This window comes from Ornithodoros turicata, chromosome 5 (assembly GCF_037126465.1).
Source record: "Ornithodoros turicata isolate Travis chromosome 5, ASM3712646v1, whole genome shotgun sequence".
Classification (NCBI taxonomy): Eukaryota; Metazoa; Arthropoda; class Arachnida; order Ixodida; family Argasidae; genus Ornithodoros; species Ornithodoros turicata.
In genome coordinates this window covers 21,958,181-22,028,668 of record NC_088205.1, presented here as the reverse complement: position 1 = coordinate 22,028,668, position 70,488 = coordinate 21,958,181, and the positions used below count along the sequence as shown (strand labels likewise).

The 70,488-nt window shown below is 45.8% G+C and overlaps 5 protein-coding genes across 7 annotated transcripts; 3 read left to right on the top strand and 2 right to left on the bottom strand.

Annotated features, from left to right (window-relative positions):
- Window positions 1–246: 246 nt before the first annotated feature.
- On the top strand, window positions 247–13,273 carry LOC135394209 (alpha-tocopherol transfer protein-like). The gene is made up of 6 exons (XM_064624820.1): window positions 247–489; window positions 8,622–8,736; window positions 9,538–9,780; window positions 9,833–10,026; window positions 10,083–10,193; window positions 12,997–13,273. The coding sequence occupies exons 2-6, from the start codon at window positions 8,637–8,639 to the stop codon at window positions 13,171–13,173; spliced, it is 825 nt and encodes a 274-aa protein (XP_064480890.1). The 5' UTR covers window positions 247–489; window positions 8,622–8,636; the 3' UTR covers window positions 13,174–13,273.
- A 7,361-nt stretch (window positions 13,274–20,634) lies between these two features.
- Window positions 20,635–63,046, top strand: LOC135394208 (alpha-tocopherol transfer protein-like). 3 transcript variants are annotated; one of them, XM_064624817.1, is made up of 7 exons: window positions 20,635–20,736; window positions 35,276–35,438; window positions 59,821–59,980; window positions 60,152–60,394; window positions 60,938–61,131; window positions 61,192–61,302; window positions 62,607–63,046. In XM_064624817.1, exons 2-7 carry the CDS (start codon window positions 35,430–35,432, stop codon window positions 62,805–62,807), a joined length of 918 nt encoding a protein of 305 aa, XP_064480887.1. In that variant the 5' UTR covers window positions 20,635–20,736; window positions 35,276–35,429; the 3' UTR covers window positions 62,808–63,046. The 3 variants fall into 3 exon arrangements, with proteins under 3 accessions (XP_064480887.1, XP_064480888.1, XP_064480886.1); XM_064624818.1 differs by lacking the exon at window positions 20,635–20,736 and adding an exon at window positions 30,866–31,137; XM_064624816.1 differs by lacking the exons at window positions 20,635–20,736; window positions 35,276–35,438 and adding an exon at window positions 38,456–38,852.
- On the top strand, window positions 39,736–41,696 carry LOC135394211 (P2X purinoceptor 7-like). The gene is made up of 4 exons (XM_064624822.1): window positions 39,736–39,959; window positions 40,050–40,256; window positions 40,360–40,521; window positions 40,886–41,696. The coding sequence occupies exons 1-3, from the start codon at window positions 39,778–39,780 to the stop codon at window positions 40,514–40,516; spliced, it is 546 nt and encodes a 181-aa protein (XP_064480892.1). The 5' UTR covers window positions 39,736–39,777; the 3' UTR covers window positions 40,517–40,521; window positions 40,886–41,696.
- On the bottom strand, window positions 43,628–49,778 carry LOC135394206 (uncharacterized). The gene is made up of 7 exons (XM_064624815.1): window positions 49,459–49,778; window positions 48,625–48,798; window positions 48,116–48,302; window positions 45,963–46,205; window positions 45,466–45,637; window positions 44,137–44,285; window positions 43,628–44,039 (listed from the first exon to the last, which is right to left on the bottom strand). The coding sequence occupies exons 1-7, from the start codon at window positions 49,543–49,545 to the stop codon at window positions 43,855–43,857; spliced, it is 1,197 nt and encodes a 398-aa protein (XP_064480885.1). The 5' UTR covers window positions 49,546–49,778; the 3' UTR covers window positions 43,628–43,854.
- LOC135395151 (uncharacterized) lies at window positions 50,146–52,292 on the bottom strand. The gene is made up of 8 exons (XM_064626397.1): window positions 51,900–52,292; window positions 51,437–51,511; window positions 51,292–51,360; window positions 51,136–51,210; window positions 50,761–50,820; window positions 50,632–50,697; window positions 50,298–50,434; window positions 50,146–50,212 (listed from the first exon to the last, which is right to left on the bottom strand). The coding sequence occupies exons 1-8, from the start codon at window positions 52,191–52,193 to the stop codon at window positions 50,146–50,148; spliced, it is 843 nt and encodes a 280-aa protein (XP_064482467.1). The 5' UTR covers window positions 52,194–52,292.
- Window positions 63,047–70,488: the final 7,442 nt, after the last annotated feature.

The following is a 70,488-nucleotide window of genomic DNA, read 5'->3' as shown; positions in this document are numbered from 1 at the left end:
ACGTTTTACGTAAGGGCGGCCCGGTTTTCGTCTAGTTGCTTAGACGGCGAAAGCAACCTGACAGCAATGCAAATGCAGCGAAAAGAAGGAAAGAAAGGACTACATCACATAAATGAGCATCTCACTTGAAAAGTGAATGCAATCACAGAAGCCAGTTAGCGATTTGGCGATAGCGGACCCAGATAACTGAGCTTCATTCGTGTCCTTTCCGATGAGCGAGCGAGGCGAATTATCGTCAACGTAAGCGGAAGACCTTGGACTGTTTCGGCCCCTTCTCTCTGCGGTCGAGGGGCCGTGTCGCCGTTGTTTACAGGTATCGACTGTGCTGCTGGGAATCGCTGCAGAACCTGTCCGCTGCTTTCACTTGTGCTGGCGCGGGTCTTTACGGGTCGTGGCTTTGTGCGGAATAATAACATTTCAATTGCCGCAGTGATGTCATACACGCGAGAAAAACCAAATGCATTTCCACATTAGCTCCTCTTCAAAAAGGTGAGTTCCTGGCACTTGACATGTTGACAAACGAAGTGCTCCTCGACAGAGCAGCTTACTTCATAGTTCATACTTACTTTCGATCTTAGCTCTACCTTCTGTACTGATAAGCAACTTGCATTTGTGACGTCGCGCGATTTGCCCTAACTTGATATTAGCCGCGGTTACATGAACACGAAAGAAACGGGTCGAGTTGACTTATCGCACCACCTCACATCAATCCTTCCTAGAAGATTGGTTGACACGGCCTGATAGAAGAGGAGAGGAGAGGAGAGGAGAGGTTGCTGCGATAAACCAATTCTACTCGCTCCTGTCGGGTTCATGTAAACGCGGCTATTGACGAGTTCGTCAACATCCTCTATCGAGAGGGCCCTGAACGAGGCATCAAGGCAGGACATGATTTACTATCCTCAAAACTATGCAAACCTCGAAGATGTCTTTTCCCAACTTCTTAGGTTGATCTTCCGAATAATGACACAGTCGCTTGTCGCGGACTGAGTCCCACGTTGCGCTGAGTCCCACGCGGTTTCCAAAGTTAAATGGCAGCCGAGACCCATCCTGGTGCATGAAACGTGTTTCACCACGGGAAGGGTCGACTTGTCTCAGGTAGAGCCATTTATAAGGGTATGGGTTCTGGAAGACGCATGAACAGAACACCACTCGATCCTTTGTGTCATGGTGCTGATGCGCCGTTTTCTCACAAGCCCAGGGCGAACGAATGAAGCACACAAAATGGGAAGAAAATGAGATACGTGAGAAGGAACGCAGGCAGGGAGGGGGGGGGGGGGGGGTGGCTGTGTTTTTAGCGGAAGACAGGTAACGATTAAAATAAGAAAGCGCGACCGTTGTGGATTCGATTGTATTGGAAACGAAAGAAAAATATGGAGATTAGTCCCCTCCCCACCCAGTCAGGACTGGAACTCCAAAACGCGTTTGTGCACTCTTAGAAATGATTTTCACCGCATAGCACGCTCCTAGCCAACCACAATCTCGAATGATATTGTTATCTGCACTGATTTGTTGAAAACGGGAGGCGTACGCCTTTTGTGTGACAATTATGAACAGCATACGTGTCACAGAACAGGCGTACGCCTCCCGTTTTCAACAAATCAGGGCAGATAACGATATCACTCGAGATGATGGATGGCTAGGAGCGCGCTATGCGGTGAAGTTCATTTTTAAGAGTGTGGGTGGAACAATAGAGCCAGTAAAATGAGAAAAAGCAAACCAAACAAACCGGAAAGAGGCAGAAGAAAGCATCAAGGAAAGGGGTTGTCTTCAGACCGTGTGCGCGGGTTTTTCTACAGTGAGGGAACGAGCGAAAAGTTTGTTATGGCACGGCCGTGATAGCGCGCGGAGTACAGTGGTACCGTTACCTAAATTGTACAGCGGCACAGAGCGGCCGTGGCTGTGGCCACCGTACTCGTCGGACGCAGGTGATGTATGGGCGAGCAGCATCTGGGCTGTCTGTGTCGACTCACTCTTCCAGAATAGCAGATGGCGTTCCTGCCATCGTCATAACTTGATGTTGCCCGTTGATGGCTACCGCAAAGTGCAGCTGTTTCGGTGCGGTGCCCAGGAGGCACTTTTCTGATGCAACTAGAACGAGCTTACCTTTTGTGCCACATTTATTTTTATGGGTAATGTCGTTCGAAGAGGAACTGAGAAAAATGTCCCCGGTAGAAATGCCCCCGAAAGAAAAAAAGAAAAAAGTCCCCTGAGGCATATCCACTTTAGATACGTGTACTTGTGGCGAAATCCCCGGTTGCGAAATTTTCGGCCTTGAAGTCTTCGGACTGAAAATAAACTTAGACAAACCAAATAATAACGATATACTCAGGTGCATGTGGACTACTTTTGACTGAAAACAATGTCCATTACGTGCGGCATATACAGGATGTTCTGTTTCTTCTTTTTTAGCTGCACCACAGGTATTTTATAGAAAAATATATGAGAGCAGCATACATGTCGTTTTTGCAGTTCTCTATACGGCCAGGCAGACAGCCTCTTGAAGAGAGTGTGTGACTGCAGGGTGAATAATTACCTAAAATTCATTAACCAACTCCTTCATTATGGGCTTTCGGGCAAAGGTGTTTTTGTAACAGAAATGAAAATAAATTAAATTAAGTGAGATAGCAGAATGGGCTCATTGAAAGATCCCTTTTTTTAAGATTCTGAAACGAGCGCGTACGTTGAAATGTCCATAGGCCGAATTTTGCAGTACAAAGGAACCGCGCGTCGACGCCTATCTGGACGAGCGACATGGCGTGGCCGCTCGTTGGTGGTAGCCAAGGTGGTGCCGAAGACTGGGAGGTGGTGGGTTCGAATCCTACCACCGGCTGTGCTGCCTCATGTTTTCCCTGTGTTTTCCGAAGACTTTCCAGACGAATGTCGGCACAGTTCCCACTGAAGTCGGCCCAGGACGCATACTAACCCCCCTGTCCCCCACTCCTCCACCTGTCCTCTCTCCATCTGTATGCCGCTCATGGTCACAGTTGCTTCGCGGCGCTAACACACACACACACACACAAAAAGAAAAAAGCTTATCTGGGCCTGGCCAGCTTATAATACCTGGCCAGCCCCCCCTCCAATCATCTCGATCGCTTCAAAGCACGTGACCCTCTGACGTGGAACGAGCGCTGTACCCCCGCTTTTCGGTTTCGGCTATTTGCGTAGCAAAATTCGGTAATGGATATTTCAACGTACTGCCCCGTTTCAGGATTAAAAATGAATAAATAAATAAAATGGATTTTAAAGAGGACTGTCTCCCGTTCTGCTATCCCACTTTTGCCCGAAACCCTCTAATTAAAGAGTTAATTAATAAATTTTAGGTAACAAGTCATTTATAGTAGTTACATACTTTGTCTGAGAGGATGTTTGCCTGGCCGTATACAGGGCGTTTCAAAAAACGTGTCATGCGGACTTTATAAAAAAACGGGGCGACGGGAAAATACGGGGTAAACGGCACTTGTGTGGCAACTGAATTTGCCATCTTGCAAAAATATTTTCATTTGATTTTAATTAAAATAAATTGAATTTCTTTAATTGAACTCCAAAATTTCCCAAGTCAACCTAACGTTTTTTTTTACAGAATTTGAGAGCCCATAGCGAACTTAGTCAGATCCACAAAGAAATCCGCTCGATATTGCAAATGGAACTGCCCCCCAAAATTCCCGAAATTGAGGCTTCAAAGTTTCGGGTATTCAACGGCGCAAGAAATCAGACGCAACGATTCGTGGAGAGGAGGACTTGCTCCTGCCCCCATGAAAGATAGAAGGTCGAAAAAAAAACAGGGCGGGAAAAAAGAGGCGGAATCATTTTTGTTTGCCGCTTATCAACGTATGGTGGAATGTCACCCGCCTTGTTATCGGCGCGTCTTGTGCTCCACGCCGGTCCGGCCATAAACTGTTCTAGCTTCATGGGGGCAGGAACATGTCCTGCCCTCCGCGCATCTTTGCGACTGATTTGGTGCGCTGTTGAATACCCGAAACTCTGAAGCGTCAACTTCGGGACTTTTTTTGGGCAATAGCGAGCGGATAGCCCTTTGCAATAGCGAGCGGATTTCTTGGTGGTTCTGACTAAGTTCGCTACGGGCTCTCTAATTCTGTAAAAAAAAAAAAACGTGAGGTTCACTTGGGAAATTTTGAAGTTCAATTAAAGAAATTCAATTTCTTTTAATTAAAATCAAATGAAAATATTTTTGCAATATGGCAAATTCAGTTGCCACACAAGTGCCGTTTATCCCGTATTTTTCAGTCGCCCCGTTTTTTTTATAAAGTTCGAATGACACGTTTTTTGAAACATCCTGTATACAAAGAACGGTGTGTACGCTGCTCTCATAACCTTTTTATATAAAAAAAATCTGGTGCGGCTCAGAAACCCTGTATAGTGTAATTAATTATCACATTTGTACTCCACCTCATGTGGGGCTGCGATGCGCGATCTCTTTTGGCCATTCATCGAGCCTTGGTGCGTGGTCCGCTCCTATACAGCCTTCCAGTATTACACGGGATTTCGCCATCCTCCGAGTCCAAGCTTCAGTGTCTTTTGGCACGTAGCCTTCGTGTGTGCCTGGGCGTGCCAAGAACAACGGATACTTGTTTAGTCATGGCAGAAGCGAGAGAGACTCCGCTTGCTATCCAGCGCTTTAATGAGACGAGCCGTCACTATCTCCGTTTGTTGGCTCATCACCGGCACCACCCTTTACTGCTGAAGCTTTCCCGTCGCAGGAATAACAAGTTCAGGCCCTGCATTCAACAGCTAAAGCCTCACCTGCCGCGTTTTCAAGTTGAACCCCAGGCGCGTCCAACACCACCTTGGACCCTCCCTCTGCCATCTGCTTCACTATCCGTTCCCGGGCTGCAGAGAAAGGATGATGTCGCTGCAGGTGTGTCCAAGGCGCTCACACTGGATATGATGAGCGAGCTGTATGCAGGCTTTACTCCTGTTTTTACGGATGGCTCGTCCACAAAATCCAGCTCTGCATGCGCCTATATTATTCCGTCCGAAGACATAACTGGTATCTTCCGTCTCTCGCATCTGACGTCGTCAACATGTGCTGAGCTACATGCTTTGCTCTTTGCCATGCGCAAGATCCTGCAGTGTTCATCTCGGCCATGGGTCTTCTACACAGACTCGAAAGCTGCTATCCAATGCCTCGCAACAATGGGCATTCGAGGTCCTCTCGCGTCCATTGTTGCTGACGTGCTTGAAACTTACAAGGAGCTGCTAGACCTGGGCCACTGCGTAGTATTACAGTGGGTACCTGGTCATGTCGGCGTACCCGGCAATGAAGAGGCCGACCGGGCGGCCCTGCGGGGTCATCATATAGCTTCAGCCCACTCTATCATCTTGCCCAAAGGTGATCGTCAGGCCCTCGTCCGTGCTCTCTCTGCAGACAAGACAAGATCACAGTGGCTGCATGACATTACACCCTACTCTCTGCTCCACGCAGTGGATCCTTCTCTTTCACTGTCGCTTCCTCATCGCCTTCCGCGACACTACGCATCCCTGCTTCACCGCATGCGGCTGAATGTTGCATTTACACCAGTTATGAGGCAGCGTCTTGGCCGTGCGCCCTCGGACCTTTGTGCAGCATGCAGTGTGCGTGCAGACCTGCACCACCTACTTATGGACTGCCCGGACTACCAGCGGGAGCGTGCGATATTGCAGCACGAACTGCATGCGATCGATCATCGCCCCTTTACCATAGGCAAGGTGCTGGGCCCATGGTCCAGTCCAGCTCATACACGCCAAGGTCTGCGTCACCTCTGGGACTTCTTGTCATCAACAGGCCTCTCCACCCTGCTTTGATTACCGGACCCCTTATCATAATCATCATCATCTCTCATCACGTACAAGTGGCACTGGGGCAGCGCCCAGCCTGCTGGCCGGCATCAGCCCCATCTCATCATCGTATCTCTATTTGTGTGTGTGTGTGTGTATCACATTTGTTTATACAACGTGCACATGTGGATGGGATATTTGTATTTTGTTTCTTTCTAAATGTTGTGACGACAACAACGACGCATCACACACGCGTTCTATTATCGTTGGAGTTGGAGTTGGACGAACTAAAAATAATACGGAGAGGTTGAACTTGTCACCTGACAAGTTCTGCTACTCCGAGAAAAAGCTACGAAAAACAACAACAAGGAAAGAGAGGTGACTAGGCTAGGCTGTACGGCACACTGTTCACGGGCACATGACCGTCAGAGGATCGCGTCACACAGGAACGAGGGCGTCACGTACAGATGACTATTATCGTCATGACGCTGTGCTGCCTGGTTACAATATATCCCACATCTCATACATAAAAGTACGTTACTTAATCGCAATTAGTACAAGCCGTACAGGGTGTCTCTAAAAGACGACTAAAGTTCGCGAAAACTAGTCGTAGCAGCAGTCATTAATACGCTCAAATTGAGTTATATAATCGATTGCTCATTACTTTCCTTTCAAAACGGGAACGGTCAAATCTCGGAGTAGGGACTAATTATTCTCAAAGTACCAGCTCACGTGACGGTTAGGATGACAGCTTTGCACGCCGAGACTGGGAGGTGACGCGGGTTCAAATCCCGGGTTCGAATCCCGTACGCCGCTTATAGCCGCAGTTGCTTCGCGGCGCTAACAGGGAATTAAAAAAAAAGTCGCAAAGCCCTATTCCTATTTCTTCGTGATTCGCAGAATGTGGTACGTCATAAGTAAAAGTGAGCACGTGTCTCGGGACGTTCCATCAAGAGTTCTGATGCGTTAAAGTGGACTATGACTTTGGCTTCGCCATGCCTTCTTGTGTGCCCTGCCATTTTGCGTCGCTGATACACAGGCTTCGTCTTGGGGTTGCATACACCCCGCCATTTCAAGCATCTGACAATTGCCGCTCCGACTCCATGCTCCGCTCTCGCTGTGCTGTTTTGGCGGATACCAAGCACGTGCTCCTCGACTGCCATCTTTACACCTCCCAAAGAGCAGCTCTACAGTGCCGCCTGCAGTCGATCACGGCGGCACCGTTCACATTGGCAACCACTCTCGGCCCTTGGTCTAACCAGATTGACCATCGCCAAGCTCTTGAGTATTTCATCTCCGGGACACTGGTCTCCTCTCTACCCTATGATCTGCCTGCGTACCTGTGTGCTGTGTATGTGTTTTTGTGTGCTGTGGTTTTGCCTACCGTTCTTATGTATTACTGACTCCACTGACTGTCGACCCTATTTAGCATCGTTCATCACCTCATCATCAGGACATATCTCATCCTGCCCCATTGTGCCTTGGGGTAGTGGGCCGCACCTTACGTGGCGAATTTCCCCATTCATTATCACTAATTTATTTGTTGTTGTTGTTGTAGAGCACCCTCCCGCCGTGCTTTGGACCGATCAAATAACCCTGGTGGTTGTTGCAAAAAATCTACTGTACGCTCATTTGTTCCGCGTAGGTTTTTAGGCCTCGACGTGTACAATCTCGACGTGCGCTGTATACATGCCTCAGTGGTTAGCGTGATGGCCATGTCACGGCGAGACTGGGAGGTATCCGGGTTCGAATCCCGGTGCCGGCTGTGCTGTCTGGGGTTTTTCCTCAGACGCTTTCAGACATATGTCGGCACAGTTCCCTTACAAGCCGACCTAGGACGCATATTCTCCCAGGGCGTCAGTTGTGACGTTGCCCACCTCTCAGGCCGACAACGTCGAGCCTTTTCACATCCAACACCACCGTTGTATACATGTATCCCGCAGGTAGCTTGCACCGAAATGATTTTGTACGGAGATGTCCATGTAGCACGACGTCCGCATACCGATGGTGTCCTACACCGAAACGCCCGTATCCCGATGTTAATGTCCGAATAAACTTCAACTGAGCACAAAGCAGGCATCAGAATTTTGAAGTTGGATGAGTTGCCACCTTCTGCGCACATTTCGCGCGACCGCGCCGAGCGTGCCGTTTTATGTAGGCCCACAGTGACCTCCGTCATTAGAAATACTACTGGCCCCTAACGCAACCCGAGTCTCCAGAACTGCAAAAACTGAACTCGTATCGTTCACCGCGCAAAAACAAGGAAGCGGAGGTGGCTGTCGTCTCACAGCATCATTTGTGAACTAGAACAGAAAAAAGAAAAAGAAAAAAGAATGAACTTGGAACTTACCCTAATCTACCAAGTTTCCTATAAGAGGAACGAAATCCTCAAGAACGTACTGGAACTCGAAAGTAACGAGTTAAGAGCGCATACCAACTCCCTCTCCCCACATGCAATGGCGCACATTTGAAGCTTCTTCTCCGTAACCGGCGGTCAGGTTTTAATGCGAGTGGTCTTACTGGAAATGGGACGACAAGATCTGCAACATGGGGGGGCTCGGAATTTTGAAATTGTTCTCAGTTATTTTATAATCAAAGTGTGTGGAGGGTATTCACAAGACACCCAAGACAAATTCTAAAATTCCTTGCCCTACACGCCCCAGTTCTAGTCCCTCTGTTTCCAACGGTACGACAGGCATTAAAATTTTACCGTTGACTGCTGAGAAAAGGCATGAAATCGCGCGCCATAAAAAAATGGACGTGGGAGAGGGAGCTGGTATCCCCTCTGACCAGCCAGGGCATTCTTTTCGAGGAGTTGCTGAACGATGTGTGTCGATCTCTTTCAGATATCCATTACAAAAATGGCCGCGTTCAAGATCCAGGAAGTGACATCAGAGGATATGAATGAAAGCCCCTCGAAGCAAGAAGCCGCCATCAGGGAACTGCGTCAAATGCTACAAGGTAATAATATAATAACGAATTTTGTGAGGAGGAAAGAAGACGGTATTCTGTGCGTGGCACACACAGCATGATCGTGGCTCCTTTTACCGATTTGAGCGCTGGCTCTTTCAGATAAACTCTGGCTGCGTTCCGATACCCCGGTTAGTCGACTGCCTAGCGGTCTAACCGGAAGTGCCGCCATGTTAAGTCTCGTTCCAAATCTCGTCAAGTCCGCTATTCAGTCGGCTACCTCCTAGTGCGCATCGATGCAGTCTAGTTATACGCCTGACCATCTGACAGCAAGGATGGAGATGCGCGTTGACGGTACCAGCGTGCCCGCTGTTTATAGTTGCACATAGTGGTATGTTTCTTAAAACTGCGTAGAGAGTTGCAACACATGTTTAGTTGTGAAGGTGACAGTTTACGCACGATGTCCTACAAACTTAGGCTGCGTTCCAATACCTCGCGCCCGCGAAGCCGCCTGACTAGGCAGCTGAGTAGACCCCTTTGCTTGTCACTATTGGAACAGGCTTGCCTAGCCGAGGCGCCTGTGGCGCCATCTCGTTGCTCACGCAAGAAATGCGTACGGCGCAAGAAGTCTAGATGGTTGTTTCCGATGACGCAAGTCATTGCGCCAAAGAAGGAAAGCTTAATTGATGTGCGAGGCAGATACCGCCCTGACCTCATCTCACGAAACGCGAAGACGACCCAAGTTACACGACTGCCACACCAACGTACGTGCGATTGTTATGCCAACGATCCACTCTTACCCAATCACACGATGTCCTGATGTGATGTACCGCGGCGGGTGGTCTATTACAGGTGAAAAGCAGCTGTACAGCCGCACGGATGCTCCGTTTCTGCTTAGGTTTCTCAGGGCGCGGAAGTTGGACGTCGACAGAGCCTTCCAACTGATAAAAAACTATTACAACTGCCGTCGCACGTATAAGGAAGTGTACGACCAACTGCTGCCTTCTCAAGTTAAGAAGAATCTCGTGTACAACTACCAGAGCTTATTACCTCATCGCGACCATCGAGGCAGGGCGGTCCTCCTCGTAAAATCTGGTTCGTTATCGTTATTATTAAGATAGAATTGTTAGGATATTTTCTTATATAGGGGCCTGGGATCCCGGTGATTACAGCCCGGACGAAATGTTCAAAACGAATACGATGTGCATGGAACAAGCAATCTTGGATCCTGACACTCAAATCAACGGAGTCGTCATGATCAACGACCTCAAAGGCTTGGGTTTGCATCACGTGCGACATTGCCCACCGTCTCATTTCATCAAAGTCATTCATCTAGCGCAGGTATATAGCACAGAACAGTATACAGAGTATATATAGGTAAATGCTCTTTTGTTCAGGATGGATTTCCTGCCAAATTTAAAGCACTGCACATCGTGAACGAGCCTTTCTTCATGCGAGCTTTCATGGCCGTCCTCATGCCCTTCATGAAAGAAAAGTTTCGTAAACGGGTAAGTTGAACTGAAGCACAACAGGGATTTCATTAAAGTAGCACAGAAGTCATTTTTAACGCTCTGTTTTCTTTTTATAAAACTGTTAAGCAGGTCAGTATAAGATGCGCCATGCGAAGTAATCACACCACAGACTCATAATTACCGCAGAAATTGAATTTAAAATACGCCGCAAAAAGCGACAAGGATCACGCTCGCTGATTGGTCGAGAGAAATGTTGTCTGCTACTCCGCTGGTGTCTGCCACTCGGCTGTTTGGGGTTCTGAAAAAGTATTGCTCCTGGCTCGGTCATGATTCGGCCGCTCCTTCTATCCCCAATTCTCCGGGAGAACTGGCAAAACCGGTTTACGGCGGTAAGGGGACAAGGCGCTGACCCCCACTGACCGGCGAACCAGAACGAGTTCTCCTTGTAACGTCATCGGTGACGTGGCATACCTTCTCCTCCTCGTTATACCCGGAGTGGCGGAGCCATGTTTATGCGAGTTTTTTTTTCTGGGAAACAAATTGCACACGTGAAAACCTTTCGCGCTATTCGGTAAAATGACACACTTTCACCAGACGTCTTAATCTGAACTTTTTATTTTTATTTTTTGATGTCCCTCCGTACTCCTTTAAAGGTACTGTAAAGCAGTAGACAAGCATGATATGCCGGTGATGTGACTAGAGACTTTGTTGCTTCTAAATACCATATGCGGAACCATACGACCGACAACGCGCTATAAATATTTTTAATTCGCCATGAAAAATGCGGCGTAGTGGAGCGGTGCGACGCCTGGTGTCAAACAACCCCCTGCACAGCGGGCAACACTGAAAATTGGTATTATACACTATTACATCGGAACTTCGTTATTTTAGTAGTCATATTATAAGTTTCCCTGTTTACCTATGCATTCTGAAACCCCTGTTAACGGTGTTTCTTGCGAAGTAACCCAGCGCTGGCCGCTGTTCGATGGAGGCTTTCCCTACTTCCCTACAGCGCCTGCGCGCTCCTTCTGTTCGCGGCCTCTTTCGAACGAACAAACTCTCTCTGTGAACCTCTGTGAACAAACAAGTCCCGACGCTGTCTGGCTTCACATTTTTTTCAACGGCTCAGCATTTCATTTCAGTTCGCTTATCCGTTTATCCTCAGATGTGGATCGTTGTGTGAATTGCAGGGACGGATTTTATGGTGGATTGTGGTGGATTGTTATATCGGGCCCAGTGTTATATGCATGCAATGTGGTTGCCGCCGTATGTGGCAGGAGTACGGAATCATTTCGAATACCTAGTACAGTGTTGCTCGTAATCTTTAATTGTAATTTTCTAATTAATTGCACCGTCGATTGGAATGAAACTTGCTCAGTTTTTGTCCTGGTGGCTTGGACTATCGAATAGCTACACTAAATAACATTTGATCGGTGCTGCTTTACGGTACCTTTAATACTGTGCGCATATAGTAATTTTACAACCACTGCAAATACAAAGGGAACAGTTATATCGGGTGTTCCCCCCAGCTGAATAACCAGGAACGGCTGTTGAATAACTTTCTTTATGGTAGATACTCTCGGGACACCGGTCAAGAGCTGAACGGTCTGTCCGCATTAATCAAATAAAAATCCTAACTTTATAATTTTACTTCGGTTGCGCACTGTAGGGGCACCTCTGCTTTACCGATCGGAGCCTCAAGTGAGTGTTCAATTTAATTGACTTGAGCAAATCCCAGAGTGCTTAGCGTCGCTTTGAACTTTAGGATTTCTAGCTCCTCTCTGGGTCACGACGTGTGAAGATACTGTAAACGTAACTTTATTCGCGGTGTATTTATTATCGCGAATCGCGCAATCTGTCATAAGCTATTCGCGAATAAGTATTTAATGTCGCGATTTCGGGGCTCTTTCCTTCGCGAAAAGGAATACCTCGCGAACAAAAATACGTTTTCAGTAACCGAAAACGGAACGTCAAGGACCATTCACCACCGCATGACAGTTGCAACGCGTGCGCAAGGAGCAATGGGATTTCCTGAAACCGTCTAATAGACCCATGAAAGTTGCCTTTAGTGACAAGATACGAAGTATGCAATAGCTCTTATTTTGTGTACGTGATAATTCAGAAGACCTGCACCAGCGGTACGGCCGAGAGGGTTAGCGAGGGCGTCCCGCTCGTTTTTTATTTATCTTATCTGTAATACTTCTGGCGATTGACTAGCCGTGGAAGGAAGGACACACAAATGCAAGAATAAGAACGCTGCGCATATTCCAGCACCAATATATAAACATAACAATAAAACATAACCCAATACTGACATATGTATACCACGTTAAGGAACCGACACGCAAAATATTTTCCTATTTTATGTATATGTTCCATGTGCCTTCCAGGCTCCTTTAAAAAATAGAATGGCTTTCAACGAGGATTGTTTTCCGTTTCATTCCTGTTCACTTTTGCACGAAAGCCCCGTAATTATGCTGCTCTGAAGGCCTGAAGGTAATCTGCAGCTTTCTTTGCGCGTGTCTGAAAGATTGCCTTCAAATTGTTCTCTCTGCACAGCGAACGCTGTTCTTTCGTCGTGTAGGTTTCCATTGGTTTGGTAAAATATTAAAAAAACGAACGTGGCTGACCATGACGTATACGCGGGATTTCGTCACGACCCTCGAGGTTACGGAGTTTGTGGTATTTTTAAGAGAGCCTCGATGTTCATCTGAGTGTGACAAACACTATAAGATGAGAATCCTGCGCTTGCACCTGACGTGAGCTTGATCAAGAGACTTTACTAGCAATAGCAAGAGCTTGAAAACAGACTTCTCTTGTAATAGCGATACCCTTTCAGATCTTCTTTCATGGCAACGATATGACAAGTCTACACCAGCACATCTCGCCCGATGCCTTGCCTCGAGAGTATGGTGGAACGCAGGATGAACTGGACAACAAGGATTTGGTCAGGATTTTACAACAGAATGAACAACTGTTCAAGAGAGATGCGGAATACGGTTACAAAGAAAAGTGACCTTTTCTGGTGTAGGACTTTCGATGGTCAATATTTATTTTCAAGGCAAAAGGTGATATTATGACCGTGATATTTATAAAACTACTCTTCATAACCACAATTTTATCTTACGTTATTTCCAGCATGATTACACCTCAAAACGAGGCAGTATATCCAGCATGCTTTTTCATCGAAAATGCCATAGGACACGTATATACTTAACATCTAATTTAGGCTAATATGTCCATAGGCCGTCCAACGAGCGATCACATCCACAGCATCCTTACATCCAACGAGTGAATATACCTGCAAGTAACCTCTCATCCAATGTGTGTGTACAATTTTTTTTTCTATAATCAAACTCAAACTCAAACTGAATGTGAAAGGGCATCTTGCAACACACCTCGCTTCTATAAGGCTCTTCCGTGGAAATTTGATAAGGACGCTTTCGTTCCCCATTTTCTGGCAAAGATTCAGCGTATCAAAGCGACCTTCTACCTTTTAAATTTTTTCAGACTCTTAGGTCCCAGTGATCATTGCTTGAACAATATTTTGTTGTCAATATACTCTCTTTACAGCGGAAGATACAGATCAGCAGGGTGTCGGAGCGAACCGAAAACCAGAACCGAAAACCGAAAAAAACCGCTATTTTGGTGCGAACCGGAACAGAATCGAAACCGTATACGTTTTTTTCGCTCAGGAGGGAAACCGAAAAATTTATTTAACGGTTTTCGGTCCAAGAATAAGCTTCGCCGGTTTGGACTACGAATGAGCGAATGAAACTGACACCGTGTGTTCTGAAGTCATGTCACGGACACTTTACGAGGGTTACGGTTGCGGTGGAATGTATGTCGGTATACTATGACCCCTTGGTAACGTTTTATCGTTGGCGCACATAGACCTACAGGTACATGTGACCGGTTGTGACTCTCTAGCAATGTGCCGTAGTGTTCGTTTTAATTTCATCCGCCCAAACCCTCCTGAACTAAACACGACCCAAGGGGGCTGCGTAACGGCTTCTCTATCGGTAATGTCGCGCAACGCGTCCGTTGTTTGAGAACAGCGAAGTTGAATACATTTACGTATCCGCGAGGGCAAGCGCGTACGAAGTGGCGCCTCTTTTGTGGACAGGACACGAAGAAAAGAAAACGGAGCAGTCGAGCACGTTTGTAAGTGAAGGTGTTCCTCGATTTGCGTCGTACTCGTGCGGTGGTGCTTGTTGGCTAGGAAGCAGCAACAGACATTCGGATGGGACGCGATCGCACCAATCCAGCAAGAAAGTACTTTACGTATGACATCACGACAAACAGGTCCGTCTGTATCATGGGCTTCAAGAAAGGGGAAAGCCTATTTGAACAGACAGACACCTAGAGGAGCCAGGAGCTACCAATTTCACAGCTGCCTATTAATATTAAATACCATGTGTGCGGAATAGACGGGTTTACATTTTGCAACATTGATTTTTTTTCTGGGAATGAATATGCCCACCAGAAGCGGAACCGGTTCAAAACCGGTATGAACCGTTATTTTTTTGCTCCGGAGCAGAACCGGTACCGGACCGTTTATGATAGAACCGGAACGAAAACCGGAACGAAAAACGTTTCGGTTCGACACCCTGCAGATCAGTAAAGCAGAATTCTTGAATAGGGATGCGAAGGCCTAGAACCTGACTTCATCAAGAGGAACCCTATGTAGGTGACCGGAATCGGGGCACGACAGAGGTTGGTACATCCAGAAATAGCGAGAATTGTGATCAGCCTCCAATTAGAATATGGATTTGTGAAATCTGCCAATCAATTGCGTGCGACGTTCATATCTGCCAGGGGTACAAGTGTAGAAGGTGGCATCGTGCATGCAGTTCTTGAGCATTCGCTCAAAACTGTACCAGGAGTGTTCAATTCACCGAAGTAGCAAAGAAACAACTTATATAGGTATTTTTGACTTATCTACGTGACACTGCATCGTACTGTCTCAAGGCAGAGACAATGGATTTAGGTGAGCGCGGGTAAATAAATCCGTGTGGTGCGGACAGGTCTCGCTCCGTCCTTCTAAAAGGTGTACTGCTTGAAAACAATTCCCAGCTTGTCGTAGACGTTTTAGCTACCACAGGTGATTCTATACAAAATGCCTTTTCTCTTCTATTTTCTTTTTTGTAGTTCCCGAGTGAATTAAGATGTGGAGTGCAGCATTTTTCACAAGTACTTGTTGCCACTGTTGTTGTCACTGTACTTGTTGTTGTTGTTCACTGCTGTACTTGGGCCATAATAGCGGTCCTGAGTTTGCATGGTGTATGCAAGATGATAACAATGCGAGATACCGACCAACAGCAACTTCCAATCTGCTAAATTGTGCTCTGGAACACAGCGGCGTTATGCAGTACGTAGAGTATAAGAATTCACTGTACTCTTTGACGCACTGCCAAACACGTACGAAATGCGATCGCATTGCGGAAGACGGACGATGGTCCCTGCGCTGTCACCGATACATGACATCCGTGCGGCGCAATAGCTAGCCCAACCATACAGGCTGGTATGGGCCTCGTGTACTCTTTTGTGCGCATTTCTGAACGTCTCTCCGAGGGTAATGGCGGCACGATTTGTCGCTTCCTAGCATTATGTAGTACAAAAAGCCCACAAACGGAAGATACAAGTGATGGAATTTTCACCAACTAATCCCACGCTTTCAAGCTTTCATCCCTAGCGATGTGGGTCGCACGCCGCTTACGTTCCACGTTTCCGGTCACCGCGTCTGCATCTCCAGCAGCATTATGTCCAGCAGACCTGGGAACATACGCGAATGCTCTGCAGCACATGGCCTACGTACGCTGTAACTGCGCAGCTCCCCGCGGCATACGTGGTGCCAGATGACGTGGATGACATTCACGACAGAGACGGACAGTTTCGGTTTCGCTGTGCCGGTTCGTTTACCCTCCAAAATGGTACTGCTCGCACTGAAAATACGCTCATGGTATAGCATATCCCTTCTTACCTGGCTAACCTTTCCTTTTGCCTGCCTTATTTTTTTTTCGTAATAAACATATCCCCCCCCCCCTTTCTTACTAACCCAATGATTTTGGCAAAATCCCTGTAAAAACCGAGAAAGCTCAGCAAATCATGATCGAGAAAGGTCACGTGGGGGACCGGAGCCAATGAAAAGCAAATAGCCGGAATTTGGCGGGAAATGTCAGCGGCGACACTATTTTCGCGGCGGCGAAACCTGCTTACTGTGCCTCCTCCAATGAAAGATGCGCGGAGGAGCGGCGACGAAAGAAGGGCTGTTGCTCCGAGACGGCGCCGCCAAGTTGAATCGGAGGAAGCCCGAACGGGTAGTTTTGCTGACGATACTCTCTTGCGTTAGCGTTGTGTAGCGTTTGGGGAGGGCTGCTGAAGGGTTGTGTAGTGTTGCGAAGGAGAGCTCCCAAAGGGTTTTGAAATTTTAATGCTAACGCCTTTCCGTCGGATCCACCAATGGATGGACCATGATTTTTCTTTTAATCTTGATGCTTGTCCGGATTTCGCCTGTGGGACCTCATGGAAGAGCACTGCACGGGCTCATGCTTACCCGAAAAACCGAGCCCTGCCCGGCCCGTAGGCCGAGCCGAGCCGGGTAAAGCTTTCTTTTTGCGGGCCTGGGCTGCGCCCGGGCCCGTACATTGCCGGGCCTAGGTAGGGCTCCAGCCTGTGTTATCTATCCCTCTGTTAGTCAGCCACGGTAAAATTTTACAGCCTGATACACTGGTGCGGGTAGCCTATAAATTGCTCGGGCGGGGCTTGGGCCGAGAAACTTAGAATCCTTCGGGCTTGGGCCGGGCCCAGGCTAGGTATATGCAGCCGTCGGGCCGGGCCGGGGCGAGTAAATCAAAGGGAGGCCGGGCCTGGGCCTAAAAATGCGGCCCGTGCAGTGCTCTACCCCATGGTTCCGCCCCCCCCTATAAAAGGGATGAGGCGAAACTAAACCTGAACATATGGCTCTCGGAGCTGGACGTGCTTGACTCTAGAAGCCTCTTTAAAAAACGGTAAAGCGCGACTGTCAGAACCTGTCTAATAGACTGTGTTTTCTTGTGTGTGTACAGAAACTAATTTAGCAACGGTAAGCACGCACGGAATGTGAGGTTGAGTAAAACTGCTACAACAAGCAAACGCCAAGCGTGCGTCACGTGTGTATGCAAAGGTGCGACCTCGTAGTTCTGTGCTGTCTCCTTTTGAGAAGAGATATAGAAGCTGCATCTAAACAAGGTGCACCCAGAAGCTCCCGAAATACCACACGCCGAGACGGCACACCGTTTGGCTTACCTTTCCGATTTTTTAAGCGACTGCTGTTAAGAGGCAGATGTTACGAGATCGCCGTGCCCGTGGCACAAAACTAACTGTGACACGCACGCGCACACACACACACACATTCACAAAAACGCATACACACGTGCGCTAACACAAAGACACGCACGCACGCACAAACACACGCGCACATAAACGTGCGCACACCCACACACTCGCTCACACATTCGTTCACAGACACTGGCGCACCACATGCTCGCACGCACACACACAAACAAGCAAGCAAATTGTGCGCTTTTCAGCTGCCGCTGAAAATGAAAAATGTGTCAAAATCAAAAGGTCAAAAATTCATTTTTGATGTGGGCTTCATATTCTTCCATACGTTCATTATTTCATTCACCACATCACCACCAGCGATGGGGCCTGTATACCTTGTGCAAAAAAGGCGCTACGGATAATGATGGGTCTTTCACCTTCTGAATCGGCAACCATTGCTTTCTCAGCTATTGGTATTAAAGATATTTTCACGTTTGTCCGATACAAGTGCCTTATTCTCATGTATGAACTCTCGTATAATATGGTTCGTTCTTCATTGCTATCTGTGAACTTTTCACTCGAATGTACACTCTAAAGAATAATGACATTTCTGTTAAATTACCACAGCCACGTACTAATTACGGCCTCATATTTTGCAGCAAAGAACTGGCGGAACACGCTGTCAGTAGAGGTTAGGGGGGCAGGCATAGCCTTATACGTTTTCAGGTGTGATGTGACCTCCTTCATTTATCATGTTTTTGCTATCATGATGGTGGTATAGAGCTATCTATGTTCATGAAGTCTTGTGTCAGTTTTTTGTATATTTTGAATACAAAATAGGACCGCAACACAGGGTTGTGTAGAGCTCCTACCTCAGTATTATTTAAGAAAATGGTAAGACAAAAACAAACAAAAGAAATCAATCAATCAATACTGCTTCAGAAGCGACTGGGAAACCAATTTGGTCATCTTGAGGTTTGTTTTTTCTACTTTATTTTCTATACACCAGTTCTGGAGTAGCATGACCCGGCTTTGTCGGGTTTCACATCTCCATATTTTTTATATCCTGCCACCTTTGCCATAAACCTTTGCCATATACAAATCAATTTGTGGGATATGCTTCCTTTTCCCACAATATGAAAAACCGCGGTATATTTTCGCTTGTCCAAGTGAACTACCAAAGCAAGTTCATGGAATGCCGTTCTCTGGCAGAACGCGTGCATGACCTTGATGAAACCGAAACGGGTCGGTCAGCTATGTATGCTCTGATTCTCTCTACCTGCATTGCGAGCTGGTGCAAAAAGGTGAAATTTCCTCATTCACCGTCATATTTGTTTTGGAAGCTGTGCCAATGATGTTCATAAGTAAAAATGAAATTTCTTCTATACCCCAACTTATTTGCTTTAGACTGTTGCCTGTGCACCACAGAAACTGGGGTGCATATAACTGTCGGGCAATGACATACGCCCTACGCAGTAGACTCTCTCTGTTTTCCATTCGGCCTATGATGTTTACACCTATGCAAATATTGTTTGTCTCTGTATTGACTGATTTCTACTAAAGCCTCTAGGCATTGGAAGGTAGCGTCACTTTCCTCCGTGCGATGCGCCCGCTTTCCTCCTCAAGTCGCCTCTCCCGAGCTGCGCCCTTTTCCGTTCGCCGGCCGTAGGAATAGGAAGGCGCGGACCTAGGGGGAAGGTCCACGAGTCCGGACCCCACCCCACTCAATTTCAGACTTGAACATAGAGTTCAATGGACCAATCCCAGCATGCACGTGGCACTTGTCCATAGCGGACCCCCCCCCCCCCCCTCCCTCGGGAAAATCCTAGATCCGTCCTTAGGAATAGTTTTGTCGATTTGCGCTCACTATACGCTGGTGTAATTGAAACCAAATACGAGTCACCTGTGCGATAACTTTAACTGCAGAGCTGAATTAGAAAACGCGCGTGGCTGAATTTCCCCCCTTTTTTTTTTCTCGACGTTAACGCACGCGGCATAACGCATCCGAAGTAGGGAATGTGGGACGCCAACCCGACCATTACTGTCACGTGACTTCATGTGCGATACGTACATAAGACGTGGAGCAACGTGCTTATGTAGCCTTGCACTGTATAATATCAGGCTCATCGACGACACACGGCGGACCTGTGGCTGCGAAGCGAAAGCAATTTATAGCCAGTGACGAAGGGCTGTCGACTGCGGACGCAAAAAGCGCGACGTTGCCAAGGACTTCGGCATTAGAAAGCTGATACGCTGACGCTATTCACTCTTCTAAAATACCGCGATCAACAACATCAACGCCGTGGTATAACTCGGAGATAGAAAGACCACCCGTTCCCTGGACGCCTTTCTACGCATTTCTTACGACACCGAAACATATCGAAACCGAAACTGCGGAGTGCGGTACTGGCGACACCTCTCGCCGGGTTCGCGAACTACAATAGCAAACAAACGAATCTGGCTAGTTGTAAGAAGGCACGGAGAAAATGTCCAAGAACTGTGAATTCAATGTGTGAATCTCATCTCAGTCTTGGTCTAACTGCCGCGATGCAGATGTAGGATATATATGCTCTACAGTCACATTTTCGCGCGTGACGCACCTGCTTCACGGACAGACGTGTGCTGCCGCATAGTTAAGAATTTATGCAAGAGAAACCTAAAAAAAGTAAATTAATAAAAAATATTCATTGTGTGGCAGCGGATGTGTGTCCGTCGAGTAGGTATCGCATTGTGCACGAAAATGTGACTGACCTTTTAGAGCACACTACTTTTCTTACTCCAAACGCGAACAAGAAGTTGCACGCTTCGAAATTTTGCACTTCAGGTAGGAACAAAGCGGTTTTTCAACAGCATCCTGCTTTTACAGCACACTCCTGCAGCACTACATAAAACTACGATTTTGTACTGCAGCGATATGATGCACGTCCTTTTTAACGAATGTTTTTTCGTGGTTTCCTGAGACTTTAGTTTTTTTATAAAGGAATTTGACCACTTGTCTACTAATTCATGTTCATCAAAATGCAAATAAAGTCAAATCAAATCAAATCATGCTCATCCTTATAAATTGGCTTTGCATAACGCCCTTGGTTTCCTAACGTTTTATAATTCGTATTGTGTGATAAGACATCCGGCAGCCAAATAGGTCAATGGTGGCAAGAAGGCTACCCGGTAAGAGATCTGGGTCACGTGGGTCTCGCTTCGCCGGCCGGACAAACTTTCGGGGCGACGGTCGTCGGCTAAAATGTTTGAAGGATCCGCGTGGATTGTGAAGGAGGTAAGCATTGCTGTTTGTACGCGAAACTATGGGGTAACGCACCGTGCTTTATTGATAGGTTGTGAGGCCTTTGTTGATTCAGAGTTGATGCAGGTATTTACGCAGGATTTCCATCTCGTAGGGGGGCGTGCGAATTGCGATGCCCATGGTAGCTTTTGGGGGGAGTTTTGCAAGACCTGTGTGGGGGATATCGGGGAAGTTTCTGGGCTCTTAGCAACCTAGAAATGTATTGATTATGCCTGGTTGTCTGTGAAGCAACTGGGAACGAGTATGATATAAACCAAGTTCAAGGACTTATGTTTGCGGCGACTATTTACGGATGCCGAAAGTCAGTCAAGTAAATGTCACTGTGCGATGTAAGCAATCTAGACTACTGCTACATGCAAGGCTAAAAGCAGAACTAACGTGTTGTCCTTCTACGACTCACTGGACAGTCGCATTTTTGACTCATGTATTCGATACATGTTTTCGGACACTACCGCTACTGTAGCACATCCTTCTCCACTGCCTGCACTACCAACCTTTCAGAATAGTGTCTTTGAATCAGATGGACTCTCACCTTCTTACTATGCCAAAATTGCTTGGTCCATGTTCGAAATTCAGTCCACAAACACCCTGCCCTAAAAGCACTCGTATAAACTTTTTGGACACCGTAGGACCTGGGTCCTCACTGTGAGTAGACTCATTAGTTTATTTCACTACAGTACCGCCAGCATTAGTGTAGAGTGGCGATGAAACTCCCTAATCATCATCATTAAAATATAGTTGTTGTTACTGGTAGGATGTCATTTTGGCCCTGCAGACGTCATTCGTCCGCAAACATGTTGCTTGCAATCGTCTCTTCTAGCGGAATGTTCATCCGTGGGAGAATTGGGCAAGAAAATAATTTTCTGGCCGGATACAACCTGTGCGGAATGACGCGATTTTTTGGTCGAATAAGAACCATCGAGGGCGCTCGAAGGCTACGAAAAAGGAAGAAACTGGGTGAACGTTCCGGTTCTTTTCACACTGTCGGGTCAGCAAATGTTCTTTCTTCAGTTGGCACATATGGACTGTCAGTGTATACTCGGAAAGCTAGATATAGAGAAGGGGTAGATACGGAAGAAAATAGAGATTCACAGCTTCGAACTTAGGCCTCATCAGCACCAAATGCTCATGTCTTCCAAGTGCTCATAACCTCCAAACGCTCATATGCACGGGGGGGAAGAGAGAGAGAGAGCAAAAAAAAAAAAAAAAAAAAAAAGTGGTTTCGAGCGTTGGGGTGCAAACGAGCTGGAGGGGAAAAGCTGCTCCTAACTTCCTAAGCCCCAAATGCTCAGAACTATCGAATGCTCATATGCACCGAAAGCCGTGCAACTACAAATGACGGGCTTTGCTCTCCCGCATTTGGAACTATATAGGGAGGGGGGGGGGATATGTTTATTGAAAAAAAAAAAAAAAACGAAGAAAGGTTAGTCAGGCATAGACCGACTTGCTATTCCTTTCATAAAAAGAAAACGAAAAAAAAAAAAAGAAAGAAAACGAAAAAAGGAAAGAAGGAACGGAAGGAACTACTATATAGTTCTGAGAATGGCGGCTACCGAGACCGCTTAATGTGTCTGAAGTTTATGTAACAGCTTCGTTATCGAGAGTCAACGAGTGTTTGAACGATAGCTGACAAACACATGTACCGTTCCTTGTCATGCTACGCTATAGGCGCGCATAATTTTTTTTTCTATTTACTGTCAAGTGTTATGAATTCCTATGAAATTTGTTACGGCCGCCCGCATCGCACAGTAATGTCACGCTTCGGGATTATCGGTTTCTGTATAGTATCCTAGTGAGTCAATTACAGGTGATAAGGTATATATGTATATATTGCAAAATATAGTCCAGAAGATGACATACAGTTTCTTCCTTGTACCTAATGCATGCCTTCATGAGTGTAGATGAAAATATCCGAAAGGAGATAAGGATGTGCGTGCACGTGCTGGATATGGACGTTCATACTATATCGCCTCAATAAACGTTCGGTGCAGACTGGAGCCCCCGCCTACTTATGCCATTACTTTCGTCAACTAATGCTACTACTCGGGCATTACGCTGTTCCAGAAGTATTCAATAACGCCCTGCATTACAGGTAGCGCTAACATTAATATCCTCTCGGATAGGTGCAAGCGAACAATGATATGCATAAACTAAATACTGTAAATGTATTTACATTCACGATGTATTACTTTTTGCAAATTCTGCGATGACGATATAAGCGGGAAATATTGCACTCGCCAATAAAGTGACATCGATCGGACATGAACTCCGATTTTTTCACGGTAGTCCCCCCCCCCCCCCCCACCCGCGAACAAGTTTTCAAGAATTCAGGTAAAACCCGATATCTACCCGAAATTCATGCGGTCCTTCAACTTGTCGTCCTAGGTAAGCCGTCCGAAAAGTGAATCATAATATCAGCAAAGAGAGCTATTTGTGACAATCTCTTTGCCCTCGTATCAAGATATCCTTGTCTGCGAACGATATCTGCATATGGGCAGCAAGCAAAAGTCCGAGTGGTGCAGAGAGGAGTCGACTCTGTGAACGAATACGTAATCGGTAGGGGTCTTCAACTATCAAATGAAAACAAACAGTATTTATGCTAATTGGCCCAGGAGTAGGCTGGGGACGACTTCCTCCTCTCACTTTGAACAACACGCCAGTAAAGAGGGTTAAAACAACCAAATTCTTAAGGGCCACCATGGACAGTCGAATGTCGTGGGCACCGTACACGAAGGACATCAAACTGCGCTGCCAATCCTCGCTCAATCTTACTCGGAGACTAGCAAGCCCCACTTCAGGCTGTCCACAGAGCACTATACAACTCGTTCATAGTGCCCTTACAGTGGCTAGACTCATGTACGCTTACCACGTACGCAAAGCTTAGTGAGTCGTCACGAAGAGTGCTAGAAAGGATTCACCTGAGGAGACTCAAAAGTGCCATCGGAGTTCCTCTGAGTACGAGAAACGTAGCGACGTATGCAGAAGTCCCAGCGTTGCCTCTTCCCCTACTCGCAACCAAACAACTGCAACAACAAATCACTAGATTGGAGAAGACAAAGCTCTCCTTAACCGACTTAAGAACAGACAACGCTCTCGCTTTGTAACAACGCTGAGAACTCGCAGGTTGATCGGAATCCACACAGCAAGACCGCCAAAAAAGCCCAGCTCCATGGACTGTACGCCAACCACATTGTAAGACGACAATTCCATGCATGAAGAAACAAGGAAATACGCCAGGCATAGTTGCTCGGAAGCTAACCGAAGACTACATGCACACACATTCTGCATTCCAGCTCTGAACGTAGATTGGGCAGAAGCCATCCATGGGACGACGTCGACTAGAGATGCTGAAATGACCGCTATCCTGTCTGCACTAACGAAAACAAAAGAAATGAATCGACAACTTGGCTCCGTGGTAATTCTATCAGACTCAAAAGCCGCCCTTCAAACAATATCCAACAACTACGAAGACCACCCTGTTGCATTGCAAACTCTCGAAATCATAAAAGAACTAGAGATCAGGGGCAATATAATCGCCTTGCAATGGGTGCCGTCGCACAAGGGCCTACCTGAAGAAAGAGCCGACACTCTAGCCAAGGAGGTTGCAGGGCTTCCTCCTACACTGCCCGCTATTCCAAGTAATGCTCAAGCACAAACTGCTATAAATGAACATGTATGGCGCTTTCACCCCGATGCCAGGGCAGTGATGCAAACAGCCCCCCCCCCCCCCCCTCTGCGTCACAAGGGGTTTCACAAGGGAAGAAACTTCACTTCTAATGAGATTGCGAACTCGAAGCGCCAAGACTAAGCACGTCCTCTGCATCACAGGACGAAGTAAAGATGCGCTGTGCAACACCTGTGATGTCGAGGAAAATATAGAACATATCTCGTTTCACTGCAGAACATACGAACAGCAAAGGAAACGCCTAATGGAAAAAATGAGGAACCTAGGTCACCCTTCTGGAGTCACTCATTTACCCTACTGGACCAATGTCAACGCGGCGGGCAACACAAATCATAGTCCTAGATTTCATGAAGGAGAGTAATAGGCATTCTCTGACAGCAGTTGTGAACAACGAACCTGTGACCAACTGAAAGTGATTATGGTGAACTGTATGATGTGAGCCGAAGGTGACCACCAGGTGGCACAGCCACCGAACTTTGCAATGAACGTAACAGCTCAATGTGTCGTGTATCTAGCTGTTGTGTCCGGTTTTATCTTTTTTCTTGCCTTTTTCTTTTTTCTTCCTTCTCTGTGGCAACTTGCCGCCCGTCTCGGCAGGCAGACCGCCCTCTCTTTCTTATTTTTCTTTATTTCTTTAGATAAACGACCCCCCCCCCCTTCCCTCATGCAGGAGTTAAAGAAAAGCTTTTGTGGAGCTGGGGGCAAGTGTTTGAATACGACGGTCATTCACTGCCCCAATTCCGAGCGGAAATATAAAGATTCCTGTTTCTCGTCCCAGTGTCACAGCAGTGGCTTGTTTCATATGCCTTTCGTTTCACCCGAAAATTCCCCGATGACATATCAAACAGAGATCGTAACGCCCAATTTTTCCTCGAATTCTCGTGTGTAAATAGCACACGATTCTCTCTCTCTCCCCCCCCCCCCCCCCCCCCGAATTTGAAAAATCATAAAACCCAATAACGAAGAATCCTAGCACTCCCAGGACTTCGCCAATCGCGAAACCAAGTACTCGAGAATCCCTTTAAAAATACTAACAATTTGAAGATTCGCGATAAATCGACCGCGCCAAAAGAGAGAGAAAAAAGAAAGAAAGAAAAAGATGGAACACGTTTACAGTATAAGATTTATTGCATCGCAGGGGTAGTGGGTGGTTATTACTGGCTCTGGTTGAGAACAAGGCAAAACAGCCAATTACCTGTTACAGGTACCCAGGCTATTTTTCTGATTGATTGACTTGTAAAAGAAAAATTGAGATGTTAGTCCCGAGCCACTCAGGACTGACTACTCCAGGACGCGTTATTCAGAAAAGGAAGGGAAACTACACAAATCTATACACTGAAACGGAATGGATGAAAACATTGCCACAAAACTTAGCTCAAAAGCAACAGCGTAGGAGGAGGGGGCTATTTTTCTCTTTTGTGCATTCTCCCTTCATGACCACAAAATCCGTCTGGACTCCTGTCGGCCTATGTTGGCCTACCCCAGGATAACCCCACGCTAGGTCCTTCTTCTCCTTTGTAACCCCCATAGTCATTGTTGAAGCTGTGTTACAAAAACCTGGGTTTTTCTGCGCCTGGACACGGCACAGTGCCAGAACATTCGCCCCATGTAAATGAGTATGCCCAATATGCATGAAATGGAATGAACCAAAATGTAATACATTACCATTACTCAGTACTCAAATGGCATTACCTTGTGATTCATTACTCCCTAGTATACAGGGTGTCCCAGAAAACGTGTCACGGAATAATAATAATAATAATAATAATAATAATAATAATAATAATAATAATAATAATAATAATAATAATAAAACTACGCCACCTAGAACCATGCCGTCAACGACATTTGTTCTTTCTCTAGGTTTTTGCCACCTGTCGATGTTAATGTCATGTAACGTAAGTTTAATTATGTAAATTTTTGCGATCTGAACTCGGAAATTTGCCAAGTAAAGGTCACCTTTTTACCCTACCAATATGAAGAACGTGCCATATTTACTCAGATTTATGATAATTGATAGCATTCAGGACCTATCCCAAGGGGAAAAAATAGCCGAAGTACATCTTGCTTTTCGGAGCACCCGAGCATAACGCGCTGCGACTTTTTGAGTGCAATTGCTGTCAGTCCGACCACGACGAAAGGAGGTCACAAACCCAGCCCATAGCGTGATAGTACACGCACACACACACCCATACATTGGATGATGATGAGGTGGGCGATTCACCGCCGCTGAGGCGGTACACTGCCCTATTGCACATCGGGAACGGATGAGGGGATGATGATGGGGGGGGGGGGGTGAAGCACTTTCAGAGATCCGTCACCAGACCGGTGGAGCGCAAGTACTCCGCAAGAAGACGAAGGCCTTGCATCTGGTGGGCATCGTTCGACCATGGTCCGGGGATCTTCGCGGGGTTGAAGCGCCGCTTGTCGATACGTTGCATAGAAACTTCCATCAGTGCACGCTCGTGGTGATATTGCTCACAAACCAGGATGACGTGTCAGAAGTCACCGTGCACTCCACAAGTGGGGTACAGGGAATACGAGGTGGAGCCGAGACGGTGTTAGTAGAAAACGTGACAGTTCCTGAAATTGGGAGAGGGAAGGCATGATCTCAGCGGAAGCCGGGCGTAAAAAGCCATGCCTGTGTTATCCATTTCTACGATGCTGGTGTGGGCTGGGTTTCCAACCTCCTTTCGTCGGACTGACAACGACTGCGCTGAAAAATTGGTCGCGCGCTGTCCTCATGGGAGCTCCGTAGAGCATGATGTTCGGCTTCTTTTTTTTTTTTTTTCATTGATGGGGTAAAAAGTGACCTTTACTTGGCAAATTTCCGAGTTCAGTTCGCAAAAATATACACAATTAAATTTACGTTACATGACATTCACATCAGGAGGTGGCAAAAACCTAGTAACAACAAATGCCGTTGACCGCATAATTCTAGGCCGTGCATTTTTTTAAAATTATAATTCAATGACACGTTTTCTGGGATACCCTGTATATGGTTATGCGTAGTACTGCATGCTTCGGCTAGCAATAAATATTTGATCTCACAGGAACACAATTTCGCGATTGGAAAACTGCTTTCTTTTTCGGAAACAGTGCAAAGATCTATTAGAGATCTAATCTTTGTCATATGTATTCCATTCCATCCGAATTGTTGAATGTTGTCATTCGGGACAAGCTCACGAATTCTTACGGTACAGTTAGGAACGATATTGAGGCAGTGTTGTTCTCCTTCCGAAATCAAGGTAAATATCCGAGATATCCCAATCAAACCTGTCTCTACTGGCTTTTTGATAGTGTGTCATGAAGAAATCCCTGGACGAGAAAGTGCTATTCGTTCTGTCTACCTAAAAGCTGGACGAAGCTGTTACGAAAACTTCAAACAAACACATTAAAGGTACTGTAAAGCAGCACCGATCAAATGTCATTTAGTGTGGCTATTCGATAGTCCAAGCCACCAGGACAAAAACTGCGCAAGTTTCATTCCAATCGACGGTGCAATTAATTAGAAAATTACAATTAAAGATTACGGGCAACACTGTACTAGGTATTCGAAATGAATTCGTACTCCCGATACATACGGCGGCAAGCACATTGCATGCGTATAACACTGGGCTCGACATAACAATCCACCATAAAAATCCGCCCCTGTAATCCACACAACGATCCACATCTGAGGATAAACGGATAAGCGAACTGAAATGAAATGCTGAGCCGTTGAAAAAAAATGTGTCAGACGTTCAAGAAGCCAGACAGCGTCGGGACTTGTTTGTTCATACTTCATAGAGATTCACAGAGGGAGTTTGTTCGTTCGAAAGAGGCCGCGAACAGAAGGAGCGCGCAGGCGCAGCAGAGAAGTAGGGAGAGCCTCCATCGAGCAGCGGTCGGCGCTGGGTTACTTTGCAAAAGCAGGAGTTGACAGATTAAACATGGGTTTCAGAATGCATAGGTAAACAGGAAAACTAATAATATGGTTACTAAAATAACGAAGTTCCGATGTAATAGTGTGTAATACCAATTTTCAGTGTTGCCCGCTGTACAGGGGGTTGTTTGACACCAGGCGTCGCACCGCTCCACTACGCCGCATTTTTCATGGCAAATTAAAAATATTTAGAGCGCGTTGTCGGTTGTATGGTTCCACATATGGTATTCAGAAGCAGCAAAGTCTATAGTCACATCACCGGCATACCATGCTTGTCTACTGCTTTACAGTACCTTTAAGCGACCTCGGTAGCCGCCATTCATTCCATTCTACCCAGAGTACCTAGCTCGAAACGGGGGAGAAGAAAGGTCCATCCTTTGTAGTAGTTGCCCACGCTTCGATGCATATGAGCATTCGGCGGTTCTGGGCATTTGGTGCTTATGAGCACCCTCTCCCCTCCTGCTCATTTGGACCAAACGTCCTAAACCACCATTTGTTTCGCTGCATATGAGCGTTTGGGGATTTTGAGCACTTGGATGTTATGAGCATTTGGTGTTTATGAGCTATTAGGTCTTATGAGCTTATGAGGTCGCGCCGCGGGGTGCCAAGAACGGGGAGCGCACAAACTGGATAAGAAGGATAACCCACATAGACCTCACATACAGCCAGCAAGGACACCACCAGACAATGAACGAAAAACGAACGCGATTGGAATAACCTAACAAGAAAAGAAATGAACGTAATAGAAGAAGACATCTGGCATCCAGCAATAGCACCTGGCCCTGAAGAATACTACAAAGGAGCTAGGTAGAGCCAGCAGCCTCTTTTGATGTGATGTGATAAAGAAAAAAATGGGGATGTGAGTTTCGACCAAGTCGAACTGGCTACCCCAGTACACTTACACGCAGAAAGATCAAACAGATGATGAGATGACGAAAACACCGAGTCCGGACAGCGTCATTACTGACAAGGAAGGGGCTACCCGAGCTTTTCGGTAAAGATAGACCGATATGCATCCTATGCGACACTGGGGAAGAAGAAGACATCGAGCACATCTTACTAAGATGTCATGCACTCCATACAACACCCTCATCGAGGCCGACCGCACCCCTTGTGTGTTTCCAATCATTAATGAGCCAGATCATCCTCGAGACGGAACGCCTGCTACTAACCTGCGAGAAAGCTACGCAAAAGAAAACCAGAAGCGCCGGACACCAAATGAAGCCAGAAACGTCCCTCGCACCTGCAAGTCCCGGAATCCGAAACTAGAACATATACAACGACTACAGCATGGAGTGCAGCGACCAATCCGGAGACAAAGCCAACCGTATCAGATCCGCTAAAAGACAAAGAACCAGCGACACCCCACGAACGATCTACCACATTCGTTATCCCATCATAACACAACCTTATTTAGTATTATTAAGTCGGACGTTCTGTCAAGAACATCGCTTCTGGTATTCTTCATTTGGGATACCTGCCCTGTTTCAAAGGGTACCTGAACCTGAACCTGAGCGGACAATTGCTCACCAGACATTTGCTCACTGGACATTTGGACGTTTGACGTTGGACCGGACGTTTTCTCCGGGGACGACTTTTCCGGATCCCGTGTGGAAGAGTGAATGATGATAAATAAGCCTTGTGTTTTTTTAGACATAATTTCCGTTTTTGGACCTTTTAGAAATTTATACATCGTCCGATAGCTGGATAATTCCATTTTAAATCGACCAAGGTCCGCCGGTGACAATGTTTGACTTCAGTGGAAAAGGTATATGTTGGAAACGACCTTGAGTGAAAACGACGACAGGTACCCGGAGCTTCCTACGCTCAACCAGTCCACGATGAAGAAGGGGTAAGGCGGCGCAGTCTTCACGACGTTATTTCTTATCGCGACTTTGTAGCCTTACTGACGCCATTTCATTCGCGTCACAACGCTCATAGCTGGCGCACGTAATGTCGGGGCACTCTAGTATATCTGTACGGAGTGCAAACTGTCACGCTTTAAAGGGACGCTGAAGAAAAAGTGCCGAATTCGGCAGATATGGCAAAAATTGCACATATTTTAGCGCTCATAGCTCCTCGATGGCGGGTCGGATATTCTTAAATGAAGTATATTTTCAATGTGCAATCATTCCTCTATCTTTCAATATGTAGAATACCTTTCTACTACGTTTCGTTGCTGAAAGAGATGTCAGTAAATTTAGGTGAGAACAGAAAATTGTCGATGTTTGGTATGGCATACCCCAACCGCTGCAATACTTATTCCAATAATTTTTAAAGGCCAAGGCATTGAAAGGCCAACGCAACGTTACTGAAAGGCCAACGCATCATCTAAACGCAGCTGCAAAAATATGTTGCACTGTTTTAGTAGGGTGAACGCAGCATTTTTTTCTCTGTGCCCAGGTCTCGCCGTTGCGGCCTTGCACTCCGTCTCCACTTTCAAGTGCGTTTGGGTACGCAATCGCGCGTTTCCCATTTCACAGGCCCTTCGGTCTCCCTGATGTAGCACTGATTCCCGCGTTCCGCCGTTCGGTTCAGCTGCGGCGGCCGAAATGACTGAACTGCGACATTTCCCTGTACGTATGATGACAACATGTGGAAAAACGACTTAGGCGCTCTACCACACCTGTCAGATGATACGTACGTTACAGAGTTTTTGTGCTCTTTCGGCACCGTCGTCACGGCAGCAAAAGAAGTCATACGCCTTCGCCGTGGAACCGTACGCACTGCCTTCTTTACTGCTCACAAACAACTGTGACTCGAGGTACGTGAACTGCTGTTTTGTAGTGGGACACCTTGCCCACAATAAGTATTGACTAGAACATGCAATCGAGCTCGAGCAGCCGCACGGCGTTCGGTGTTTAGTGCATGCGCCGTTCACGTGCATTCGAAGTGACGGCAGCTTTCCTTGTTCACCACTATACGGTAAAATGTGCGTCCGCCGAAGTTTCTGGTCACATTTTTGCGTATCGTACGCTGTACGTAAGCGCTCTTTCTATGACGTTCTGAGTTTAAAAAAAGAAGAGAAAAGCAAAATAAACACACTGCTATCAGCGCAATGATGTGAAGAGTGTGTTGGATGAAGTTACACATGGCTATTAACGAAAAAGACAGAGGTGGGCACGGATAGCCCGTGTCCGTCTGTCTTCTTCTGTCATCGCCACATGTATGCTATGAACTTCATGTGACTAAGTTACGTCTCGCCTGATGGCAATAATCGACTTCTTGTATAGTGTCTTATATCATTTGGAAAACGGTGAAAGGACACCTACGAAAGGAAGAACACGGTTAGCATGTAACATGTTTTGCGTGCCAGCAAGGCTCGTGGAGAACAACAATTTTACTTATGATTTCATTCTGAATAAGCTACCCTTATGGAAGCCCTGTTTGCTCAGGTCATGCGAGATCCATCCACAACGAGGTCCGCACATGAATGTCTTAGCTAGCACAGCATAGCAACATTGCGCGATCGCAAAATTCCCCTCCTATGCAACACCTATCTTTTCATTCGCGTGCGTCACGCGATACGTAACCGTTATGCGCGATCGCTCAATCATAGCCTCCTATATACTTAGTATAAAGGAGGCTAAGGCTCGATGAGAGCTGCGGACGTTCTGGGGAGAAGCTCAAGCGCAGTTGAAGGACAGACACAAGCTAACTGGCACACGAGACTGCACGTTACACAAGTACTAGCTGTTTTTCTTGCTAGCCCTGTTTCATTATATTCGGTATTATCAACGTACAACACCCTCATCACTAAAAAAGAGCCCGTGGTATACTGCGTGCGTACCATTCACTGCACTTCACGGCCGCTTCTAGGGTCACTGCCAGGCACACTGAACAGGGTAAAGTGAGTGATGCCCACCTTGTTCCCGTCGCTGTCTTTGGTTCCACGTTGTTTACACAATGGAACGCAGCAGTGCGTGGGCATTCTTGAGTCAAAAAAAGGTACGATCCCGCAGTGTATGTGCACGTACGGGACGATACATGCAGTACAGCAGCAGCCTAACGTGCGCATTTCTCGACTCTACCAATATGGCCGCCCTAGTTACAACCGTTACCGTGAGATGGCGCGTCGCATTTTGCATCTCGCCTATTGGAGTAAATTTACTATCATGAAGCAGGTTCTCCGTTCATGTGCCTATATATCCGCTGAGATTGATAGTAATGTAAAGGTAATGACAAATGCTATGAGCCTGATAGAGAGAACGTTCAACGACATGAAAGCAAGATATGCAAAGGGTCGACCTGATTAAACTGTTTTTGGAGGGGTGCGCTGATGCCGAACAATAATGGATCACTCAACTAGCAACAGCCCCACCACGACAAGGACACATTTTTCAGACACAATTGAACTAATGTTGTGATACATAAATTTACTGCAATAATATTTTTTGCGTGAAATATAAAATGTGTGAAATGTATAAGGACATACCAAAGGCTTTGTACTACGCGCCAATACATGTATGCAATATAGAAGTGTTGTGCCCGCTACTCAATTTAGGTAGCGAAATACCGCAACCCGCTACCCTATTTAAAAGTAGCGCGATACTAGCGGCGCTACAAATTTACGAATGTAGCGCGATACCGCTACCGCTACCAAAAAATGTAGCGCAATTACCCTTCCGCTACTTTCTCGCCGATGGCCTATGAATATATGTGCCATATATACGCCAGCCAGATTAAGGGCTGAGCGACGGCCGCGGCTCGACTTCTTTGAGTCGGGCTTACATGATCTGACAGCGAGTTCACTGGACGTACCCTAGCGCCTAATTTATTTTATTTTCTCCCTCAAAAGTAGCGGTAGCGGAGGCGGTTCCGCTACTCAGAGTTGTAGCGGAAATCACTTTCCCGCTACAAATAACAAATGTAGCGGAGTTACACCTCCGCTCCTGAAAAAAGTAGCGATTACAGTAGTGCCGCTACGCACAACACTGCAATATAGGGAGACACATGTGTATCATAACATGGAACACATGTATCATAACGTTCATGAAATACAATAAATTTCATTGTTAGTCTGAGTTTTTGCTGGCCTATTCTGGCGAATCCAACCATTTTTACAAATGTTTGTTACGTACTCGTGCCGTTCACAGGAAGCTTCGATTTCCCACTACACAGGTAACGAGTTCAATCAACGATACCTATATAGACTCCTTCCTACCCTGCGGCACGTGCAACCTATCACTACACAAATAGGCGTAAATCTACTCCCAATTATTTAGGTATGAGCTGTTGTCTCCGTTTATAGGTCTGGCGACGCTCTCTCTCTCTGTTTTTTTCCTTGCAGTATACCATTCATGGGGCAGTCACCCTCCAAATGAAACAAGCTTCGTTTGTGAATGTTTTGTTTAACATTTTTTGTGCGAGTTAATTTGGGGAACAGGCACTGGTTTTGTTGGCCATTTCGGTTGCCTTTTTCTTTGTTTTTTTTTACATGCCTGTTGTTTTCGCAAGTTATGTGTCGTGTTTGGTGGCACAGTATGATAAAAAATGCTTGTCGCAGCAGAACATGTTTGGCTGGGGGATGACTTGTGGGAAACATCAAATTTCTGCGTCATGTTTTCAACCACGCGCATGACTGAAACTCCTTAATGTTAAATAATCCATACATGTGCACAAGCATAGAAGCATAAGGTACGACTCCGGGGTTCAGGAAAAAACGAGGTAATGGGTTATATCGGTAAAGGCGGAGCATGAGTGTAATAATCGAGGGCACTTATCGGTCGTTCCTTTATTTCCACAAATATCTTTAATAGTTGCGAAGCAGACTGACTTAATAAATAAAAATTTCGCCTACATGACAAATGCAAAAGAAAAAAAAAGAAGAAAGAGCGCAAAAATAATGCGTATCAGCGCTGCTTTCACGACATCATGTGATAGTAATATCGGGCTTAAGTATACTAATCCAACCGCAGATATTCACCCTTGGCGAAATGCAGTGGGCGCGCATATAAGCCCTCTGGTCATTTCGTGAAAATATGGGGACTCGAAATTAGTTTGCTTTTGTAATGGTATGCTTCAACAGCTGGTATATGGTTAGACGATGGGAAGGTTGTCCGTATATTCTGTCGTATGACTCCATAGCCCAATCCTGTACTACTAGGGCACTATACCTGTACGGAATGGAAATCCCCTGGGTAGGTGAACCTCGGAAAGGTCTCTTTGTACCCCATGTCTGGAGCGGTCCTGCTTTGAGTATGTCAGGTGGTATTCTTCCTTCAAGTACTCTCTATACAGATAACGAGCACTAGAAGGTTTTTGGCCCCACCACTCTTATTTCCTCTTTAAATCAGTACCGAACAAATGCTGACTAAAACTTTAGGGTTAAACACCTTCAAACAACAAAGAAAAGCGAGCTGTGGCCACAGCTATAAAGGGCCAAAACGACTGACAGCATATAAGATTGTTATATCTTGCGAGAAGTCATTACCTCCACCATGGGGAGACCGAAGCTGATTGTTTAGCAGAGTAATAAATAAAATGTTTTGGACGAAATAAAAAGCGACTCCATGAAACGGCGTTGGTTGAAATGCTAATTTTTTTCGACGAAATGGCGTTCGATGAAATGTCCCGGAACCTGAAGTAACAACATGACAGGTTCAGCGCTTCGACGGTAAGCGCAACTTTCACAACTTGATAAAAGAAGGAAGTCTTGAGGCTTTGTATGTATTTGTCCTTTCTATGTGTTCCAGCCTCAGAACATCAATTGCCATTATGTTCACAACTTGCCTCGTCTTCATTTCTTCAATCAGTCTTGAAGTGGCACAAAACAAAAACCGTTTCAACCACGAGGAGACACGGACACAGAAGACGAGACACGTGTCCGTGTCTCTCGGTCTGCACCCTTTCGCTTGTTTCATCATTCCTTAAGTCTGTCTTTTGTATCGATAATCTTTCAGGTATGCTTCACCATAAGAGGAACATAAGACCTTTTGTGCCTTTTCATTCAACGAAGAACGATGTGGCCGTGAGTGTCAAGGCCTCCATAGTCTCGTAGTGTCCCGTCCAAGAGGTAACTTCTCTGCACTGACGGACGTCCATTGCTTCAAAAAAATGACCAAGGTAAGGTTCGCTGAGATTCTCATTCCTGGTGGGGGATATTTATCTTGTGGTTTCTTTGTGAAATCCGTTTCTGAAACTTGCTTCTTTCTCAAAGTCGGTCTTGTTTTCTTATCTACAATTCCAAGTCGGACACAATTGATGCATTCTGATAGGTTGAAGCAGCAGAGCATTTGGGCATTGACTTCATTTGGGCTTGTCTGGGATTGTGGTACGACGTTGCAAACGCATGTGTCACGGAAGGAAGACTTGCGATGCGGACCATGTCTGATACACTTCCGTGTATATTTCCACAAGTTCGTGGACTTAATGTTGAACCACAGATGGTCGTGTGTTGAACAGACTAGGCAATGTCCAATGGAATATGTCCGACTTGTAGGCAACGGGATAGGACGGACGTTTCGGTGAAGTGAATATCTGATTCAGTGAGTATACACCGTGAACGAAGCCAAGTGGAATGCTTCGTGATTTTTGCTAACCTTAAATGAAAATCTCCCAAGTAAGGTAATACAACCTGGACAGACATAAAAAACACGTGAATTTGAGTGGTTAAATAGTGATGCCGTGTTTTTAAAACACGGCATATCATCTCACGGAGCAATCGAGCATTCTCCATAATTTTCTTTGTTTCGAGAACGTGGTTCATAGACAGCTGCTATATTGGTACAACCACAAAACGAAGGTCGTTAGAGTATGAGGCATACTTATGTTACTGAGTTCTAAGCAACGCGCATATTAATAAAATGTTAGGGGTACATAAGGTTCTCCGTTGGTTAAACCCGAGTTTTCACGATCGCCCTCCCCCCACCAACAAGTCTTCAGGAATTCGGTTAAGACCCGCTATATACCCGAAATCCTTGCGGTCTTTCAACTTGTCGTTCTAGGTAAACCTTCAGAAACGTGAATCGTAATATCTACAAATGGAGCTATATTTGTGACAACCTATTTGTCTTCATTTTATAATTCCCTCCTGCAGGAGACAAAAGACGAGCTTTTGTGGAGCTCGGACAAGTGTTTGAATACCGCGGTCATTGACTGCCCCACTTCTGAGCGGAAATATAAAGATTCTTGTTTCTCGTCACAGTGTCACTCACAGCAGTGGCTTGTTTTGTATGCCCTTCGTTCCCCGATCAAACAGAGATCGTAGCGCCCGATTTCTCCGCGATTTTGCATTAATGACAATAATAATTAGCAGTAGATTTACGCGTAAGGTGAGGTCGACCGATCCACATTTCTGTGGCTTCCTGCTGCACGTGCCGCTGGACTTGTGTCGTTTTGTCTAAAAGCTTGTAGAACCAAGAGATTCGCACAGTGCACTTGGTAGATGGATAAGTCGGGACACGTACATAACAGACGCAATTTCCTGCAAATACAAATTATGACATCTAGTTCTCTTCATGTTAAAGAGCAAAAGGGTAAACTATAGCAAGGCTTCATGTCTAGCACATACCAAAGTGTGGATGAGGAAAAATCGTCCCCGGCGAAATCGCCCCCGGTACCTAGGGTAGAACCGGGTCCTAGGTTAGTTTTCAGAGGTTAGTTTAGGCTTGTTTTTGACAGTTCACCATGCGGTTGAGGGGGTTCACCACGCGGTTGATACTTTTCGTGCGGGGACGATTTCTTCCTGAGAACGGTTCTATCCGGGGACGATTACTCCGGGGACATTTTTTCCGGGGACGATTTTTCCTACACCTCCTAAAGTGCTTTCCAAAAATAAATGACAAATCCTCACTTTTTGGAGCTTGCAAGCGCCGAAACGTGACCGGATGGTACGCCCGTCTGCAGGTCGCGAAGAGTGTGTAATTAGCTTGTGGAATGTCACTTCTGGGTTAGCCTCGCACTGCCAGGAGTGTAACACCGACATGGTCGCACCAGACCTCGTACTGTTAAGCAAAAATACTTTTGGCTTAGTATATATATATTGTGGTGCGCAAGAGCTCGGAGCTCCCATTGGTATGCCTCGCTGGGGCTTCCTATCTGCAGAGGCGGGGGCGCAAATCTTTAAAACCCCTTTATCTAACATGTAAGCTGTTTTCAATAAAGAAAACTTGGCCATAGACTGTGAAGCGGTGCCGAACGTTATCGGTCCCTTACACATGTTTCCGGATGCGATAGTCCCTTAACTTCACAGGAAAGCTATGCGGCGACGACGTTTATCTAAAACAGTCTGGAGGAAAAGCTAGAACAAACATCCAGGGATACATGCCACGATTCGAACCCAGGTCACAGCACGGGAAACTGTTATCTCCAATGAGTCATGGGAGCTATCCCTCCCGATGGGGACACCTTAGCGTCCATTGCATGCAGGCAGTCCCGCTTCGCCTACTGACTGATTAAATGTCGTTACATGAAAAAAGTGGCACAGAGCCAACGATAACGTGCGAAAAAGTTAACTGCTACGAGTCACGTTACGAATCATAACGGAAAGGGAATGCAGAGTCAAGTAACACTGTACACACCACAGAAAAACATGCAATAGGTGACCGGTATACTTTCCAAGAATCACGGGAAAAGGGTGAACTTCCGTGTCTAATAAACTAGCAGACGACGCACGCTATGGGTGCTGGAGGTGGATGTGCCTGACTCCAGAAACATCTTTAGAAAGCTGTAAAGCGCGACTGCAAGAACCTGGCTTAATAGACTGTGTTTTTCTGTGTGCACATAAACTAATTTACCGACGGTAAGCACGCATGTAATGTAACATTGAGTATAACGGCTGCAACGAGCAATACTTTGCATTGTAGTCTTGAAGGGAATGGTCCAGGCTTCACATGGCTTCACAACAGCGCAACAGCCACACATACTGCTTCTGAAGCGACCGGGGAAACCAATAATTAAAAACACGCCATTAGACTACGCCGCGATCACAAAGCACCTTGCCTATCGGCATTTGTGAGGCGCTTGAAGCTTCCTCCCTATATCTGCGGCGCGATGACCACAAAAACAACGTGATTGGTCCTGTGCGATAACCTGATTTCCTTTTTTCTTTTCTTTCTGCATGTGGTGTGTATTGTTATGTATCGTGTATCGCCTGATACGGAAAGGGATCCGTTAGTGACGCCGCTACAATAGTCGTTTTCCAAATCGAAGTGCACAATAGTTTTCCTGGAGAGTCAACTGAGTCGTCAGCAGCAAGCTGAAGGGCTTGGTAGCGGCCGCCGAGTGCCGCTTCAAGTGGCTCACGTAATACTATGTTTGAGATGTGATGTGAGCAGGCATTGCGCTTGACGCATCCTACAGTGGTCAATTGAGGTCAGTTACAAGCGTATTCACAAGCGTTGACGGCGTCTTATGAATACTGCCGCATTTGATGGGCTTCGGACCGGCTTCACTTCGTCGAAAGAATTCCCAGACCTTGCTGGTGTTGCGATGACTACGCATAGCAGGAATGGCATTCGAAGCTGTTTGCATGGCTCCGTAAGTGACATCTATTGCACATTAACTGTTTGCGAGACGCTAATCTGAATACACACACTTTGCGCGCAGCATTATAATACATTCGGTTTGGAAGGGGCATTCCATTGGATTCGAATTTCAAATTTCATACTGAATTCGAAATTAAAATCGAATACCCAATTATTCGCTTTATTCGCTTCGGTATTCGAATGATTCGATCATTTGCACAACACTTTAATAAACATCTTCGGCACTAGTTCAGGGGAGTGCAGATGTGGTGCAAGCGCGTGCGCCGCCGACAGGGACAGTGCAGTTGTAGGTTCAGCCCACAGGGGTGGCATGCAATGTACTGCTCCGTAGACGGCTGGGCGAACGCAATGCATCCTGGACAGGTTCTGGTCGCACGTCACAGCAAACGTCAGGGCACACGTGACCTTAAAGATGGCTGCGCCCGCGATCGGCGGCCAAACCGGTTGTAAACAATGCGGTTGTTGTTTCTGGACGACGTTTTGGATGTTTTTCCATCACGGTAATTATTTTTATCCGATAATCTCGCAGTAAAACGCGCAGTTTTACACATAAAGCCTCGTATTGTTGACAACTTCCAAAGATGTGATGACGACCGCACGTTAAAGGGTCCCTGACCAGTCACCACGCCTTACCTTGGGTCTTATGTTATTATTGAAGTACATACAGTCCCCATGAACCACGCGAGGTGTCACGAGTCAACGGTGAAGAAAGCAATTAAAACCATGGCCATGAAAATTGGTTCCGGTTTTCCCCCTCAACTCGGCAGATCTCTAGCCTGCTGCAAGTGTTCTTTGATGCAGGCTTCCATGGTGTGACGTCGAGACGTACTTGACTGCACTCTCGTCACAGCGAACCCAACGCAGGGAAAATTACTCTCGCACCCATTCGTGTTTGTTGTGTTTGTTACTCTGACGAAATGGCTGCCGAAGGGAGCGATCTTCTCGACAACCTATCTTCGAAGGAAAGGCAAATTTTGTTACGGGCGGCGGAATTTGGAAGCCTCGCCTTCGAAACGTCGCCGGCTCCGCGAGCTCAACGGGACGAACATGTTGACGCGGCAGCGTGCGGGAGCAGCAGCCGCCTGAATTCCACAGATTGGTAAATAATGGCTGGCAATTCATTATCATATAGCGCAAGAAACGGATGGTTCGTACCGCGACGGATTCTCTAAGCACCTCTCGATTACAGGTGCCGTTGTGGGTCATGCGTCGCCATGCCCACTGAAGAAGAGTGCCTCTGCTGTAAGGAGCTCCAGGGCACCGCTGAACCACTGAGCTTCTCGTGTATCACGGAGCACGAAGGTTTCAAATTGTTATGCCTCAACCAAACCGTCCTTAAGGTGGCGTACTTTGAACTTCGGGGCCAGCGGGAACCGATGAGCGCACATATTCACAAGTAAGCATGATTCCAACTTTACGACTACGTTTGTTTCTGGTTATGATGTGTCCAATACCAAAGTGGCATTACATTTCTTTTTTCCTTCTGTGCATTATTGCAGGAGATACCGATACACAGCATACCGCCAGTTCGCGAGGTGGGTGTGGCACAAGCTTGGAAAAAACAAGCGCATGGTGATTCCAGCTTGTGCTGTGAACACCATTCGCGAAGCCTTTCCATCAGAGTCAAGGACAGGCTTCAGATATGCAAGGTACTAAGCAAGGTGTGTATGTCGGTACAGTTTCTTGTCTAGCCAGTGTACCCTGCTGGGTACAGGGCAGTAATAGCAGCTATCAAAGGCATTGTTGATGTTTGTAACGTGTCGTACTGTAAAACCCTTAAATTTCGCGCTCCTTATTTTTCGCGAATGGGCCATTGGGGTAGTTTCACGACCGCTGAATTTCGCGAATTTCGTATTTTTCACTGTGTATCCTGTGTACATTAAAATTTTCGCGAAGTTCTTCAATTTGCGAAATTTGCAAAAATTAATGGCGCGCGGAAATAAAGGGTTTTACAGGAAGTGCTGCATTGCACAAAAGATTAGCCGGTGTCAAGCTACTAATTCCTGACAGTATGCTCCCAACCAGGCACTAAAACTGGAACAAGACCACCACGTGATGACACTGGATGATGGACTGCTACAAGTGTGCTGCAGTCATGGCAAGAACTGTTTGCAGTGTGCTCGTAAAGCAGTGTTGAGGATTGGACTGGTACAAATTGGACTCAAATCTGAACAGGAATGATGGTAGAGCAAAATGAAATTGGGGCTGGATTTAAAATTGCAATGACAATTATTTTAGGTACTAGCGATTCGGTGGAGAGTACGGATTGCTTATGCTGGAAGGGACATTAAGCCGTGTGTGAGATTTCACGTGCGTTAAAGAACCCTGAGGTGGGCAAAATTAATCCACAGACTGACCACTGTGGTGTCGCTCATGATCATAGTTGTCTCGCGGTGTAAACCCCGAATTATTATTATTTTAGCTACCAGGAGGGTACGGATGGCTTAGGCGCGGAATGTTGATAACAGAATGCCATCCCGCCCGAGGTTTGAACCTTGTCGAGCAGGCTAGCAATTCGGTGGCTGGTAGGGGTTCTTTACACATGACGTGTCCAGGAGGGATGCTAAATGCTGTTTCCAGTGTGCATACACACACACGCTATAATAAAGGAAACCTCAGGTGGGCAAAATTAATTCACAGACGTGCTATGGCGTCACTGATAGTCATAGTTGTCCCGTGGTGTGAAACCCAATTATAATTTTACAGAACGCAGTCTGCGAAGGTCTGTTCGCATGTTAAAAACTGGCACGAGGGCGAAATTATCCACTGGTTGACCACTGTCGTGAAGCTCATGATCATGGTTGTCATGCGATGTAAAGCCACAAAATAGTTAGAAATTGATGGAACCCAATAGCAGGAAAGCAGTAGTCAGCGAGACCACGTTGAGAGCTTTCATTTGCTAAATGAACTCGGAAGCCGCAATTTTAAAATTAGGACTTCAGTCATATGTGCAGATTCATATCCTCAACACTGCTCTTGGATGTGTGGCCAAAGTATGTGTCCCCAATCTACTCAATCTCTGGCGAGGCAGTGAGCATCATAAAAGTACAACATGAAGACTCTACAACAACCAGATGCTTCAATCCACGTTGTTGGTGCATCTTCCATGGGCACGCAACTGATTACAGATGTGGCTGATTGCAGTGCTTTGCCAGACTGCAGTTATGGGACAACAGTGACAAAAATAAAAGGTTCCTTTGAATGAAATGCAGAGTGCAACTGTGTGTAGGTGTGACTGGGTGCAGTGATACAGTACTATTTCACGTTAGAACGCTTATGCAGACCATCAAGGACTTGCTCGTTAATAAGTAGGCCTTCTCCAGCCTGAAGAAGCACTTCTATGCCCACAGCTCCATGTCATGCTCATTCACGCAAGATGTGGATTGACATACAAGGTAAATTGTGGTGTACTGCTTGCCTATTACGCCAGCTTGTTTCTTCATTATCTACCTTTGCCCACGTGTATGCCCGACTAATATGAAAATGATACATAAAGCAGACTTCATACATTCAAACATGCAAAACCTCTCAACTGGCTTATCACCTATTTGTTCAGGCAGGTAACAAGTACAACAAAGCAAGGCAAACGTAATTTTTCATTTTATGATGGTGAGAAGAAAAGGGCCAGGTATGGTTTGTGCCACAAACTTCGTGTCACATAACTCCATGGCCATGGTGTATTGTAATAGCACATTACAGGAAATGCACAAAATGAACACAGGTGCATCAGACCATGTCCAAATATCCACAAGAATTTTATACAAAATGAAGTATTAGTGATTACAAAGTACAGCTGCCTTCTCGCATGTAACAACAAAAGTGAAGCCCATCATCTTTGTCACCACTATTGCGACATCATATGTGGCAGATTTCACAAAAATGCTACAATGAAACGTAATGAGTGTGCAAAATTATTACGTGCCAGGCTTGTACATACTGAGTAACTACATTACTTTTCACCAATTACTTTGATCAGTATGTTATTAGTAGAGCTTCAGGAGATTAGTTTTTCCAGTTTTTGTGCTCCTAAGAGACCTTGGTAAAATTTTGAGTGAACGATTAAACTTTGATAAAGGATTGACTCTGCAGAAAGCATTTTCCGCAGACTCAGCACAGTGACTTGTGATTCTAAAGTGCATTTTGAGCACATATATTGCATTCCTATGTATGTTTGCATGCCTATTGAACCATCCATTAAAGTAGCACAGAAGTCATTTTTACACCCAGTTTTCTTCCTATAAAACTTAAGTAGGCCAGTAAGATGCACCATGCGAAGTAATTTCCACCACAGATTCATAATTATCGCAGAAACTGAATTTAAAATACGCCGCAAAAAGCGACCATGCGCAACGGTGGTGAAGAGCAGTACCAGCCTGTGATCTGCCTGGAACCTCGCACTGACGCTATAAGGAGAAGGCTCGCTGATTGGCCTAGAGAAATGTTGTCTGCTACTCGGCTGTTCGGGGTTCTGATAAAGCCTTTCTCCTTGCTCTGTAATGCTTCGGCCGCTCCTTCTATCCCCAATTCTCCGGGAGAATTGGCAAAACAGGTTTACTCATCATTACCTCCTCATCCTCGTTATAACTGGAGTGGCGAGTTAAGGATGAACGCGCGGAGCTATGTTTACGTGAGTTTTTTTTCTGGGAAACAAATGGCACACATCAAAACCTTTTGCACTTTTCGGTATAGTGGCACACACACTTTCATCAGATGTCTTAATCTGAAATTTTTTTTGATGGCCCTCTGTACTCCTGTAATGCCGATGAACCCAGCATCTAGCAATAACTTCATCAAATTATGATACATTTTATCCTTCCCTCTATTTCCCTACTCCCTTCCCTTCTGCTGCTGGCTGTCCACCTGTCCCCATCTATCTGCCGCTAATGACCATAGTTGCTTCGCAGCATCTTACAGTGAAGTAAAGAAAAAACAAAACAGACGTAGTCATGTCATGAGGTGCTGCCAGTGCCAGCTCATATCTGTTGGCCAAGCCATCACTGGGGATGCTGCACGAATCTGCTCTTGCGGGCCTCAATGATGTCCTCCCGGCGTTGTCGTGGGTAGGTGTCAGAGGTCATTGGTGGGGTGGCAAGTGGGGTTGCTTCCTCAAGTGCTGCTTTAAATGAAGGTAGGGAGGAGCATCTTAGAAGTGTCTCGTCGAGGAGGATGTCAACATAACCTGTGAATAAGCACAAAATTCCACATGTTCACAAGTGAGTTGCTGTTATACAGAACACACCAGCGAGGTGCTAGTGCCTTGGGCAAGTCATACTCACTGAATGTTGCATCCTCCTTCACTGGGCATGCAATGATGTGCCCTCCCCTGCCTTTTGGCACCTTCAGTTTCCAACGCTCTTCAGCAGTCAAAGTCTGTGCTTGTTTGCGGCAGGAATTTTCATTGAAGTGGAGAATGGCGAGGGATGTTCTGACGCAGAAAGTGTTATTCACAGTTAACAATATATTTTTATATTGGATAGGCACATGAAGAGAACTACAGTAGACTGTCGTTAATTCAAACTTCAGGGGACCAGCACTTTTTAGCCTGAATTATCAGAAGTTTGAATTATCAGAAATCCACCAAGATATATACCGCATGTCCGACGAAAATCTCTGCAGCTCATTGTACGCATAGATCGATAAACGAAAAACAAAGGCGACCACTGTGGTACTTGAGTTAGAAACCGGTTCTACTCGTGGTGTAGAACCTGTTTCTGAGTCAAGTACAACTAACAGCACCTCAGTTTTCCGTTTATCGATTTATCTGTACAATGGGCTGCAGAGATTTTCGTCGGTCACGCGGTATATTCGTACCATCCTTTGTGCTGCCAGTCACTGATACAAATCACACAAAGTGCATCTATAAGCACTTAGGTGCAAAATATGATAATAACCAATGAACTGCTTCCCTGCTTCTCTCATTTGTTTTGCGTATCGTGAAGCCTCTGTCCGCCGTAGCAACTTTGCACGTAATTGTGAACAGTGGCCTCTGTTTATGAATTTACTGCATCTCTTGACACTTTTTTATATTTGACTTTTGCACTGGTAAACAGATTTTTTGTTGTTGTTGTTGTTGCTGAACAAAACAATTATGCAAGCGTAAAATTATCACCACTTTTGCTTAATCAATGCATCAAAAGTGTGCCTGTAAGGTTGGCTTCCCGCAAGTCACTTGCATTGCGTGAAGCCTACTTTACAGGCAGAACAACTGCAGAAATATTCGAAAATTATTCGAATTTCCGAATATCGCTATTCGACTTCGATTCGGCAGAGCAGTGGTCTTCGGTGTCACCTGCCTTAGAGGCCACAAACTGCAAATTAACCGAAGGCACGGTTCGAATGAAGCGGATACGAAATGTATTAAAGACATACTAGGCCAAACAAAAATTTGGATTTTGTTTGAATTAACTCAAGTCTACTGTACTTTGATTAACACTGAGAAACTTTTGTGTATCCCCAAAATGACTAGCAACATAAAATGTAATTTTTCCCTGCAGCCACTATGGCAGCAGGGAAAAATTACATCTATGTTGGTAGTCATAAGCTTGTTTTTGCAATGAGCATTGCCTATTTAAGACCCAGTGAACAAATAATGCGTTAATACGTACCGCTCCAACATTCCTTCAGGGGAAAATGCCGTTGACTTTGGTGCGAAGTTGTTGAGCACGCTATGGAAACTTTCTAGGCCATATGTCTGCGTGGCAGGGGACAGTTGGGGTATATCTTTCAGCAGGAGGGGAGCAGTAACAATGGCCTTGAACTTTGCATGTGCTACAGATCCTGCAAGAAGCACATGTCCACGAGGGTTAGAGACACAAATTTACTACTTGGACTCAATGTTTCACTCCTTTTCTGTATACACCATGATTTTCATGGTGTATATTTACTCTGTTGTAAAATTCATTCAATAACTCAAATTACAGCTGTACCCAAGCAAACAGTGGATACTGGGGAGGTTTGAGTTAATGAGGGTGTAAGTTTCATCCTTTATTGTAGCAGCTTGTGTCATATGCCAATTCCTCCCCCTCCGAGAAAAAAAAAAAGAATGGAAATAATTCTATTGACAGGGAACCACGAATGACAAGTCTAATAATGTGTACAGTACCAGGCTGAAGCCAGGCTGACTCCTGGTTGGGCTTGTGCAGACAACGTGGGTAGCTGGGGTCATGACCCTCATGGATGTTAGCCACGTGATTTACGGAGCTCTTCCACATGGCAGCCAGCAAGTCACCGTCACCACCACTCACAGCAGCGCACCAATATATATGGTTGACGGTGGCTGGTATCCACTGTTTGAGGTCCCTTGTGGCTACAGTGTTGCTGGAGGCTGAGAGCTTCTTCTTTATGCCTGTAGTCAGACATGGGTGCAAAATGCAGAAATATGTAGAAATTTAAACTGCACCAGCAAAGACAGCACCTCACTGAGAAAGGGTGTCTCATTGAAATGCTCAGGTCAGGCTTGCGGATTAATTGCTTTTCAGTTTGGATTGGGCGTAATATGTGTGGGACACCTGCCCTGTTTAGGAGCCACTAGTGTAGCTCAAGTACTGAAATGTGAATATGCAATCCCCCATAAAGAAGGGACCTGCATTTGATGCTGCATTTGTGAAGGGGGACACACAAAGGTCTGCTTAAGACCATTTCATACCACCATGTCACAATTAGTATGATAGCAAGTGCTTGTCATCTTGAGCTTAGCAAGCAATTCAGCAGTGGCCAGACATGACCCGTTAATGAGGCTCGTGGTTTTCTGCTGCAGCTAGTCTTACATTGTGCGGCACGGGTTCGCAAATTGTGCCGTTTTCGGTAGCAACAGCAAGAATGTGTGCCTGCTCAGGCATTTCTGATGGTTTGGTAGGCATGTACAGAGAAAACTTACAGCTGTTGCCTAGATTGTGCTACTTCTGATAGGGCAGGATGAGAGAGGACCAGTTCCTATTAAGGAACTGGTTATGCATTTCATGAGGACTGAGCAGTTTCAATTTGTGCATCATGACTGTCTACGAAGCACCATGCACTAAAATTCAGAGAAAAATGAAAAGGAAAAGGCAAAACGATTACAGCTTGGCTGTTGCACACAAAGTATAATGACCTGATGAGCTCCAAGCAGCTTCGTAAAGTGGGCTTCCCCCAACGCTTGTGTGCAGGGGTCGAAGCCCACTTTACAGACGTTACAAATATGTTAGTTAAACTAAAAAAAAAAAACATTGAAAGATGTTTAAAATGATGGTAAAAAATGTAGTAGGGTTGGAGAGATTGCATACAGTCTCTCCTTCTTCCAACAAACAAGGAAAATTTTAATGTTCATGCATGGCTGTAAATGACTAAGCCGGTGAAAATGGGTCTGATGCAGGCAGTTAAATAATGTTTGCTATTACACAGGGGCGCCACCGTGATTTTTTTCTGTCTGTGTATGTGTGTGGGGGGGGCAGAGGCAAGTCGCACTCAGCAATTCGGAACAGCAGTAAACTTTGGGCCTTACCCATTATAAGGCCTCATTTTTTCATAAAAAATTGTGGAATTGTGGGTCTGCCACAGAATGTGAGGTACAGCGTGGTGGAATTTTTTGTGATTGCACAATTCTTGGTATGGTAATGAGAAATGAGCCGAATTTTAGCACATTATGACATTTCTAGTCATTATAAATTTATATTTTAGTTCACACAGCAGAGAACTGGATGCGGTCTTCCTGAATTGATTGGGTTTTCTTGAACATTACTGGAATCCGTTCCCGATAGTATTTGCTAAAGCATGCTTCACCTCGTGCACATAGGCACTGTAGGAAGTCATCTTTATAGAATAGTTTCCAGCTGTTCTAGTCATACCTTTGCATCCAATGGATTCATTTTTTAAAATAATTTTGGTAATTTATACTTGTTTAGGAGTCATGAAGCATGAATTTAAACTGCTGGGTGTGTGCGTGACGTGTACCAGTGCTCATCCTGCTCATACAACCGAAACAGCAGAAGCACCATCTGGGTATTAGGAGGGGAACGGAACCAGCTGTATGTTTCCTCTGTCCAGATGAACCGATATTTGCAAGCACAGTGCTATTATTGCAAAACCATAAGGCATTTTGGACAAGCACTTATTGTTGCTTTTGCCGCAGAAAATTGCAGTATTTATGGAGTCCTGCTAAGGAACTCAAGGTCAAGGTTTGTCGCAGCAGAAAAAGAAGGGCCTTGCCCATTCATAAACGCCAAGTAATAATATGACCATAATGACCAAGTAATACAGAGTTCTTCATATTGTCCCCACCTTTCGACACATGCCACACGTCGAAATAGTGTTTGATGCCTGGCTTGGCGGTGCGCATGTACTTTTTTGTGGCCGGGTGCCGGTCAGTCGTGAGAGAGGCCACATGGACATGGTTGTCCTCCATAAACTTCAGTCCTCGCACAAGACCCTCCTTCTCCATATGGCTGCTAGCCTGCACTTCCGTGGACTGCAATCAAGGATATCAGCAGCTTTTCACAAGAAGTAGTCTATTCCTACCATAATTTTTTACTCTAACTGTTAGCAATAGTGCGGGTCCAACACCAACAATAATCGTGGGAACTTAGTGAAGGCATCAAATTCATTGCATTGAATTGTACTTTGGCACAGTAAATATCCTGACCAGTCACTTGGTAATATGTTGGTGGCTTTATACTTCTGGAGAATGAATAATGTGTTATGAAGCCTGCTTGCCCTTTCAATCTTCAAAAGCTATGCTATCTCGAAAATTCAAGCAATGTGCTTTGTCGAAAAGATGATACGGCACATACCTCCTTCACCTGAACTTGCTCAAAGTGTATAATTTTGTTTAGCCTATCAGAGTAGAAGCTGTAAGTCAGGAACTTTGCGCTGTGGCCAGGCGAGTCACACCTGCCATCTGAGGCAAGAGAAGTGGGGTCGGTGCCCAGGTCCTCGAGGAGCCCCTCCTGTTGTTGTTTGTACACCTGCGGCAGAAATGCATTGCACTTTCGTTAATGGGTACTGTCCTGCACCACCACACGCAACACCCTACTTTGGAAAAATTTTAGTTCAATTACAGCTGCAGATTTCAGGGCAACTAAAATTTGAAAACACTCCTGGAAGACAAGAAATGTATGCACTACTGTCACTGCAAAATAGGATTAACAGCGCTTTGCACTCCGTGTACTAGAAATGCCACTCCTGCAGCTTACACCTAAGATAACTGGTGAAAATATATGGGAGTATATAAATTAGACATACTCAGGTGACAGGTGCCTAAGCTTTTTCTCCCATCACCTTGAGCATGGTCGGCTGTGGTGGCTTATTGTGGGAGCCGCAAAGTCCTATTTCCACCAAAATTAGTTTTTACTTCTGTGTTATTTAGTGACGTGTATTTGCGTTGGATGTTTGGTTTCTTTGAGGGTGAGTCAAAAGAAAAAGCCATCTCGAAATGATTGCAGATCCGTGGCATAGTGTTCCAACCACCTATATAGTGATCACTTTTTGAAGATAAGGCTACATCGTTACCAAGACTCGTGACGACTGTCATTTTTGGAAGTTCACTTTCATCATTTTCATCTGTGTCACCCTCGTATGATGAACAACAAAAATGCTTGCATGCTTTTTATGCCAACTATTCATACCTTATTGACCGTAGGGAATAGGTATGCACCCTGATACCGGTAATACTGGCGGTCTGTGAGCACCTGGACACGCATTTGCCTCAGCATGCGTAAAGTGCAGGTGGGGCTCGAGCCGCTATACAGAAGTGCAGCAGAAAGCAAGGCATTCCCTGCTGCCTTTTTGCCTATGTGTGGCTGGCTCGTCCACTGAAAGGTGTGACCCTGGTGACACTCCGCCAGCACTGTCACCAGTGTTCCACTGGTCGTAAAGGAGCATCTGCAGGGCTGGAAGCACTCCCGGCATGTCTTGAACAGCTCGGTGAGGCAGCTCTCAAAAACAATGTATTTTGGCTCCTCGTACAGCTTTGTCTCGCTTTGTGTCTCCCTGGAATGAGGTAACATTGCACATCCGTCACACAGGAAATAGCATGGTCATAACATTGCAGGAAATGGATAGTGACATTCACTGTTATGCAAAAATTAAACGTCAGAGAGGGACAGCATAATCTGCTGCTCACAACGTACTCTAAGGTGCTCCCATCCATTGAAGGGTAATATGTCCGGTCTCCTTCATCGACCTCATCTTCACTGCCACCTGCCTCAGTTGGTGAAGAATGCAGGATCGGAGACTCTGGGCATGGTGGAAGCTCTTGTGAACGGGGACGCACTGGTGATGATGTCAGAGGGGCTGCCATGGCAGGAGTGGCGTCATCCGTTTGCACAGCGGTCGACCTTAGAGCTACCAACCGCTCCAGCTCCATGTTGCATTGGGTGGCTGCACAAAAGATCGTACAGTGAAGCTTACAGTGGTGATTGTCATTGTTATTTGTTGGTGAAATAGAAAATATGTTTACACTCACAGGTGCTGACCAAGCCAGCAGATCTGAAGTCCGATGCTGTTGTCTGTGTAGCTACTGTTGTTCCCTTCCGTCTTGTACAACAAGCACCACATGATCCGAGGCACTTTTGGTACTAGAAATGTTGCAGAATTTTGTGTCTAGTGTGTATACATTGAAAAGCACTCCAGACTACCTGTGCATGTGATAAACGACTGCTACAATTGCGGTCAACACAGTGAAGTAAAAATGAAACGACAATAAAGTTGTGGTATACTTATGCTTATTCCATTTATGTCAGCTGTGATTGAAATTGTTTGTCACATATTTTGCCTGTGGTCACTCTCAGTATTATTACCTCAGTTCCCTCAAGTATACGTGCAGAGGGATCAGCCGGGACCTCTAGTGCTGCCGTTGCCCAGTGCTGTTTGGAGGTTGAAATTAGTGCTCAATGAAGAAAAAGAGTTTGTTGCTGTAGCTCGTTTACCTTAGTTGGAGATGCAGCTCCTGAGTAGCATGGGAGGTCATGGCTGGCAGATACCACTTCCTGTAATGGAATGAACAAGAACACATGATATAATAACCAAAGGGGTACCCACGTGAAACTGGTCTGACTCTCAAATGGAAGACTTTTTTTTATGTGCGGAGTACCCCTGTCCTTGTTTCAGCCATCTTCCTTGCTCTGCCTGTCATCTTCCCCTCGACTTCAGCTCCCACCCTCTTGCTTACTGTCATGCACTTATCCTTCCATAGTTTATTTTCTCCCTCGAGAGGGGGAGATACTCCAGCAATATTGGGCCATGTGCAGACATATGCCAGCCACATGTATCAGAAACACAAAGTTTCACAAATTGTCACAGACCTCATGCTCAAGTGGGATTGCCAGATCGTAGTAGTCCATCTCGAGGTCAGAAGGACTTGCATCGCCTGCAGTTTCCTGTGGGCAGAAGGCAAACGTTCCATCATCACAAATGTTACGTATTCAAGTGCACAATGTGAAAGGATATGTGCTGCACACCTCATGTCCAACAGGAAGGTCCAGGTGGGAAAGTTCCACTAATGAGGCAGCTTGGCTAGTGGTAGTAGTCTAGACATACAGAGAACACACTTTATTACAAGCATTGCTTGTTTTGTCACATCCATTCAGTGCATTTCATGCGTACCTGATGAGACTCACGAGATGTGACCACTTCCAGCCAGTCAGCTTGAGAGTCTTCGACTTCCATGTGACGATCAGCCTGAGTATTGAGAACCATGAACAAAAAGACGACAAGGGTCTTTACCTATTCTTCATCTGACAAATAAGAGCTTATGTGCTACATTTTCCATGTTGTTCATTGTTCACCCTAGGGAAAACATAACAAGTTTGATGTTTCACCTAAAGTACAGTTAGAAGAACAGCATGACCTCCTTGGAAGTGTTCATCTGTATTAGCCTAAAAACCGAAACCTCCGTCGTCTATAAATTGCGTGTTTATAACACGGAGAACTATACTTTATGATTACTTTCATATGATCTGCTCTACGTCCGATGAGCTGTTTGAAGTGAACGAGACTGACTAATAATAGTTCGCGAAATGTCCATACTGTGCTGATGAGACACAACAGCATCAGGCGAAACACTAACCTCTGCAACTGCAGCTAGATTCAAAGAAGGAACTGCCGTCTTCTCCAGGCGGTACATCTGTCGCTGCAGTCCGAGTCGTCGTGACACAGAGGGGTGCATCACGTAGTCGGAAGGTGTAAAATGCCGTTCACAGAACCGAATGTTCTCCAGCTTTCTACCTTGCCAGAGTCGTGACGGGACTGTCGCAAGCCATTGCTGCCGCCGCTGGTCGTCACTCGGTAAACCATGAAACCGAATATCCGATGAGTACGCCGCATTCGGACACCCTTCAACCAGACATCCGTAACCAGGCATATTCGGCGAACAGTGAGCGTTCACAGCACGATCACTTATCGTATCACGTATGATCAGTAACGATCAACTGTGAGAAACGCAAGAAACTGCAGACACAAACTCCAAAACAAAGCACCGCGGTTTCCGAAAGTAGCGTCTGCAATAATCTTCTCCGTCGCGCGCTAATCGGATTAGCGCGGGTCGAAGTAATTACAACGCACGACAAAGATGTGAGATACTGGGTATACTTTTTATTCCTGCACATTTTAACATTTAGAAATGCACGTACAAGGATCATTTTGTACAAATAATGGGTTACAAGTTCATGCTGATGTCACAACCACACCTACGTAATTCCAGACTGTGGTTGGGTACGGCTCGACGTCACGGCACACGTCACTTGCATATGTTTTAATTTATGCGCGGGCGCTTCCTCGGTTTGACGCTTGGCGTGCTGAACGGGATTGACGCAGGATTTTGGAAATTCGATTTTAGAAAAACTACTCTGCTTGAAAGCACGCAAATTGGTGGGGAAGCTCCTCTTGATGCCTTCCATCGATCTCAATCGCGAAAACGGCTCCAAAATCACTGGTCAGGGACCCTTTAAGATTTTCCGAGCCAATGCGATGTTCTCAAACTAAGGTGAAACGGGCTACCATGTTCCGGAAGAAGCACCGCATGGTTTACGCTGGCAAAATAAGGTCATCTCTTGGTGTTGTGACGGTGAAAATATGTCGGTAAGCGGCAAAACGACATGTAAACAAAGTCACATGACCTCAAAATGACGTTTTCTGTGACGTGCAACCAGGACAAGATGGCAGTTTTTCCAAAAGCACCTGCTTGAGGGTAGTTACAACAATGGCGGGTTTGTGTCACCCCTGTGGTTCTGCCACACAGTCACAGCTCCTCGATCGCCCTCTCCGCTTCGCTTGGGGCGACCTTCCGAATGCCTCCGCCCTCCGCAAACCGGTGATAGGAAAAGTTCTTATTCCTGCCGCATTCTTTGTGAGGGCGCTAGAACCCTTCGGCCTTGGACCGTGCCCTTGCTAGGTATGTAGCCGTCCAGCAGGGCCTGGCGGGTAAATCAAAGGAAGGCTGGGCTCTGGCAGGGCCTGGGCATAAGAATGTGGCCCGCGCAGTGCTCTAGTACGTACAACAGCTCCGTCTACAGGGTGTACAGTAACGTAGTGTTCCGTCGTCTGCTAAATTACGTGAACTTCGACGTGCGGGCCAATGAGGGCACTCGTCACCGTTGCAGTACGGATTTGACAGCACCGGATATAGGCGGGCAACCCGCTGCTCGATAGTTTTGAGACCGCGCGAAAAAAGTGCTAGCTGGCAAATTCTGGGCGATCGGAAAGCGCCACGCGAGCATGCGAGATTGCTTTGTTTCGACCAAGCGAACATGACTGTTCGGGATCTGGAAAAAAAGTTACCACGAAATGAACACCCGAACTCGCCATTATGCTGCGAGGGTGTCCGCCTTGCCAAGAGCTGTGGACTCGGCATTACCACCAATTGTGGTTATCATCGCGACGTTTGCTTGGGTTTGAGGCGATTATGTAAAGGCGTATGCTGACCAATATCACGCGGATGCGATGCTGTTATCTCATTAATACACAATGGTGGACACCAAATCCAATTAATTTGTCACTAGACTCCGTGCATCCTTATTTGTTTCATCACAAATTGGAAAATGCCCCACTGAGCGAACGCGACCACCTTCGCGTGTACCAATGCGATAAATTCATCGCATCCGTGCGATTCAGCCGACATACACCTTCACATAATCGCCGCAAACACAAATAAACATCGCGATGACAACCGTAGCTGATGGTAATGCTGAGTCAACAGCTCATGGCAAGGCGGACCCTCCAGCAGCAACAGTGGGACAGTCGAAACACTGTTTTTCCCTCGTAATAGCCGCTAGGGTTGCTCTCTCCCCGACTTTAACTCTGCCAGTCGAAGTGGCGTTCCAGTAAACTCTGCTTCGAGCACGACCATCTCTATAATACATATATAGATAGTGTATATAGTATAGTGTATACTACAGTGTATATATAGTATATATATAGATAGTGTAGTGACTTTACCGGCCGTGAGGCCGGTAAAGTTCGGTAAAGATGTGGGCAACGTCACGACTGGGGGCAATGCCGCTATTCCACCTTTTATTTGTATGGTGACACACACATACATTGGATGATGGGGTGGGCGATTTACCGCCGCTGAGGCGGTACTCTTCCCTATTTCGTGTTGGGAGAGGATGAAGGTTTGTATGGTGAACAACAACAACAAATAAATCATGACCCCTCTTGAGAGCAGTACACTACCCCATTACACGAGAAACATGAGATGTGAAATATGAACATCAAGTACAAGTTTATGTTTTAACAAGTATATGTGAACAACAAAGTTATGTGCAAGTACAACTCCTGAACTCGCGTCCTCTGGTTGCGCAACGCTATGGTGAGCCACTCATTTACCAATTGTTGAAGACGAGACAGCGAGGCAGGTTGACGATGTGTTTATTGCCGTGAATGATATCAGAATGATGTGAACGAGATTCTCGTCACGTGAGAGGGAGGCAGGTGATGACTCATTGTCGTCTTCAGCGATAGATTCAACAGGTTGCCCCCGGCGGCGATGATTGACTATGTGATTGCCGTGCGACTTTCAGTGGCCAGGTGTTTGTGGGACCTTGTAGCCAGCTCGGTCCTTTCCACCACAACTGTGATGGTAATAGCTGTTGCGCTGAAATCCCTCTCGTAATAAGATCGGCTGGGTTGCAGTGTGTCGGTACGTAATGCCAGTGTTCAGTGCCAACGTTCTTTTGTATTTCTTCCACTCTATTACGCACGAACGGTATCCAGCGCGTTGAATCTCCTCGTATCAACTAGAGAGTGATGGTCAAGTCGGTCCAAAAGTGGTGCACAGCTCGTAACTTGAAGTTACTCCTCAGGTAGTCAGAGAGTCTGGAAGACATCAGTGCTCCCATTAGCTCCAACCCAGCCAGAGTCATCATCTTGATGGGAGCAGCTCTTGATTTGGCTGTTATCAGTTGTACCCGTTGTTGAGACGATTTGCTGCCAAGACGTAAATATGCGGCTGTGCCATAGGCAGTTGTGCTGGCATCAGTCAGCCTCTTGACACATTATCATGCCAAGTACCTTTGTTGTCGTGTCGATTGTTATGACGTGATGTGTGTATGACGTCGATTGTTATGACGTTTTCGTTACGGAATATGTCACGCATTTTGTTGGAGTTGGATCCCCATTTCTGTAATTTCATTGAAGCCTTGCTGAAGAGCTGTTTTGTCTCCATATATCTCTTCTCTGCTTCCTCGACATTCTGTACTCCTAGTATTAGATCATCCGCGTATATGGATTGGTCGAGTATGCTCACAGTCTCCGGGTACTCTTTCGCTGTTAGCCGAAGATGATGGTGTAACGTGGCTGCAAGGAGAAATGTACTTGGAGCCGTTCCGAATGTCACCCTATTCATTCCCCAGGCTTCGATTTTTAGCAATGGCTTCCCTAATTCTGGTATTGTTTCGTACCAAAGAAATCTCAAGGCGTCGCGATCTTCTTGACGGATCATTATCTGAAGAAACGCCTTTTGTACATCAGTTACCAATGCCACTGGATGCAAACGGAAGTTCAGTAGTACAGTCATAATGTCCGGATTCAGGTTTGGACCAGAGTCCAAATTATCGTTCAAAGATTTGGTGTGAACTTCATGCGAGGAGGCATCGAACACTATCCTTATCTTGGTTGTTAAGCGATCCTCCCTTATCACTACTTGGTGCGGCATGTAGTACATATGTCTTGGGGCCTCAACTGTGACCTTTCCTGCCACACCCGATAGGAGATATTCACGAATGGCAGTGTCATAATTCTGCATCAACTGAGTGGAAGAATTCAAGAGCCTCTTTGTCACTTGGGCAAGTCGTCTTTGCGCTATCTTTTTGTTACTTCCCATCGATACCTCATGCTTCCATGGTAGAGCAACGACATACCTGTCATGTTCATACGTGATTGTGCTCTCGAAGTCTTCTATAGTACCGGGTGCCGCTCCTTTTCTTTCACTTCACGTTCGCGAATACCCATTGCTTCGAAATTCCACAAACGGTCCATGATTTGGTGGAGCTCCATTCGTTCGAGCGAACTGACATGTAAATCTGCGACATTGTTGTAGCTTGTCGTCGTCACTGTGTTGATAGATGCATAGGGTCCCTGTAGTGTCCATCCCAACGTGGTTTCTATGGCGTGGACTCCATGTTGTAATTTTCTGGTCCATCCAGTTGCAAATTCCCAGTAATGATCTGCCCCGATAAGAACTGCGATCGATTTTTATCATCTGCTCTGCATGAGTCTACGATCATAAGACCATGTTCTTTCATTTCTTCTCGCAGCTGTCTGGTCGGTACTTCAAGCGTTTGTGCGCATATCCGTTCTACGACGATTGCTATGATGGTCTGGTCGATGTGTCCCGCTTGAGATCGTAAGTGAGCCTCTACCGCTTCGTAAGACTGTGGACCAGCTGGGTGAAGTCCAAACGACCCAATGGAAACTACTCTTCTGCATGCAAGCGCTTCAACCAAATGTTTAGTAATAAAAGTGCGTTGGCTACCGCCGTCGAATATGACTCTGACGAAATTTTCTGTCTGAGTACCTCGTGCCCAAGCAGTTGCCGTTTGAAGTAGTATGTGTGTTTGCTGACGTGACTCAAGCGCAGTGGTTTTGAGAGCAACCTGCGCTGATGCATCTGCGGCAGATCTTATTGACTGAGGTTTGTACGTCGGATCACACGTACCGTACTTGACACATGACGTCCCGAACATGTCCTACAGCGTGGTTGGCTCCTGCATTGTTTTGCTGAATTGTTGGGCTTTGTGCATCGGAAACATAGACGCTGCGCAGCTAGTATATTATTTTTCTCTTCGAGGGACCTAGATGTTGCACAGTCTGCTGTTACATGCCCCATGTCGGTGCAGAAGACGCACGCCTTACTTTTTTCCTGTTTTGTGACGCTATGCAATGCAGTTACCGGCACTTCCGACTGTCTTCTGATTCTGTTTTGAATGTCCGATTTCATCGATTCGTTCATGCTGCTAGCGTCGAAGGTGCGCGGGCTGAGATCTTCCCGATACTTTACTTCATTCCCGAGAAAGCTTAATACCAACTGTAGAGCTTGTTTATGAAAAACCGCACCAAAAAGTGAAAGTGAAATTGAAAAAAAAAAAAAAAAGTGAGGGTCGGAGCGTCCGCTGATCGCGGTTGCATTTTTTCCCCCCGAGCCTTCGACTAAATTGTAGGGCCATGTCGTTTGGCAGAGCTCGTAGCAGTACTGGATACGACATCGAACAGTATAGGACTCCATTGTCGTCCCTAGACATTCTAATCCTCGAATGTGAGCCTGAACGGAATCATGCAACTTGCGCAAGAGATATATTTGGCGACTAGATATCTTACTGGTTCGATCTCGGCTAGACGTCTTAAATGCTCTTGAATCAGGAGATTATCGTTTCCAAACCGATCACGAAGGATGCTGACTGCCGTTTCATACGTGCCGGATGTCAGTTGCAAGCCTTTCACCGCGTTGGCAGCTTCTCCTTGTAGCGCGGCCATCAGATAATTCATTTTGTCGCCAAGAGATAATTTGTGGTTGTCGTGGATCGGTAGCCTGAAATTGACTGTTGCCACTGATGTCGTTTCCCATCAAATTTCATAAGGTCCAACTTAGGAAGTCGTACTGCCGCATGTTCCTGTGTCTGTGAAGTCTGGTGAGATTGAAGAGCTACAGTACGCTGCGGAATCTCATTGGTACTGACGTTGGCTGTTCTGGCAATCGACGTAGCGTTGCGCGTTGCCGACAAGAACTCCTTTACTTTGAAGGTTATGGTGCCAATGCGGTTTTGATAATCTAGTTGTCTGGTATATTCATCTTCAAACTCATCCTCTGTGAGTAGGATTTCTATCTTGCTGTCTACATCCATAAGCACAGCGTTGATTCGATCAAGACATTCTGTTTGTTCCTTCAAATCAGCAGGAGAGCAGTCGGCAGTCTTTATACGTTGATCAAATTCATTCAATATGGTAGTTACCTGTGTGCGGAGCACCTTCCGTTTCTTGAAAAGTTGCGGTCGTTCCATGACGTTCGATTTGATACCGATCGTGTCTCGCTGCAGTCCTCCCTGTCAATGCATGCGATCGGCGGCGATTCGAGTCCGGGCGGGTTTCGGCACCAATTTTGTGGACGACGAGACAAGGAGGCAGGTTGACGATGTGTTTATTGCCGTGAATGATATCAGAATGATGTGAACGAGATTCTCGTCACGTGAGAGGGAGGCAGGTGATGACTCATTGTCGTCTTCAGCGATAGATTCAACACCAACAGAAAGTTAGTTCAACTAGTGAAGCGAAGTCGAATCTACATTTAATTTGTCTTTTGAATAGAATAGAATAGAAATAGAAAGAAAAAAATAGAAACGTAGGTCGCACTGGTGCGACCAGCTGTTCCTGGACGCTTGACGTGTGGAAGCACTGAATGAATTAGAATATTATATCAGCACGTATGTCCTTGAGGTAGGTCGTGAGTGCACACAGAGCAGGTTACTTGTGCTGCCTTGGCCAGCATCATCATCACTCATCATTTTTTTAAGGCTTCCCGAAAATAATACTTGAGAAAGCTGTTCGTTTTATCATCTTTAGATCACTGGGTTAGACGCCTGCGGCGATGGAACTTTGACTACCGGTGCGGCGTCATGCCCATTTTACCCTTCCCCTTTCTTTCTTAATTTTTTTCTGCCAATAAATTCCCCCCCCCCCCATATTACCACCGGCTGAGGCGTCAGCGACGCGAACAAACACGTCAAAAACAGCACAGAACCAAAACCGAAACCTACTGTTATTGGCATCAAGAAAAACAAATTCGACTTCGCGAGAGGCAATGCGCGTTTTCGCGTCCGAAGACAGGTGCGAAAACTGCGAAGAGGTCCCTGGAGCTCCGGTTTGGAAATGGCGTCAGCGTACCGAAACCATCGGTGCCCTCCAATGTATTGCTCCTCCATAGACGAAAGCACGACCTGGACGTGGACGAAAGAGTGCTGGGTGCTGGGCAAGGCTAGAGCTACGCGCCACGCGCCACCCTCATCTGCGGAGACACCAACGCCAGTTGTGCTGACTCCGGAACGTGACGGCTTTTTCTTTGCGGTACATAGATTTCGAAATTTAGTGAAATCGACGAATTCCCTGCGAAAATGTGTATTATACATGTATTTACAAAGTATTCGAGGAAATATATACAAAAACAGTATTTTCATAGATTGGTATTGTACTTAATTTTCTGTATTGTACTCCATGCAATGTATTTAAATACAGCTCATCCCTGTCAGTCACATAGCCAGAACAAAGGAGTCTGTCAGGAGAGGCTCTTCAGAAACATTGCATATCGGGAGAGGATTTTACCCTCATTTTTCCTCTCCCGCATGCACTAACCTGAACTCCCAAATTTGTCACATGCTTCCAGGACATGTAAAATACTGCGAGTAAAATCACATAGCAGTTGAGAATACAAAACCACTTCGACAGTTTGGCTTCCTCAAAACAGAATTTCTAAAATTTCACATATATATTCCTAATTTATGTAGGACGTCATCGTAGAGCCACCTTCGCCAACGGCTTCGGACGACGACAACAATGAATATCCAAGCGGGTTCATTGGCGTCTGGCAAATTGCAGAGCGTGAGCTTCGGGAAACTCCATTGAAAAGACAGAAAGACCTGAACCTCATGAGAGAAATGATACGAAGTGAGTGTATCTTCATGCTGTTTACCAGTCAAGTTAGATAGCGCCCTAGGTACCTAGATAGGGATGTAGTCATATTGTTTTGCTTTCATTGAGTTCAATTGAGTTTAATTGAAGCAAGACCAATTGATGTGGAATAATGTATGAGGGAAATACAATGCTGTCCACATGCAGGTGACCCAGAGATGAACCCCAGAACGGACGATGCCTTCTTACTTCGATTTCTCCGCTGCAGAAAATTTGACTGTCACAGAGCGTACAAAGTGCTTCGCCAATACTACAAGCTGCGCCACAACAATCCACAGCTCTTCAAGGCGTTTCATCCTACTAATCAGAAGGAGACATTCCGACACAATTTGCAGATGGTCCTTCCTGATCGAGATCCCAAAGGCTGTGCGGTATTCATCTTCAAAGGAGGCAAGTCCTTCTCAACTGTCATTGCAAATTAAATAGCAGGAAATTCAGCAAGCTCCTCTGTTGACCTCTGAGAAGTTGTCTGACATGAGCAACCATGGGGGAGCTCAAGAAGTTTATTGAAGAATGGCAGTTAATGAAAAGGCAGTGAGGATTAAAATCTCCTTTTATCAAGCGCCATTCTTCAAAAGAAATATGCAACTGGGTATCGTGTTTGTCCTTCTACGTTTCATTGCTTCACATATTACTACGTTACCTCGAAAATTAGTTCGGACTTGACAAAGCAGCATAATTCTATTTGACTCTGTGTAACATAGCACAAAAAGCTATTGGTCCGATAATTTCTTCCTCTTGCGACATGGAGAGATAATAAAACTCCCCTGAGAGAGCCCAAATAAGCACTCAAGTCAAGTAACACGATGTACTGAAGGCTGGGCTGTGTGACCTGCTGGCTTCAGTGGAGTCATAATATAATGTGATAATGCCTAATATCAATGTGACACAGTTATAGAGTGCAAAGTAACAAGACTTGCTTTGATCACTCAGGCCATTGGAATCCTTACACCTGCACCGCAGAAGACATCTTCCGAGCCAACGTCATGTGCCTGGAGCAAGCAATAATGGACCCAGTGACACAAGTGACAGGAATAGTTGCCCTGATGGACATGAAAGGGTTCAGCTTTACACATCTGCGATTTTGCCCTGCGAGTCACCTACAGAAAGTTGTCTCTCTTATACAAGTAAGACACTGAGATGACAAGCACGTATGGTGATTTGGTCTAAATACATTTTCCTTTCAGGACTGCTTTCCTGCTAGGTTCAAAGCTATTCACATCGTTAATGAACCAGCCATATTTAGCGTGCTCTTCAGCATAGTCAAGCCATTTCTCAATGAGAAACTTCAGAAAAGGGTATGAAGGGCATTTTTGTTATTCTGGCTAACGAGTAACAGTGTAACAGCAGAGAACTTTAATTGCAAATGATTTATATTCGAGTTTAGACTTTGCTCATTTCTAAGTTACCTGGATGACAATTGTAACCCGAATGTGTACTCGTTCTCATGACCACCATATTTAAGGGACACACGCCTGCGCTTGGAGAGGGAGGGGATTGTCGAAGCGCGTAATTGGGGAAGGGAGAGGAGGAAAACCAATGTCGAACCTAGCGTGTTTTTTGTCTTTTGAGGCGACCCCACACCATCGGATACGCCACTGGCTCTGGTGATCTTCAACTGGTTGCAACCAAATACTGCATGGGTTTCAACCAGTGCACACAGCTTTGATGCAGTGGCAGATCCAGGGGGGGGGGGGGGCAATTGGGCGATCGCCCCCCAAAACGTCCGTTTATATACAGTGAACCCTCGTTAATATGACCCCCGATGATCTGACATACTCACTTTATGACCGTTTTTCTCGGGTACCGTTCCTCCGCCATGTAAACCCATATCGTTAGTATCACAATCCGCTTTTCTGACTATGACCGAGATTTTTGTCACAAGTAGGGTCAAACACAAGTATTAGCATCTCGTTGTTATGACCACGTCACAAGGCCCGCAGAGTAGCCCCAGGGAAAGGTCACCACGTACCTCATGATACGGAGGGTGACGCGTGTTGAAGTAGGGCGCCAAAGTTTGGGATGACTCCTGATGTTGTTGTCCTCGAAATTATTCATAGTGCTTTTCCGGCTCCCAAGGCACTGTAGTGCCTAAAACAGCAGTGACCACGAGACCAGGACACACTGTGCTGCTGTTGTTGTGAACCTAAGAGTGGCCGGGACGATTGGTCTCTCGAGGTCAGCGGAGTGTGCGTTTCTCGTCAGTATTACAATTCGCTTTATGACCAAAATCTGCAGGAACTGCGGTGGTCATACTAACGAGGGGTCACTGTATTGGATTTCCCTCGCTCCCCTCCCCCACTACGCGCTTCAACAAAGAAACTGACTCTCCCCCCCAAAACCCATGGCTTGGATCCGCTCCTGTTTGAAATGATTATCAAAAGCATGTAATATTGCCCTGTACATGCAGTACACGTTTGTTTTCAACAAGCTGTCCATAGTAGAGGAAGAGTTTTTGGCAGGCGCTTTATAGCTGAGTCATGTGACATCAAATGCCACGGGCCATATACCAACAAAAGTAACACTTCATAAAAAGTTTTCCTGTAGTAAAAGAAATGTAACAAAAAGAAAAATGGAAATCCAACAGTGCTTGTATTTGCAGATCTACTTTCATGGCTGTGACTTGAACTCCCTGCACCAGTACCTTCCGGCTGACATTCTTCCAGAGGAATACGGTGGACTGACGGGCAGCATGGATAATTCAGACTTTGTGCAACGCATGTACAGGAACGACGAAATGTTTAAGAAGGATTCGGCTTATGGATTCAAGAACAAGATTAAGGTGGACAGTTCCCAAGGATGAGGTTGCGTGTAGTGTCTGCCGCTGCCATACTTTGGTTTGGTGGAAAACACATTGTTGCAGTGCAGCTCAGTTGGCCAGCCAGGATTCACTCACTCATAAGTGACTTTCATTTGTGTGTGTATTTATTACGCGTTTTACTTAGCAATGTACAGACAGATTTTTGTAAGTATATGTTCTGCCACTCTAATGTCATTCATGTGTTTGTTACTGTATATTCGAAACAAAGGGTATTCCCATGATGAGTTGAGTTCAATTTAATGCTGGAGCTCCATTTGTAGACTGGCATGTGGAAGCGAGTTAAAGAAGATGCGTCTCATGGTGTTAAAAGACAGTAAGTAAAAATAAAAGTAAGTAAAAAGGAACACAGACATAAGCTGCAAAAGCGTGACTTCACATGGTTGCCTGTTGGCATTTGTTAGTTAGCATACACACGAAACACCAGAAAATGCTGGCTGTTGGGTGCAGATCCCTACGTACTATTATGCATAACACAATTTCAATATTTAGGAGCAAAGTTGAGTTCTGTGACCCAGTGGACCATGTGAGAAGGCCGTGTGATGAAATGTGAAGACGTGTTTTCAACTGAAGACGGCAAAGTGGCACGTTATAACAGCTCTTAACCTAATTATAGCAAAGGCACTTCCACTGACAACAATTAGATTAGATTAGATTTGTAAAAGAAAAACATGGAGATATTAGTCCCCATTTTTTTTACACAACAATTACAATTGCTATGCATTCGATTCATTCAACTAGGTTTCATAGCAATGGGGGTTGCACAATAATTCATTCATCTACTGGGTCCACATGGGTCTGCAGTAGTGATGCAAAGCTATCGATACCTATAGACTGTCGATAATATCGACAGTTTTCTCAAAACTGTCGATAGTCGACAAACCATAGTACTATCGATAGTGTTGAAAAACTATCAATAATTGACTATCGATAGTACTGGTCTTTTGTTTTTCTTTACTATCGATATCTAGATTTGGTTGTCACTATCGATGCTTTCGTTCCCGTGAAACAGCCCATTCATCATCTCAAAATAAAGTTGTCGTTGTTGTTGTTGTTCGACCCCGTCTTCGTTTTCGCACTGGCACAGTGGGAACGAAGAGAGAATCACGTGCAACACAAGTTATTTCCGTTAAGGATGAATGATGCACAGCAGGCAGCGAAACAAGATGGAGCGGAGCAGTGTTGCCAAGCTACATTCATTTTCCCCCCAAATTGGACAGGAAATTCCCCATATTTCCCTAGACTCCGTGCGCTAGTTAGTCAGGCAGCAGCTTATATAATCATTGAACTACTGGCGACGTTAGCGTCGAGAACAAATACGAGTAAAGGAAAGCCTAACCTTGGCATATGATGACAAGTAAGTCGGAGAATACGAGTAATTGTTTGAGAAAGTATTTGCATCATGATTTCATGGTACCCTCAACGTTTCATAACAGTTTCGATCCCACAACAAGCAAACATGAGATGCCAAGGGCGACTGCCCTCAACGGTCGGAGTGAGTTTATATGTGAGTAATCGTGTCACTGCCCTAGTACGGGATCCCGCCTCCTGTGGGTATGGACAAGGGAATGATTATGCACAAAGAGAAATTTTCCGGTCAGCTCGCTTGGGCTCCGAGCCTCCGACCAGTGCAAAGGCTAATCCTGCTTCGGTTGCTGCTACCGTACGGTGGGCGCTCTATGAAGCAACCTTCGAGTTTTTATCATGGAAGGACGAGAATAATTTAACTGTAAAGTGCAAGCTATGGAATAAGATGTACTCGGCAAACAGGAGCTCAACTTCAAACCTGAAAAAGCATCTTGAGGCGTGTTCCTTGTTCTAGTGTATGTCTCTCTCTCTCTATACACGCTACGAAACGCATGCGTGTCACCGTGCTCTTCTTTTTTCACCGCGATGCGCCAGGTCGCACGCACATGTCGTATTTTGCCGTGTGGTATAACCGCGTATTAACTTATACTGCTTCTGGTTAAGTGCAAGACAACTTTTATTGCACTTGAGTAAATATAAATAAATGTATGTTTCATGGTCATTTTTATAAAAAGTAACTGTAATGTAGCTACGTAAGTTACTTTCTCTCAGTAACTGTAACTAGTTCCTCGACCAAGAAAGTGACTATAACTGCAACTCAGTTACTATTTTTGGCAGATAAACTGTAACTGTAACTTGTTACTTTTGACCCATACGCGTCACGGCAACATGTAATCAAACATGGCGTCCTCCACGCCCGTGGCGTGTCTTACCTGAATACGAAGACGAGCAGCGGCCGAATAACTTGCTTCCGCTTTCATCATCTTAATTTGGAGCTAGAAGTTATCATACCCGTTAAAACACAAAATAGATCATCTCAGTGTGGAAGCAATGGATCCCTAAATTGCCAGAAGTACTCACGAATTAAATAGTGTCATCGTCTGCTTGAATAAACGTCTATCCAGACAGCTTTTGACCAAGAAGATTGATTTGAGGTAAACAATGTAAATAGCAACGAGAATTGGCCGAGGCAGAGGTCATCTGGGGATGAATCGTCTGCCCGGCACACTCGGGACTAGCAGGCGATGCATGCTATAGCAACGACAATCATCGTTATCACATAAGTTCAGTCATACTCGCTTGTAAAAGTTGTTAAATTTCAGTAATTTCTGGATATAAACTTTTCAAAACCGAGACTGCGAAACCACGGGCTTAGTCTTCTAACGAAATGTTTCGGTGTTGGAAATATATTTTTCCCAGACGATCAGTTTCAAAAGATTGATGTATGGTTCATTGCTGCATTAAAGCGTGTGGCTCCAGAAATGACAGAAGAAGGGACTGTAGCGAGAAACGCTCGTAGCATGAGTTTCCTGCGGATCAGGCGTTATATGATTAGGGAGTGACTTTTTCGGGTTAAATGCCTTTCTCAGATTCGTGGGGTAAAAATCGGGCGATAATTGTGCCTTCGGGTGTTATCGGGTGCTTTTGTTTCTCCTCTTGTCTAATCTCTATTTTGTTGTTGTTGTTGTTGTTGTTGTTGTTTTTTGCGGGATCGTGACCTTCCAGCGGTAATCCCCGAAGGCATAGACAGTGTTGACACACATGGATGTATTGCTGGGAACGTAACCCAAGCAGCACAACATCTTGGCCCATTAGTGGTCCAATTTTGGACCAATATTGGGCCGGTATTGCCAATATTTGGCCAATATTGGGCCAAGATGTTGTGCTGCTTGGGAAGTGACCCATTCTTACATGTGTTACACGTGGTGACCTTTGCTCCTCTTCAGTGGAAACGTCACTTGAGGATTTCATAGTGACTGGAATTCGGGAGAATTCGGGATTTCATAGTGACTGGAATCAGGTTTAACCCGAATTGGTCGGAGGTCAGTTCGGTGGGGAGTAACCGGGCGGAATCTGGTTTAACCCGAAAAAGTAACTCCCTATATATGATGCATGGAGGCGAGTAATACCAGAGCGCGGTAGGTTTACGATAACTTTGTGATTCATTAGAGAGTTTTAGTAAAACGTACGCTATCGCCTTTGAGTACGTAAAGGATAGCGTTGATCGTTCTGCGCATGCCCATAACAGAAAGAAAGCTTCGCGCAGTGCGCAGAACCACCAACGCTATCCTTTACGTACGCAAAGGCGATAGCGTACGATGTAATAAAACTCTCTAATAATAATGCCTTTTAGGGTAGAAAGCATAATGTAACCTCCTAGGGCTATCACACCCAATAAAAAGAGAATGAACGAATGAGAAAATACAAATTTAAACAGTGAATAGGGACGAGCGCTTGAGATCGCGAGTGGCATATGAGCTGCAAGATCGAAATCTAGGAAGTTTTGCTTTGTACACGGCGTATATTTTTGTGATGGTAGTTTTTTCTGATAAGCGACAGAAGCTCGACGATCTTACGCCGATATTTGGTGAACAGGCACCTATGGGAAATGAAACAGATGACATAACGCCACTGGGCCCGGCGAATGGCTCTTCAGGCGAGGCAGACGAAGGAAGGGCGGAAATACAGCATGACCGCTTGAGACCTACCAGTATAGCATGTTTGAGGGTACCTCCCGCACAGGGACAAGCGTCACCGTCCAGACGAGCCTAATCTCTAGACATATTTACTCAAGTTTGGAAAGCTAAAGTCGATCCAGAATTGCAGGCGCAATACCGCAACTGCAGAGAGAGACAGAAAAACGTGATCCCCCATCCCTACTCGTCTTTCTTTTTTGAGGAGTCAGTTGTCAAGTTCATTCTTGCGCCTTTATTCTGTTTCTTTGTTCCTTTTGAGTTTACCTGGGATAGCGTTTAGGGATTGAGAGAAGTTGCCCTCCTCCTCGTCTGTGCAATACAGCAGGAAGTAGTTCATTCCCGTGACGACGTCGGGGCAGGAGAAGTTTGTCTAAGGTACTTTTGGTTTCCCAACGCATGCTGGGGGAAAGAGGGAGTTGCAACTTCGCCTGCAGACAAATAAGCTGCATTTTCATTGTCGGGAAGCTTCTGGACATTTCGGGTGTCAAGGGCTTGATGGCCACGCTTGAACACGTGGACAGCCACGCTGAGGCCGGATGGCCGTGATCGCGGGATGGCCATAGTTACTGTTTTCAGGCGTCAAGGGCCGGATGGCAGCACTTGAACACGGCGACAGCCACGACAAGGACGGGTGGCCGTGATGGCGGGCTGGGTAGTTACTGTTTTCGGGTGTCAAGAGCCGGATGGCCGCACTTGAGCACGCCGACAGCCATTCCGACCAAACCGAAACTATACAGGATTTCCGGTGGCCACATCGTGGCGGAGCATGTAACTACCGTGTGATCAACTCCAGTATTCTGCGAAAGGTGGCGCTTGCGTCACTCCTGTTCCAGTGCCGTGTATGCCAAAGGGAGTCTGGCCATTAGGAGGAGCCTAAAAAAGGGGCTCGACCTGTCAATCAAATTGAGCGTTTTTCATTGGCTGCTGTTTTCTATGGGGGCCTGCCATGACACCAAACTTTCGTCGAGACTGGGAGGTACCCGGGTTCGAATCACGGTGCCGGCTGTGCTGTCTGGGGGTTTTCCTGGGTTTTCCTCAGACGCTTTCAGACATATGTCGGCACAGTTCCCTTAGAAGTCGGCCCAGGACGCACATTCCCCCAGGGCGTCAGTCGTGACGTTGCCCACATACGTGAGGCCGACAACGGCAAGCCCTATCACCACCACCACCACCACCACCAAAATTTTCCCGAAAATAGCGGCGTAGCTTGGAACGGCGAAGCGAGGATTTCATGACAATTTTTTTTTCACAAATTACGTCAATTTTATTCCGTAAGTGTACATTCTGTTGCAATTATCTTGCAAATCACCTTTAAATTACGCTCCAGTGTCGATGTTTACCTGAAAATAATATGTTTCGTCGTACTTGTTAGGCCTAGTAACGACAGCGACCACAGGTAAATAGCGATGAAAACGATACACGCTACATAGAACATAGAAACGCTACAAATGGCCAAAAATTTTCATTTTATGACATACTTTTATTCATATACACACCTTTGCCCGTTCTTGGTTCAGTCTTGTCATGTTTCATAGTTAAAATACGTATAATACCGGCAGTCTGTTCCAACTAGGGGTTCTGCCGGTCAATCAGTTCTGCTAGCAAGCACTTCTGCTTCCGCTACTTCTGCCTTCTGCTATTCTGCGTCTTCCCGGCGTGCCCCTCACCATCCAGATGGCGCCGTTAAAAGTGGACGCAAAATCCATTATGTTGCTAGGTCGTCAGGGAATATCCTATCCAATCTAATCCAATCCAGTTTCCCGAAAATGTCGGCACCCAGTTAATACAAGTAATATATAGCTTGGATAGCCTGGGGTTAATAGCGAACTGTATTTTGGCTCGTGATTGGCCAGAAAGCTCAAAAAGTGGGTGGAGCTCCAGGTATAGGCATGTTCCATTAATGGCCACACTCCCTTTGGCATACACGGCTCTGTCCTGTTCGTTACGTCACGTTGGTTGCATACTGATGTGGCTGTCCTGCGGACGCATTCATCCACGGCGTGTTGACTGGTGCTGACTGGCGTGTTCTGATTTGAACTGTTGATATGGCTGCACGTTCATAGTATCGTTGCTGCTGCCGCTTCGCACAAACTGGAAACGCGCGGCAATGACACGGCCGTGCAAGAATCCTCTGAAACCGCGGAGTTGCAGTCGGAAATCAGTCCGCAAGCTGCGCCGGTGGCTGGCGAGAGAGAAACGGTAAGTTGTAACCACTGATCCCTATGTATAAAGGCTGGATCGCGCATGGGAGAGGGGCTCGTGGGGGAGAGGCGTGCCTTCGAGCCGCCATGTTGGTGGGCCCTAAAGTGCTGTGTGTGCCATAGAAAACAATGGGAGGCAACAGAGATTGTGAGTATTTATTGCGCTGCTAGCATTGATCGTTGTTTGTCATCACACAATTTTGTAAGGTGGCAGTATACTGATGTATCCTAACAGTGTTTCACAGGTGTCCTGCCGTTCGATTCTTAATTACGTTATGTTTTGCATTCCGAAACTAGATCGTCACTGCAGTGCAGCGCTGGGGATTGTACTACAGCACGTTTCCCAGCCAATATTTCAATAAGAAACGACTTGAGGTTAACAACAACCATGTATATAATATCCCGTACTGCGTTCTGAACAAAAATTGTTCCATAAAGAACGGTCCGGGAAAAGGTATACTCGCATGGCAGTAAGAGATCGTTCTGTAGAATCACAGCCGTTGTTTTAGCCATGTATGCGTTTAGTATGATTTATATCAAGCATCCCCTTAGAAAGAGTATTTTAGTAAACGACAGCGGTGCTTTGCCTCGCAAATATGGACACACCGAAGCAGCGCAAATAATTACTTCACGCAATTAGATCACACTCGTTAGGACAGTTAATCAGGTAGTGATGTAAGCTTAATCAATTAAGTTACTTAGAAAGTGGTAACACCTCCTTGAGACACAGGACTTATCTCTTTTTGAAGTACAGCCCTTCTATGTTTGTTTGCTTCTTCCTTTATTTGTTCTGATTATTTGCAGGCGCGGTTGTGCCAAACTGAATGTCCTTCTCCAGCACTCACATGCTTTTGTTGAATACAACTGGAGCGTGAGGAAAGCTGCTTGGAGACGGGGTCCTGCTATCCAGTGCTGACTTTGTCATGCTTGTTATGTGGAGCATGTTCCAAAAAATGCAGCTCCACGTATGGTCTTCAAATTGCTACAGGACTATTTGGAGCTTGAAACAGTTGTGATTTTGTCATTTTGGCCCTCGTGTACCCAGTCTGTGAAACGCAAACAAAAAAGTCTAACACGATATGCTTTTGTAATGAAGATCACTGATGATGAGTAAAGAGAATATGCGAGTTCAAGTTTATTCAATATTTTATATCATTCATTATATTATTCAACATTTTATGTCAAGTTTATACAACATCAAGTTTATTCAAGTTATTTCTTGCACTTATGCGTTTCAGGATACAATGAACGTGCAGGGAGGTCGCAAAAGGCTACATTTATTGTTTTGTGACCTTACTACAATGGCAATATATATTTTAGGAATGATAATGGTCAGGTACGCTCTCTAAATTTGTAGCACTCAATTTTAGGTTGGAATGAGCAATGAATAGCAACTTCCCTCCTGATATTTTCTCATATATGCTAAATTTTATATTTAATGTGATCGAATATGTGATAATA

Excerpts from the sequence above, each read along its gene's own strand:
- LOC135394206 (XM_064624815.1), bottom strand. The coding sequence starts at position 49,545 with ATGCTGAGGCAAATGCGTGTCCAGGTGCTCACAGACCGCCAGTATTAC. Across the intron at positions 46,206-48,115 it reads CGTGTGGCATGTGTCGAAAG|GCATAAAGAAGAAGCTCTCA; the intron begins GTGGGGACAATA and ends GTCTGACTACAG. Across the intron at positions 44,040-44,136 it reads GAAGGAGGATGCAACATTCA|GTTATGTTGACATCCTCCTC; the intron begins GTGAGTATGACT and ends GCTTATTCACAG.
- LOC135394208 (XM_064624816.1), top strand. The coding sequence starts at position 38,727 with ATGAATACTGCCGCATTTGATGGGCTTCGGACCGGCTTCACTTCGTCG. Across the intron at positions 38,853-59,820 it reads GAAGCTGTTTGCATGGCTCC|GACGTCATCGTAGAGCCACC; the intron begins GTAAGTGACATC and ends TAATTTATGTAG. Across the intron at positions 60,395-60,937 it reads GGTATTCATCTTCAAAGGAG|GCCATTGGAATCCTTACACC; the intron begins GCAAGTCCTTCT and ends TTGATCACTCAG.
- LOC135394211 (XM_064624822.1), top strand. The coding sequence starts at position 39,778 with ATGGCTGCCGAAGGGAGCGATCTTCTCGACAACCTATCTTCGAAGGAA. Across the intron at positions 39,960-40,049 it reads CGCCTGAATTCCACAGATTG|GTGCCGTTGTGGGTCATGCG; the intron begins GTAAATAATGGC and ends TCTCGATTACAG. Across the intron at positions 40,257-40,359 it reads ATGAGCGCACATATTCACAA|GAGATACCGATACACAGCAT; the intron begins GTAAGCATGATT and ends GCATTATTGCAG.
- LOC135394209 (XM_064624820.1), top strand. The coding sequence starts at position 8,637 with ATGGCCGCGTTCAAGATCCAGGAAGTGACATCAGAGGATATGAATGAA. Across the intron at positions 9,781-9,832 it reads GGTCCTCCTCGTAAAATCTG|GGGCCTGGGATCCCGGTGAT; the intron begins GTTCGTTATCGT and ends TTTCTTATATAG. Across the intron at positions 10,027-10,082 it reads AAGTCATTCATCTAGCGCAG|GATGGATTTCCTGCCAAATT; the intron begins GTATATAGCACA and ends TCTTTTGTTCAG.
- LOC135395151 (XM_064626397.1), bottom strand. The coding sequence starts at position 52,193 with ATGCCTGGTTACGGATGTCTGGTTGAAGGGTGTCCGAATGCGGCGTAC. Across the intron at positions 51,361-51,436 it reads CATCTCGTGAGTCTCATCAG|ACTACTACCACTAGCCAAGC; the intron begins GTACGCATGAAA and ends CTGTATGTCTAG. Across the intron at positions 50,213-50,297 it reads TGCTGGCTTGGTCAGCACCT|CCACCCAATGCAACATGGAG; the intron begins GTGAGTGTAAAC and ends TCTTTTGTGCAG.